This window comes from Moschus berezovskii, chromosome 20 (assembly GCF_049115385.1).
Source record: "Moschus berezovskii isolate FMDL1 chromosome 20, NW_MosBer_1.0, whole genome shotgun sequence".
Lineage (NCBI taxonomy): Eukaryota > Metazoa > Chordata > Mammalia > Artiodactyla > Moschidae > Moschus > Moschus berezovskii.
Genome location: NC_142479.1, coordinates 22,344,991 through 22,417,079, shown reverse-complemented (window position 1 = coordinate 22,417,079; position 72,089 = coordinate 22,344,991). Strand labels below are relative to the sequence as shown.

Below are 72,089 nucleotides of genomic sequence, written 5' to 3'. Positions count from 1 at the left end.
CCGGCATTTCCTCATGAATTTTAATGGGCCATCCATTTTCTCGCTACTTATCCCCACAATTCTTTGTGAGCCTTTGCAGAACATTATTCTCTTATCTCTCTCTTTTTTTTCAACAATGTAATAATTCTGTGTAAACTGAAAGGCTTTAGGATGTTGCCTTTTTACTGTGTTGGTCAGAGAGCTGGTCTAGGCTGATATTAAATAACCTGGAAAGATCAAGCTGTACACTTAGGATTTTTCTACTTTTTTCCAAAATGCATGTTATATAGTTTTAAAAACCGCTTACTTTTAAATAATAATCTAGGTCATCATGCAATCATGAATGTGTGCCTTTAATTAGTGGCATTCATGAAGTTACCTGTTCTCATTCAGTGTTCTTTTTAGAAAGGGAATTGTTTGTAATATTTTTTCTTCCTAGTCATTTTTAATAGACATAATCTATATGGAAACTTAGTATCATCTTATTTGTAGACAAGTAATCTCAAAATTGCATAAAACTCGACTAGATTTTAAGCTATTTAAGGACACAAACTGTCTTACTTTGTATTCTATGAAGTATTTTGCTCAAGGACTTTCAAATAGGAAGCCTTCATAAATATTTGCTTGATAAATTAAAAGTATCTTTTGCTGAAAGTAAATCATGGTTGCCAGATCTGAGGGTTAGAAAGATAGACCTCTTGCAAAGGAGGGATAAAGGAACATTTTACAGTGATGTTAATATTCTACATGTTGATTGTGGGGTTGATTACATAACTGTATGGATTCATTAAAGACTGTATATACACTGAAGACTGATTAATTTTACTGCATATAAATTATATCTCAGTAAAGCTGATTGAAGAATGAGTCTTGTGAGAATATTACGATTTCATTATTGGAAATAACTAATAACAAATGCTGTTAACAAAAAACTAGCACATTCTTTACATGATCAAATAACCTGATCCAGATCAACCCTGAAAATTCCTTATTTCTTGGTTTCCAACAATTTATTAAATACTGCCATGTGTCTGATCCTATACTAGATGATTTATGTTCTTTCCAAAATTTTCGTGCCAAGGACTTCCTTGGCAGTGCAGTGCTTAAGACTTTTCCTTCCAATGGAGGGGGTGCGTGTTCAATCCCTGATTGGGGAGATAAGATCCCACATGGCTCACAGCCAAAAAACCAAAACAGAAAACAGAAGCAATGTTATAACACATTCAGTAAAGACTTTAAAAATGGTCTTCTGTCGCCCTCTTCTCCTCCTGCCCTCAATCTTTCCCAGCATCAGGGTCTTTTCCAATGAGTCAGTTCTTTGCATCAGGCGGCCAAAGTATTGGAGCTTTAGCTTCAGCATCAGTCCTTCCAATGAATATTCAGGGCTGATTTCCTTTAGGATTGACTGGTTGGATCTCCTTGCAGCCCAAGGGACTCTCAAGAGTTCTCCAGCACCACAGTTCAAAAGCATCAATTCTTTGGCACCCAGCCTTCTTTATAGTCCAATTCTCACATTTGCACTTGACTACTGCAAAAACCATAGCTTTGACTAGACGGACCTTTGTCGGCAAAGTGATATCTCTGCTTTTTAATACACTGTCTAGGTTTGTCATAGCTTTTCTTCCAAGGAGCAAGTGTCTTTTAATTTTGTGGCCGCAGTCACTGTCTGCAGTGATTTTGGAGCCTAAAAAATAGTCTCTTACTGTTTCCATTGTTTCCCCATCTATTTGCCATGAAGTAAAGGGACCGGATGCCATGATCTTAGTTTTCTGAATGTTGAGTTTTAAGCCAGCCTTTTCACTCTCCTCTTTCACCTTCATCAAGAGGCTCTTTAGCGAGCTCTTTTTTTACTGCACATAGGGTATGGGTGGAGAGGGAAGATGAACGCAATTCCAGGGAAGGAAGAGTAAGGAACAGAGGGCTGTAGCTTCTCATAGAGACACAACTGGTTGCTCGGTCACATGGGACTTCTCTGGAGAGGATGTATGGGCCTCAGAGCTATCTGTTGGAAGGCAAGAAAGAGGGGCAGACAATCCTGTGCATTTTCTGAGTTACCTGCTTCTCCAAGAAAACCCTGGGGAAGCCAGAGCCTGCACAGGTCCAGCTAGGTGGAACCAGTTTCCTGAAACTGCTCTTGCAACCCAGTCCTCATCCCAGGAAGCCACCTCACCCCATTCCCATGGTTATAAAACACTGATTCTGCTATCATCTTCTAAGCTGTCTGGCAAGTAAGCAAACCAGGTGGCCGAGCCCCGGGGCCAGTGGAGATAAGCAGATCAGGAGTGGCAGAAACTTTCAGAAATTATTCAAGGCAATTGTTTCTAGCAAGCAAGGCCCCACCTGCGTGTGTGATACATAACTATACCTAGACTGTCCTCAAGTTCTTACGCCTCAGTGGTGCTTCTAGTCGGAATTCCCTAATTCTGCACCTCATTTCTTCCACTTGTATATATACTCCCCCAAAGTAATGGGCTGTTGTTGTTGTGTGTGTATTTTAACTTGGAGAATTTTGTCTGACAATTTGAAATGAACAACTGCATTAAACCCTATGCACGATATAGTTAATCTTAAATGTTCTTTATTATATTGATTTGGCATCATCAATTTTATGAACAGATATTTATTAAGCACCTACTACTATGTGTTAAGCACTTTTCTAAGCACTAGGACTACAGCAGTGAATAAAGCAAACAAAAATTCCTGCATTAAGGAGAATGCATTTTGGTGTGAGTAAGTAGACAAATTCTGGGAACAAATAAAATACTTATTACGTTGCAGGATGATAATCGTTATGGAAAAAAAGAGAAGATTTTTAAACTATTTCTTTCCTTTTTACACTTTTTTCCTTTTTACACTTTTTTCTTATATTGGAGTATGGCCAGTTAACAATGTTATTATAGTTTCAGGTGGACAGCAAAGAGACTCAGCCATACATTTACATCTATCCATTCTCCCCTAAATTCCCCTGGAAGGGAGGCTTTTTAAAAATCTCTGTGAAAAAATAAATAAATAAAAATAAAAATCTCTGTGATCTTTTGAATAGACAACTATGATAACCTTCAGGAAGAAAGAGGAAGATGTACCTGGGGCATTTAGGGAATGTAGAGAGTTCTTTAGGACTAGAGCTCCAGGTCAAGCGGTGGCCAGTGAGTAAAGAAATAGCCTGAGGGATATAGAGCACTGTGGCTTCTCTGAGCAAGACAAAGCTTCTGATAACAACTTTCTCCAAGCACATTGCACAGAGCATTGTACTCCTGGGAGATACAGTTGTTGTTAATTCAGTTTTACCTCCCAGATAGGTGCTATGAAGTAGAAAGAGTTGACGGTTCTTTCTACACCACTGCCTGGTGACTACTCAAACTTACAAGAGGCACACAGGTTACGGAACTGAATCAGTCAGAGAAGCAAAACTTTACTTTCCAAGGAGATTTCACGAAATGCATGCTGCACAGAGTTACGTTCCTTCTCTGTGTCAGCTACAAATGCTGGCAAGTGAGCCTTCATTTGTAGGATACCTGAAATGTCCTTAGCCAGGGGAAGAATTTGGAATATCTGAAAAACAACCCTGGCCGGGAGAGCTCAGGGGGAAATTCTCATGTGGTAAGTATCAGATTGAAATTAGGTAGAGATGAAAGATTTCTCAAAGAATCAGGCGGCATATATCAGTTACTGATTATTATCTTGATTGATAAGACATCTAAAAATGAGGATCTACGAATAAGATTTTATTTAAACTAGACAGGTCTTTGATCCCAGAATCATAGAATTGAAAGGTCATCGCCAGGTTAGATGGTGATTTCTTATGATGTCAAAACTCAGAGTAACGTCTGGATGCCCAGAAACTGAAAAGTACAAACATTAAAGGTTCCTCTTTTAGACGTCTGTATGGATAACTCACTGTTACAGATCGCAGAAGGCCTCGTAAGCCACGTTTCAATTCAGTTCAGTCGCTCAGTCGTGACCGACTCTTTGCGACCCCATGAGTCACAGCACACCAGCCCTCCCTGTCCATCACCAACTCCCGGAGTTCACTCAAATTCATGTCCATCGAGTCAGTGATGCCATCCAGCCATCTCATTCTCTGTCGTCCCCTTCTCCTCCTGCCCCCAGTCCCTCCCAGCATCAGAGTCTTTTCCAGTGAGTCAACTCCTTCCAATGAACACTCAGGATTGATCTCCTTTAGAATGGACTGGTTGGATCTCCTTGCAGTCCAAGGGACTCTCAAGAGTCTTCTCCAGCACCACAGTTCAAAAGCATCAATTCTTCGGCGATCAGCTTTCTTCACAGTCCAACTCTCACATCCATACGTGACCACGGGGAAAACCATAGCCTTGACTAGACGGACCTTTGTTGGCAAAGTAATGTCTCTGCTTTTTAATATACTATCTAGGTTGGTCATAACTTTCCGTCCAAGGAGTAAGCGTCTTTTAATTTCATGGCTGCAATCAGCATCCGCAGTGATTTTGGAGCCCCAAAAAACATGTCTGACACTGTTTCCACTGTTTCCCCATTTATTTCCCTGATAGCTCAGTTGGTAAAGAATCTGCCTGCGATGCGGGAGACCTGGGTTCAATCCTTGGGTTGGGAAGATCCCCTGGAGAAGGGAAAGGCTACCCACTCCAGTATTCTGGCCTGGAGAACTCCATGGAATGTATAGTTCATGGGGTCTCAAAGAGTCTGACACAACTAAGCCACGTTTAGCAGCTTGGAATTCTAGGGACGATGAGACACTGCTGCAGGGAAATGATTTTTGTTTTCTAAAAGATCACCTGGGACTTCGGTATAAGGAGGGAATTAGAAACTGGCAAGAATAGATACAGGGGATTGATTAGGAGACTGCTATAATGTAATAATAGTAACAGTTATTAACTGCTAGATATTTTGCTATATATTAAGACTTTCCTGGTGGCTCTAATGATGCAGGAGACCCGGGTTCGATCCCTGGGTTGGGAAGATCCCCTGGAGGAGGAAATGGCAGCCCACTCCAGTATTCTTGCCTGGAAAATCCCATGGATGGCGGAGCCTATCAGGCTTCGCCATCCATGGGGTCACAAAGAGTCGGACACAACTGAGCGACTTCACTTCACTATACTCATTGTTACAGAAGGAGCTCATTCACTTTTTTAACTAATTTCAAGTGCTTCAGATTACCTATGCCATGTACTTTGCTAGATGTTGGAAATATAAAAGTGAGAAAAAATTGACCTAACTCTTGCTCTCACAGAGTTTATACTTAACAATTATAACTCTCACAAGGGCTATTAAGTAAAGCTCAGTTGAAGGCCGAAAGCATATACTGGAGGACACACAAGACCCAGGAATTGAGGCTTGAAGTTGAGATTTGCAGGCTAGAAGGAGGAGGAAAGTGAGTGTTCAAGGATTTGTAGATCATTAAGGATTTTGATCTTTATTCAAAGATCAATTGGAAAACTATTGCAGGACTTGAATTTTTAAAGAATCACTCTGGATGTTGATGGAGAGCCAATTGTAGTTGCACAGAGAGAGTTCAGGAGACATCATTTAGGAGGTTATTGTAGCAGTTCCAGGCAGGAGACAGTAATTTTTGGTTCTTTAATTAATTAGTTATTTGCTTATTTGGCTGCACTGGGTCTTAGTTGAGGCATTCAGAATCTTCAGTCTTCATTGCAGCACGTGTGATCTTTAGTTGCGGCATCCGAACTCTTACTTGTAGCCTGTGGAGTCTAGTTCCCTGGCCAGGGATGGAACCAAGCCCCCTGCCTTGGAGTCTTAGCCACTGGCCCACCAGGGAAGCCTCTGAGATAGCAGTTGTTGTTGTTTTTTTTTTTGAGACAGCAGTTCTGATCAGAGAAGTGCTCCACTCCCTCCTTTGAATAGCTGCAAACAGTGAACTGCAAACAGTACTATTGCCTAGAAAATCCCATGGATGGAGGAGCCTGGTAGGCTGCAGTCCGTGGGGTCGCTAGGGGTCGGACACGACTGAGTGACTTTACTTTCACTTTTCACTTTCACACATTGGAGAAGGAAATGGCAAACCACTCCAGTGTTCTTGCCTGGAGAATCCCAGGGACGGGGGAGCCTGGTGGGCTTCCGTCTATGGGGTCACACAGAGTCGGACACGACTGAAGTGACTTAGCAGCAGCAGCAGCAGCAGCAGCAGCAGTAGCAGCAGCAGCAGTGAACTTTATAATAAGTCTTTGTCCCTCAGTCTCCATCTCCTTTTCTCCCCACCCCACCTCCTTTTAAAAGCCTTGTTTATAAGGACATGCAGCCTTGCAACAGTGAGGTCACAACCTCCAAACGCAGATAACTAAATGTTTTAAAATGTCTTTACCTACATTTTTCCTGATCCCAACAGAAGATCTCTAAGCCTCCAGCATTTAATGAGGTCGTTTCAGGCTGATGCCTTGTTTTATGGGTCTGAGTTAAATAACTGAGAAAATGTCCCACAATATGAGAGATTTTGTAAGAAAGTAAGTGGATGGTTCAGTTCAGTTCAGTTCAGTTCAGTCGCTCAGTCGTGTCCGACTCTCCGCAACCCCATGAATCACAGCACGCCAGGCCTCCCTGTCTATCACCAACTCCCGGAGTTCACTCAAACTCATGTCCACAGAGTCGGTGATGCCATCCAGCCATCTCATTCTCGGTCGTCCCCTTCTCCTCCCGCCCCCAACCTTTCCCAGCATCAGAGTCTTTTCCAGTGAGTCAACTCGTCGCATGAGGTGGCCAAGTATTGCAGTTTCAGCTTTAGCATCAGTCCTTCCAATGAACACCCAGGATCGATCTCCCTTAGAATGGACTGGTTGGATCTCCTTGCAGTCCAAGGGACTCTCAAGAGTCTTCTCCAACACCACAGTTCAAAAGCATCGGTGCTTTCCCTTTTTTGAGAGATTCTCTAGGAAAAGTCTTGCTTTATACTCAGTCATATACTCAGTCATATTCTACTTACTATTAATACTGTAAGAAATGGGGATACAATGGTGAAAGATACATAGTCCCTGTTCTCATAGAATGTAAATTCTAGAAGGGAAGCAACTGTAATAAAATATACCAAGTACTATAATGTAAGAAGTACAGCAGACTAAAAAAGAAGTGGTGACTAAATGCAATATGGTCTCCTAGATTGGACCCTGAAACAGAAAAAGAACATTAGTGAAAAAATTAGTCTGTAGTTTAATTAATAGTATCTTATCTGTTTTCATAGTTTTGCCAGACATACTACTATATGCAAGATGTTATTATTAAGAGAAGCTGGGTGAAGAGTATATGGGAAATCTATACTAGCTTTGCAAGCTCTTCTATAAATTTAAAATTATTCCAATATAAGAAGTTTAGAAGAAAGGACTTCCCTGGTGGTTCAGTGATTAAGATTCCACACTTCCACTGCAGAGGGCATGGGTTCAATCTCTGGTTGGGGAACTAAGATCCTGAAAGCTGAGCTGACTGACCAAAATTAAAAGAAAGAAGTGCAGGTTTGGTCTCTAGTTGCGGTACCCAATCTAATTAAAGATTCAAGGAAGGTTTTCAAGGGAAATTATGTTTAAGTTGAGCGCTGAAGACAAATAGAAGCTAACCAGAAAGAGAACTACAGGAAAAGATGCCCAGAAATCGCTTGTAGAATGTTTGGCGGGGCAGAAGGAAGAGAAAGCATGACAACTTCTCGGAAGTGAATAAAATTCAGTGCAGTTGGAGCTGAGAGTATACAGGGGGGATGAGAAGGAAGGGAGAGGTGGAAGATAAAGCAGGAGTGGGAGGACATGAAGATCTTAAAAAAACCATTGAGAAATTTGCATTCTGGGGCAATTCCAAAAATTTAAATAAAAATGACTAATGCTGCTAAGTCACTTCAGTCGTGTCCGACTCTGTGCGACCCCATAGACGGAAGCCCACCAGACTCCCCCGTCCCTGGGATTCTCCCGGCAAGAACACTGGAGTGGGTTGCCATTTCCTTCTCCAATGTGTGAAAGTGAAAAGTGGAAGCGAACTCGCTCAGTCGTGTCCGATCCTTAGCGACCCCACGGACTGCAGCCTACCAGGCTCCTCCATCCATGGGATTTTCTAGGCAAGAGTACTGGAGTGGCTTGCCAGTGCCTTCTCCAAAAAATGACTAATATATACTGTTTAAAACTTCCTTTTCTAGTATTCAAAGAAATATAAATTAAGGTAACTGGATAATATTTTAGCTTATTCAATTACCAAATACTTCTTAATAATAATATTTTTTGCTGCTGAGGGTAGGAAGGAGAGTTTCTTATACTTGGCTAGTGATAGTAATCTTTCTGGAAAGCTACTTGGCAATTTAAATACAAAGTTCCAAAATATTCAGATCTTCAGTTTTCCTTCTGGGATGTTATTTTAAGGAAATAATTGGAAATATATTTTAAAATAATATGAAAGATGTTCCTCATCATTATTTATAACAGTATAAAATTTTATACAATCTCGGTACCAAAAATAGGAATATAATTAAATAAGAAATTATGTTTCCATGTTATGAAATATTATGCAAATATTTTTAATTGTTTATAAAGAATTTTAATGACAGATTAATAAATATATTGTATATATGCACGTCGTGTGCTTAGTTGCTCAGTCATGTCTGACCCTTTGTGACCTCATGGACTGTAGCCTGCCAGGCTCCTCTGTCCATGGGATTCTCAAGGCAAGAATACTGAAGTGGGTTGCCATTCCCTTCTCTTGGGAATCTTCCCAACTGAGGGATCAGACCTGAGTCTCCTGCATTGTAGGTGGATTCTTTACCTTCTGAGTCACCAGGGAAGCCTGATATGCATGTAACATATGTGTATATAATCAGTATGTGTGTGTGTGCATGAGCATCTATAGGCTAGACAGGCTACATCATTTGCAGGGCCCAGTACAAAGTGAAAAGGCAGAAACCCTTGTTCAAAAATCATTAATAATTCCAAGATAGCAACGAGTCTTAAGCCAAAGGTAGGGTTCTTCTGAAGATGAGTACTGTGTGACTGCATAGGTCTCATGCCCTTGACATGGATCTTATCTGTAGAAAGAAGACTGAAAGAAAATATCCCAAAATGTCAATAGTCATTACTTTTGGGGTTTGGGATTACTGATGACTTTTATTTCATATATTTTGTAGATAGATATTTATTCACAATAGATATATATTTCTCTCATGATCAGTGAAAAAACAGTATGTGTCTTTAAAAAAAAAAGATTCAAATTATACTGAAAGCAGCAGTACAGTGAATTGCATTCTATTTTCCATTTAGGCTCTTTTAAATATCCATTTTGTGCCACTGAGAATAACAGATACTCTTGAAAATTTCTATATTTCTAAGTCATTGTACAGAAGAGAGCAGGATATAAAAATGAAATCAGTTCTGTGCTTTCAAGAAAGCAAGCCACGCTGAACCACAAATAACCCATTTCCATCTATTTTTGTCCTGTGTAGAATTAGCTCTTTGGTTGGACATTAAACATTTGCCTGAATGGTGCGAGGCTGAAAATCTCTTCTCCAGTGTCCTTAGACCTACATTTGTGTAATTGGAAACCCTCACTGGCAAAAGGAAGGAAGACATGCAGGAGGCCTATTTCATCTCAAACACTTATTAGATCTAATGAAGGATTTAGCAACACTTTTTTTTTTTTTAATAAAGTTGCATCTCGGTTCAGTTCAGTTGCTCAGTCCTGTCTGACTCTTTGCGACCCTGTGAATTGCAGCACGCCAGGCCTCCCTGTCCATCACCAACTCCCAGAGTTTACCCAAACTCATGTCCATTGAGTCGGTAATACCATCCAACCATCTCATCCTCTGTCATCCCCTTCTCCTCCTGCCTTCAATCTTTCCCAGCATCAGGGTCTTTTCCAATGAGTCAGTTCTTCGCATCAGGTGGCCAAAGTATTGGAGTTTCAGCTTTAGCATCAGTCCTTCCAATAAACATTCAGGACTGATCTCCTTTAGGATGGACTGGCTGGATCCCCTTGCAGTCCAAGGGACTCTCAAGAGTCTTCTCCAACACCACAGTTCAAAAGCCTCAATTCTTCGGCACTCAGCTTTCTTTATAGTCCAACTCTCACATCCATACATGACTACTGGAAAAACCATAGCCTTGACTAGATGGACCTTTGTTGACAAAATAATGTCTCTGCTTTTTAATATGCTGTCTAGGTTTGTCATAACTTTCCTTCCAAGGAGTAAGCATCTTTTAATTTCATGGCTGCAATCTAGAAGAGAATAAAAGACATCTTAGATGAGAGAGTATTAAGTAAGTTAAAGATCATACAAAGGTCATTTGAAATGCATTCTTTTAGAAGTTATGTTACTGAGAGTGGGCTCTTGTCTAACACTCAGAAATGTGTGTCCTGGGAGACACACAGACTGACAATGCAGAAGACTTTATTGGAAAGGGGTGCTCAAGTGGAGAGTGTAAGGTCAAAACGGCCCAATGATGTTAAATAAAAGAACCCAGACGCCAAATAGATAATGTAACAGGCTTTAATGGCTAGGCCCCCCCCAACCCAGGCGGGATTCTAGGACCTAACAGAGCAAGGTCGAGGAAGTCCGCACCGAACAAAGGCAAGAGACAACTTATATAACTTTAGGCAAGATTTAGAGTGGTGGTCTCTCATAGGTCAGTTAGCCGGGGGGCAAGACCGGGTTGGTTGCCTGATCTGCTCAAGGTTGTGCTGACACAGTGGAATAGTTCTTGCTGTTTCTGGGCAGAATGCCGTTTCTGGACAGGAGGTTAGGAGGGGGAGGTTAGGAGAGGGTTGATTTCTACCAGGACACTCCGGTAGTGGGGGAGGGAATGCGAGAATGGAACACAATAGTCACAGTCTGGCGGGGCTTTTTCCCACCGGCGGGAAAGGGAAGAGGAGAAGGAGAAGCCAAGATGGCCACCAGGGTCCGGCCTTACAGAGAGCAGCAGGGGAAGAGAACCCAGAGAACTGCTCTGTCTGCTCAGTCTCAGGGCTCCTGGTGGTGAGGGTAGTCTTTCCAGTTACCTCTGGCCAATCATCTTGCCTGGGCCCATATTTGGTCCAATTCCAGGGCCTTCCTGGTAGCATGGACCTTTCTCAGTCAAGATGGTTCCCAGCGCGAGGGTTTCTGGGAGGTTGGCAGGACATATCATAAGCTGGCATTTCCTCCCTCCTTTTTACAAACTCTCCCAAATTCTTCTGGTTGGCAGCAGCTTGTGTCAGTTCCTTGTTCCTCATCGGGACCTCCTGTTGTGAGATAGCTCATGCAAGCGATTATTATCATGCCTAGCCAGGGCAGAAGGTTTTGACTGATGGTTTCCTAACAGTTACACAGAGAAGCCTTACCTGTGGAGGTGTTAATGACATAGCCACTTTGGCACTAATGAAGTACAAAAGCCAAGACAAATCACTTAATCCTTTTGGTGCCCAACTGACAGTCTGTTTGGGTACAAAGGATTGTCCCTGCAGGCCTCTGAGGAGCAGGCTTTATACTTCAGTGTTTTCTCTATGGCACTGCACACTCAATTCCTCACCTTATGCAATTTCAAACAGAAAGAACATGAAAAAGAAAAATGTCTAGTTATTTGCCATTCCCTCCTTTCTCCCATCTTCTGTTAAGGATGAAAAGCCTTCTTTAGAGTATCTACAGAGGAGGTAGGGATGCAAACTGCAGACGCCAAAAGAGGGCCACCTGTTCCCCTTTAGAAATAGGAAGAGGTGGGCAGTTAGGAAGAAATCCAATAGGATAAGGTGTGTGAGGCAAGTGTTGTAAACAGGGAAACTTAGCAAGTCCTGTCTGTCAGGATTCTTCTTCAGATCCAATTGTCTCAAGAGGTAAGAATGTTGCTCTCCTCCAGGCACAAGGAGGGAACCTCTCACCTGAGGCTTTTATAAACCACTTCAGGGGAGAAGGGCAAGAGGAAGGTCAGCGTGACCTTCCTGCTTCTGCTGTTTTTCTCAAACTCCTTCAACTTAAAATATTCAACATGTCAAGGGCTTCCCAATTGGCGCTAGTGGTAAGGAACTCGCCTGCCAATGCAGGAGACCTAAGACATCCAGGTTTGATCCCTGGGTTGGTCAGGAAGATTCCCTGGAGAAGGACATGGCAGCCCACTCCAGTCTTCTTGCCTGGAGAATCCCATGGACGGAGGAGCCTGGTGGGCTACAGTCCGTGGGGTCACAAAATGTCGGACACAACTTAGCAACTAAACAACAACAAGGGGCCACATTTTGGGGTAACCTGTCTTGAAAAGAGGAGAGTCACACTAAGTTTTGTTTAAATGTATCCAGTTTGTAAATGGGCACACATTAAAATTTTGCTCACTCACTTATGACTGATATTTAACAAATATCCTGGCAGCTCCTACTATTTGCCTGGTAGTATGCTAGTTGTGCCTGGAGATAAGTAATATACATCTGATCCCTGACCTATTGGAGCTTAACTGAATACCTTATGGTCTAGTTCAAGGTAAAGACTAGAAACAAGTTATGAACAAATATAGCAAGTAAAGATACTATAAGTAATGTTATTCGTTTCATAGGAAAATCAGTGAATTAATTTTGTGCATGTGCTAAATTGTCTCCTGTATTGGCAGGTGGGTTTTTTACCACTAGCGCCACCTGGGAAGCCCATGTGAAGGTGTGTGAAGTGTGAAAGTTGCTCAGTCGTGTCTGAATCTTTGCGACCATGTGGACTATACAGTCCATAGAATTCTCCAGGCCAGAATACTGGAGTAGGTAGCCTTTCCTTCTCCAGGGGATCTTCCCAACCCAGGGATCGAACCCAGGTCTCCCACATTGCAGGCGGATTCTTTACCAGCTGAGCCACAAGGGAAGCCCAGGAAGCCCATAGATTGAGGATAAAAGAATGTTCATTTAGGTCACTTTACTCAGTTAAATGGACAGGTGATTGGTTTTTCCAGAATAAGTCCTAACCAGTTACATTTCAGAAAACTCCTTAAGCATTTTATCAGGAATGCAACATCTTCCCAATTCAGGTTTGGGATCATCCCCCCCCTCTTTAATTATTTATTTAAAGTTGAAGGCTAATTGCTTTACAATATCATGTTGGTTTCTGCCATATCAACATGAATCAGCCATAGGTATACATATGTGCCCTCCCTCTTGAGCCTCCCTCCCCAATTTTTCTCTTATAGTGTATTTTTAAAAGATATTTGAACGTACGTTTTTATCTCAATTTTTAGTTGTACATACATTCTATTTTCTTACATCAGCCTACACGTAAACACAGTGACCATTTTGCTGTTGTTGTAGAATAAGGGGCTGAGATGGAGATCACAGTGGGAGTCCTAGCTTCTTTTTTTTGCAGCTTGTGGGATCTTAGTTCCTTGACCGAGGATCAAACCTGAGCTCCTGGCAAGAGGAGTGCAGAGTCCCAGCCACTGGACAGCCAGGGAATTCCTGAGGGAGAGCTAGTTTCAACAGAACTGTCAGGGAAAACCTCTTTGAGGGGCTCTTCTTTAAGTTGAGGAAGTCATATTTGACGTGTTGAGAAAAAAAAATGAATCAATAGTCAATCTAAGAAAAGAATGGAAAATTTTATTCGAGCCGATCTGGAAGACAGACAATCTTTCAGAAAGCTCTGAGGACTGTTTTACCCACTAGAGGTCAAAACCCAGTTATACATTTGTGAGACAAAAATTAAACATCAAAAGACATACTGACAGTTTACACAATCTGGATCTGCAGGTACAAAGCAAGTCATGAGTCATCACGACCCTTTACAAGATGAAGAAGGAATGCTATCTCCTCAGGAGATCTGGTAAATGCAGACGCACTCTCACGCTAAAGGGGAGGGAGGAGGCCCGGACGGTCAGCGAAAAATCTTATGTTTAAATTTTTCTTTTTTTGCCATAAAACATGACTTTTATTTCATCAGAGGCTTAAAAAAAAAAAGACAAAAGGCTATTTAAGTGAGATGACAATTCAAAGCATTCCATTTGAAGGGAGAGCTTGTACAAAGACCGGGAGAAAGGAGAGTGACTTTGAAGGTGGTGTTCTGAGGAAGGGTGCATAGAAGGTTCCATTCAGTTCAGAAAGTCCAGAGACCAACTCTGATTGTTCCATCCTGAGCTTTATGCCGACCCCTGAGGGTAAACTACTGTGAATGAGGTACTTCCCTGGTGGTCCCATGGTTAAGAATCCACCTTCCAAAGCAGGGGACACAGGTTCGCTCTGTGGTCGAGGAACTAAGATCTCACATGCTGAGAGGCCACTAAGCCCTCATACCGCAACTACTGAGCCTGGAGCCTTGGAGCCCACAAACCACAACCAAGACCCAGTGCTACCAAATAAATAAATATATTGTTTTAAAAAAAGGTACTTTGAATGATATGGGCTTCCCAGTTGGCACCAGTGGTAGAGAATCTACCTGCCAGTGAAGGAGATGCAAGAGACAAAGATTCAATCCCTGGGTCAGAAAGATCCCCTGGAGTAGGAAATGGCAACACACTCCAGTATTCCTTTTTTTTTTTTAATTTATTTTTAGAATTGAAAGATAATTTCTTTACATAATTTTGTGGTTTTCTGTCATAGTCCAGTATTCTTGCCTGGAAAATTCCACGGACAGAGTAGACTGGCGGGCTACAATCCATGGGGCTGCAGAAAGTCGGACATGACTGAGTGACTCAGCCACAGCACTAATGATGTGGGAGGAACTAGGGTGAGGTGCTAAGGAAGGGACAGGAAAACCCAAAAAGGGGAATGACTCTCCTTTACACTCCAGAGGAAGAAAGATTTCTGTAGAGATTGGCTTCCTGAGGGCACCATCCTTTTCTGCACCAAGTAAGAGTGACTGATACAATTAGTGACATCAAGACAAGCCACTGGAGACAGGAGTTCAGAGGCTTCACCATCAGCTGTGTTTGTCATGCTCTCTCTTCTTCATTGCTGAGCCGGTGAAGAATCCGCCTGCAATGCAGGAGGCCCCGGTTCAATTCCTGGGTTGGGAAGATCCCCTGGAGAAGGGATAGGCTACCCACTCCAGTATTCTTGAACTTCCCTTGTGGCTCAACTGGTAAAGAATCCGCCCACAAGGCAAGAGACCAGGGTTTGATCCCTGGGTTGGGAAGATCTCCTGGAGAAGGGAAAGGCTACCCACTCCAGTATTCTGGCGAAGAGTCAGACACGACTGAGTGACTTTCATTTTCTGTTCTACAGGTGACAGGATTTCTGAGGCAGGTCGACCCAAAGCCGGCTGAGGGAGTGTCTTCCTTGCAGACCCACTCTCCCTAAAGATGGGTTGATAGGCCTAGAGGAACTGAGTGCCTAGAGGAACTCGGGGAATTGAGATTAGCCCGAATTTAGCCTCAGACTGAAGCCACATTATAACACAGTTTATTAATATTACTGTTATTATTAGCTGTGCCTTGAAGCTTGTGGGATTTTAGTTCGCCAGCCAAGGATCAAACCCAAGCCTGTGGTAGTGAATTAAGCACTGAGTCCTAATGACTGGACTGCCAGGGAATCCCCAACACAGTTTATAAGGAAGAACTCTCTCTACCTCTCCTATCCATTGGGTTAGAACTTGAAGGGGAAGATGGGGGAGAGATTAGCCCCCAGGACTCCAGCAGACGGATTTTGGTTAGATATGTGAATATCTTCAAATAAACTTCTATTAGTGGGGACTTTTAATTATAAGGACAAAAATTCAACTCAAACTAGCTAAAACAAAAATAAAAAGCTGCTCATTGGTTCACATATTGGGAAGAACAAGAGAGTGTGTTAATTAAAAGTTTCTCGCTTCTCATCTCTGCTTGGCTTGGCTCCATTCCCTAACTTTGTATCTTCACATCTTGGTTTCATATCTTCATTCTGGGTGCCTTTCTTACGTGGTGGGGATGACGGCTCCAGCAGCCCCAGGCTACATCACAGCACAACTCCACGACTTTTCTCTCCAGACCTGTACACATCAGGGCTTCCCTGTGCACAACTGCTGAGTCCACGTGCCACAGCCACTGAAGCCTGCCCTCCCAGAGCCTGAGCTCTGAAACGAGAGAAGCCGCCACGATGAGAAGCCCGTGCACGGCAACCAGAGAAAAGCCCACACGGCAACGAAGACCCAGCAGAGCATAAACAAACAAATAAATAATCTGAAAAATCTGCACACATGAAATCCTAGGGAAGGGCTGGCCAACCCTTCTGGTATGGCCAACCTCTCTGCTTGGCCAATCAGGGGAAGAAAGTGATCATGGTTAGATCATGGCCAGGTCCTGGTCCTGGGTTAACCTTTGAGACAAAGGCTGTTAGAATTTCGTGACTCCAAGTCCTATGAAATGGGAAGAGTCTGTTCCCCAACACTAAAGGTGATGGAGAGACAAAAGCAACAAAATCTAGAACGGTTCTTTCCATGAACATAGCACAAAAGACGTATAAAAATTCCTACAATCCAACTTGGCCGTCTTCTCCAAACACCCAGTTAAACTGCTCTTCTTAAAGAGTAACTTTTTCATGAAATGAAACTTAAGGTATTGAGAAAATGCAGCAGGACAGGAAATCGCCTTGCTCTCCTCAGAGATGTAAAGAAGGGTTGTAAATGGGTTCCCCCCGCTGAGGTAAAATAGGCATAGAAGGGGACCAATAGAGCAGCAGACAGCCCGACAGAGGATGGGATGGTTGGATGGCATCACTGACTCAATGGACCTGAGTGTGAGCAAACTCCAGGAGATAATGAAGGACAGGGAAGCCTGGCATGCTGCAGTCCATGGGGTTGCAGAATTGGACACAACTCAGCAACTGAAAAACAACAAATAAGCAGAACAGGCTGGAACTTTCTGGAAGCCTCAGTAAGAGACAGCAGGCTACAGTCCAGGAAAGCATGGGCCCAACACGAAGAAGTTGGAAGGTCTCAGATGGTAGATGTTTAATGCTTCTCTACATACCGAGCTCTCCAAATACCGAGAGTCACCTATCTGTCAGATATTCACGGTGAGGTCATGGTGCTGAAAAAAATATTAAACAGAAACCTCAGTTGAATTGAGAGGCCAGAATGGGCAAGCTCTCACATCCTCTGCAAATATCAGAGTCCAACAGGAAGAAAAAAGATTTCTTTCCTGGCAAGGACTCAGCCAATGAAAAGTTGTGGGCTGTGGAAAACTGACTCATTGTCCGTTTTTCCTTCTATAAAAGTGTTCTCCTTCCCTGGCTCTGTGGGGAGTTGCACATGGCTCACCATGGTTATAGACCCTGAACTGTAATTTTCTGCTGAGCCCACATATATGCATCTTTGCTGGAGAAATATCTGGCCATCTGTTTCAGATCAACAGTGAGTACCCAGTCCCTGGGATGAGAAGAATGGGGAGGGAGTGATTAAGATCAAAGCAAAGTCTCCAGGTCTAGAAAGAGGTTCCCAACAAGTTTCTAAGTCAGGGATTCAGGCCCAGGAAACAGACAGAGATGTAGAACTGATAACCGATCTAGAACTGATAGCCAGAAAATGTAGCCTTGGACGAGTCAGAAGCCCAATTATTGAAGCCTGAAGTCAGAGCTGGTCTAACAGTAAGTATGGTCTAACAGTGTGCCAAGTCCCTGGACCATTGGAAGGATTCCTTCCTTCTGTGGGGAGAGGGAGGATAGAGAAGCTGGAAGTCAGGCAGGTTCTGACAGATTCAAGGAAAGATGATTTACTAAGCAAAAGGAACAGAATGTGTTTTGGTCAGATCATGTCCCAGAGCTGTATTAGAGTCATAGAGGACTTTCCCTGGGGGTTAAGAATAAGATAATACTCTTACATGGGTTTGATCCCTGGTCCAGGAAGATTCCGCAAGCTGTGGGGCAGCTAAGCCCATGTGCCTGGTGCCTGTGCTCAGCAACAGAAGCAGCCACTGCAAGGAGAAGCCTGCACATGGCACTGAAGAGTCCAGGCCCTGCTGGCCCCAAGCAGAGAAAACCCGCGCGCAGCAACGGAGACCCAGCACAGCCAAAAATAACTGTAAACTTAATGGTAGAAGAGAGATACTTTTTAAAAAAGAGGAAGAGTCCACACTGGATTTCAAGCATCAGAGACTGTGAGAACATCATGGCCACCAAATATCAGAACGATGTTGGGGGCACATGTGGTTAGAAATAATTTGAGATTTATTTGCATTTATCTCCCAAGATGTGTCTCTCTGTGTAAAGTCCTATGGACAAAGTTGTGACTTCAGTTTCAAATTGGGCTTCCCTGGTAGCTCAGAGAGTAAAGAATCTGCCTGCAATGCAGGAGACGCTGGAGAAGGGAATGGCTACCCACCTCAGTATTGTTGCCTGGAGAATTCCATGGAGAGAGGAGCCTGGTGGGCTATAGTCCACGGGGTCACAAAGAGTCGGACACAACCGAGCTACTAACACTCCAGTTTCAAGCAACCTGGCAACATCCACTTACAACTTAAAAATACAATAGAATCATTTACATATCTCCTAGAAACCAAGGATGTTATACCTCCAGTGATTTGGATAATGTTGTGCGTGTTTTCTTTTTTAAATTCTAATTAAGCCATCCATCACGTCAAGGTGATAATTTTCTCAAGTATGCTCTTCATTAAACTACTGAATTTTAAAGCAATTATACTTCAATGAAAATTAATTTTAAAAACACAGAACCACTGAGTTTTATTTTGTCTCCAATAGCATGAAGACTTTTGACTCCTAGGGGAAAATTTCGTGTGAGTGGCCATCTGTTACTTTTGGGGTAGTGGATATGGAGGAGTCTTCTTCCATCCATTCCTTTTGAAAGCTCTCTCTCCCTCCCAATTCTTGGGATTCAGGTGGACCTGTCAGTTACATGGGCTGATGAACCAGGCTGCCCAGTCAGAGTACTTACTGCCCTTAGACACACACTCAGTTGAGGAGGAAGCAAGTGACATCACCTAAGTTGTTGTCAAAGACTGATGCAAATGTTAGGGCAGTAAAAGTTGCACTCTTATTTTTGGAATTGCTACTTGTGAGAACAATATGAGCCTGGGCTGTTTGGCTGCTATTTTTGCTCCTATATGGAGAAAACCTGTCTGAAAATAAAGCCACACAGAGAAAAACAGAAGCAAGAGGGAGAAACGCGAAGAGAAAGGCAGAAGTAGAGAGCTAATGATGTGATTTGCACCCTTGATCCACTTATGCTAGAAGCAGGACCCACTCCTCAGACTTCCCATTTCCTGGAGCCTTTTCATTCTCTTCTTGTTAAAATTAGATTGAGTTGAGTTTCCATCATTTACAATTGAAAGAACATGGACATTCAAAGATCAGCAATCCAGATACACAGAGCCTTGTGGCAATATCACTGGTCCTGGTCACCACATGAATACTGGCCAGAGGTGAGCATTTTTAGTTTGTTTGTTTGTTTTACTTTATTCAGTTCAGTTCAGTCGCTCAGTCGTGTCCGACACTTTGCGACCCCATGAATCACAGCCCGCCAGGCCTCCCTGTCCATCACCAACTCCCGGAGTTCACTCAAACCCATATCCATTGAGTCGGTGATGCCATCCAGCCATCTCATTGTCATCCCCTTCTCCTCCTGCCCCCAATCCCTCCCAGCATCAGAGTCTTTTCCAGTGAGTCAACTCGTCACATGAGGTGGCCAAAGTATTGGAGTTTCAGCTTTAGCATCAGTCCTTCCAATGAACACCCAGGACCGATCTCCTTTAAAATGAACTGGCTGGATCTCCTTGCAGTCCAAGGGACTCTCAAGAGTCTTCTCCAACACCACAGTTCAGAAGCATCAATTCTTCGGCGATCAGCTTTCTTCACAGTCCAACACAACCATACATGACCACTGGAAAAACCATGGCCTTGACTAGACTGACCTTGGTTGGCAAAGTAATGTCTCTGCTTTTTAATATGCTATCTAGGTTGGTCATAACTTTCCTTCCAAGGAGTAAGCGTCTTTTAATTTCATGGCTGCAATCAGCATCCGCAGTGATTTTGGAGCCCCCCAAAATAAAGTCTGACACTGTTTCCACTGTTTCCCCATCTATTTCCCATGAAGTGATGGGACCAGATGCCATGATCTTAGTTTTCTGAATGTTGAGCTTCAAGTCAACATTTTCACTCTCCTCTTTCACTTTCATCTAGAGGCTTTTTAGTTCCTCTTCACTTTCTGCCATAAGGGTGGTGTCATCTGCATATCTGAGGTTATTGATATTTCTCCTGGCAATCTTGATTCCAGCTTGTGCTTCTTCCAGTCCAGTGTTCCTCATGATGTACTCTGTGTATAAGTTAAATAAGCAGGGTGACAATATACAACCTTGACGTACTCCTTTTCCTATCTGGAACCAGTCTGTTGTTCCATGTCCAGTTCTAACTGTTGCTTCCTGACCTACTTTTTTAAGGGACATTTTAAAAAACACTTATTTATTTATTTGGCTTCCCCAGGTCTTAGCAGCAGTACATGGGATCTAGTTCCCTGATACTAGACCACCAGGGAAGTCTCTATTAGTGGACATCTGAGGATCAGTTTTGTGTTATATAATTCCTACTTTTTAAAAACTGTATTTACTTATTGTTGTGATGATTGCTCTTTGGCTGTACTGGGTCTTCGTTGCTGCCTGTGGCCTTCTGTGGCTGCGGAGGGCAAGGGCTACTCTCTGGTGGTGCTGCTCGGGCTTATTCCAGTGGCTTCCACTGTCGCAGAGCACCGGCTCCAGGAACGCAGGCTTCATGTGCAGCTCGTGGGCTCTAGGGCACAGGCTCAGGAGTTGTGGCACACAGGTTTTAGTTGCCCAAGGCATGTGGAATCTTTCTAGACAAGGGATTGAGCTCCTGTCCCCTGCATTGGCAGGTGGATTCCTATCCACTGTACCACCAGGAAGTCCTATAATGTCCACTTCTTGCCTCCATCTTCTACCTGTTATAATCGCATGTAATGAGGGCACCTTCAACAGATTGAATAGTTAGTCGTTTTAATTTTAATTTGGCATCATGGAACTATATCAAGCTACAAAACTCAAGACATGAACCTGCTCTTCATATTTGATGACAATATTTCAAAAGAACTAACTTCTTTTGCGCTTCCCTGGTGGCAGTAGTGGTAAAGAACCTGCCTGCCAATGCAGGCGACATAAGAGAGGTGGGTTTGATTCCTGTGTTGGGAAGATCCCCTGGAGGAGGGCAAGGCCACCCACTCCAGTATTCTTGCCTGGAGAATCCCATGGACAGAGGAGCCTGGTGGGCTACAGTCCATAGGTTTGCAAAGAGTCAGACACGCCTGAAGCGACTTAGCACGCATGCACATGTGGCACCTAAGTACTAATTTTACGTGATATTAGATTGTTCTCTGTCATTGTGCATGAATGAAACAGGTTTCCTCTGTATCATAAGACATATAAAAGGATGTATAAAATCACATGCTGACAACTCCTAACTGCTATCTGACACAGTTCGTGCTTTGCTCTTGGGAAGTTCAAAGCAGCTCTGATTCTTGATCTTATGCATGCATTTTCTCCTCCTCTCTGGAAGCTTTGTCTCTGATCTCCTAAAGTTTTGCAATCATGTATCTTGATATGGGTCTTTCCCTGTTCCTTATGTGAAGGAATCTTTTGAACGTTAAGATCTTTTCACTCTGGAAATATGCTGAAATTTTTCTTGTATCTGATAATTTGCTTCTTTCTATTTTCCCTGTTCTTATGTCTCCAACTCAATTCATTTTTTAAAAAACGTACATATTGAGGACATGCTATGTGTCTGGTTTTGCTCTAGGCAATATACAAAACAAAAAAAAAATCCTTATCTTAGAGGTAGTCATGTTTTAGATAGAAATTGGATGTTTTGCAGTGATGCTATATTTTTTTTCTCTCCAATTTCCATCTTTTTGAGTTTTTTTCTTCTTTCTGGAAGACTCGTCAACTATATCTTCCAAATCATTTATGAAAGTTTTTGCTTCTTTTCAATTTCCAAGGGTTCTTTATTATTTCATGAGCTCATATCCTTATTTATCTCTCTGAGGATGTTTTTAATAGCTTTATTTTTTATTTTTTCCTTGCTTGAATTATCTCTGTGCCTATAAATGTCTTTGTCTTCTTTAGGTGTTTTTGTCTCTGTTTTTCCTGAAAAGAACTTTCTTTCTCCCTTATTCATACTGAGTTCTGCAACTGAAACTTTAATTTTAAAAGCTTAACTTTGGTGGTATGGTATTTTATAGTTAGCTGCCTCTATTTTAGATGAACTGCATTTTAAATCAGAAACCATTCTCAGTGCATACTTTGATCTTTCAAACAGGAAAGACAATTTGAGGGTTGAATATTTACCTAATGAATTCAGTGGAGCCAATTAAGATAATTCAGGTCAATAGGAAAAAAAAATAACTTAATATATGTTTCTCACTTAGCTATTTCACAAGGTTGACAATCGCTCACCTACTATAGCTGCCTCCAAAAAGTCCAGAGTAAATGCAACCTCCTTGGAGAAAAAGATGCTAGAAATTTTACTCAGAACTCATAGTTTAAAACTTCATTAATTATACAAAATAAACTGAAGTGGCTTTATCTATTCACATTTCGAAATGATCTTCTCAGAGAGAATAAAGATTTATTGCAATGTTTCAATGGAGGATGAAATGACAACCCACTCCAGTATCCTTGCCTGGGGAATCCCATGGACAGAGGAGCCTAGTGGGCTACGGTCCAAGGGGTCGAAGAGTTGGACATGACTTGGCGACTAAACCGCCACCACAATGTTTTGTTATAGACATTCACCTACTTATATGAAAAGTTAATATATTTACAGCATTGTATCTCAGGGAATAGTTAAAATAAGAAGAAATGTTTCACTGGATAAAATATATATTAAAATGAGAAAAAAAAAAGAAAATAAAATGAGAGTGATACAGAACCTAAAGAACATCTTTTCATACATATAGATTTATTCAGAAATTTTCTCTCTGGAGATTTTTAAATTAAACTAATACCTTGCTTAGATATGTGAGGACTTACAGATGAAGGATTAAATTTTAATGTTGAATTTAAATTATTGCTATATATTGTATTTACAATTGGAGAAATATTCATTTGATAATAGAAAAGGTAATATTTATTGAATGCTAAGTATATGCCAAATGGACTTCTCTGGTGGCTTAGATGGTAAAGAATCTGTCTGCAAGGCAGGAGACCTGGTTTTGATCCCTGGGTTGGGAAGGTCCCCTGGAGAAGGGAATGGCATCCCACTCCAATATTCTTGCCTAGAGAATCCGATGGACAGAGGATCCTGGTGGACTACAGTCCACAGGTTCGAAAAGAGTCAGACACAACTGAGTGACCAACACACAGATGTATGTGCCAATTACCTTTCCAAGAACTTTAGATGTTTCTCACATTTAATCTTCACAGCAGCTCTTTGAGAGAAGTACTACTGTTGGCTCCATTTGTAGATAAGAGACTAGTAAGTGGAAGATCTAGGACAGCATTTAGGCCGCTGACCTGCGGGGCGAGCCCTTCTCAATGACCAGGTGCCTCCTTTGTGTACAGCATGAGTACAGCAGAGAGCATTTAAAGAAGTAGGCATCTTCCCTAGCATCCACTGGTGTCCTGTTGGTGCTCTTTGGTTGTGAGAAACAGAAAGTAACTTTGGCAACTCAAGCAGAATGGAATTTACCGGAAGTTAGGTGACAAGCTTACAGAATCCATGGGAAGGGTGGCAAAAGAGGCTTGGATACAAGTTGGAAACAGGGTAGATCTGAAGAGTCAGGGGCGAGAATACAAGAAAAGTTGGTGGGATGGGTGACCTGTCAGGATAGCCCCTCAACTGGGATGTACTGACTCCAAACATTTGCAGCCTGTGACTTGGGACAGGCATTACAGGGAGAGTGTTCAACTGGCCTAGGGTGGCCCAGCTTGGATCGGGGAGGAGGGTGGGGGTCTGATCACTATGTCAGGAGGTTCTATCCAATAGAGAAGATGCTACAACTATGAGACCCAGACTTCTGAAGTTTAAAATTAGCCTTACCACTTAATTAGTGGACAACATTGGTAATTTATTAATATTAATTTCTCTATGACTCAGTTTGGATATTTGTAAAACAGACATAAGAATAGTATTGATATCTTAAGAGTTGTTTAAGGAGTAAACAAGTTAATACATGTGAAACTCAAGAGAGGGCATGACATACGGAAAGCCTAAGATAAATGTTTACTTTGATTATGTATGAAATTAAGGCTAACAGATATGTTATTTAGCGACTAAATAAAAGGCAAAGCTGGGTTTTTTCCCCACCTTCCTCCAGCTCTCAGAAAACCGTTAGGCCTTTGGATCAAAATAAAAATATGCCTCAGGAATGCAACAATACACTGGTAACACTGATTTTAATATTTTTCCATTTGTGTCTGCAGTCTTTTATTTATAATAATTTTGCTTTCTCTGAAGTTGTGAAGATTTTCATCTGGGTCCCCACACTGAGAATTGGTAAGTTTTTCAGTGATAAAAAATTCACAATGCCAGTAGGAACGTGGAAATATGAAGAGTACAGCTGTCTCTGATGGTCACATTGTATGGAGTTCTGTACTAAAAATGAAAATGGCTCTTCTGTGTTCCTTTGGGCTGTTCTGGGACATGTATTTCTCAGAACAAAGTTCTGACAAGTCATAAAAGCTTCAATTTGGATTTATTTAGAAAAACAAAAAAGGATATGCATGACTGAAATATTAAATGCAGTTGCAGGAACTCTAAAAAATCTCATTGACTGAGATGAATGAATTGTGGTACTCAATAAGTAAAAAATTTATTTAGTAAAGATTTAGGAAGTAAAAGATTTAATAAAGGAAAATAGTTTATTACATAAAGTTTATTACATAATAAATATGTATTATTATTATATAATAGTTTATTACATAAAGTTGCCATATCAGATAAGATAGACCTATTTCTAATTATTAATAATTAACAGCATTTCTCAAACTAGTATAGCCACTATGGAGAAGACTGTGGAGATTCCTTAAAAAACTGGAAATAGAACTGCCATATGACCCAGAAATCCCACTGCTGGGCATACACACCAAGGAAACCAGAATTGAAAGAGATACATGTACTCCAATGTTCATCGCAGCACTGTTTATAATATCCAGGACATGGAAGCAACCTAGATGTCCATCAGCAGACGAATGGATAAGAAAGCTGTGGTACATATACACAAAGGAATATTACTCAGCCATTAAAAAGAATACATTTGAATCGGTTCTAATGAGGTGGATGAAACTGGAGCCTATTATACAGAGTGAAGTAAGCCAGAAAGAAAAACCCCAATACAGTATACTAACGCATATATATGGAATTTAGAAAGATGGTAACGATAACCCTGTATGCACGACAGCAAAAGAGACACAGATGTATAGAACAGTCTTTTGGACTTTGTGGGAGAGGGCAAGGGTGGGATGATATGGGAGAATGGCATTGAAACATGTAAATTATCACATGTGAAATAAATCGCCAGTCCAGGTTCGATGCATGATACAGGATGCTCGGGGCTGGTGTACTGGGATGACCCAGAGGGATGGGATGGGGAGGGAGGTGGGAGGGGGGTTCAGGATGGGGAACACATGTACACCCGTGGCGGATTCATGTCAATGTATGGCAAAACCACTACAATATTGTAAAGTAAAAAAAATAAGTAATTAATTAAAAAAAATAACAGCATTTCTTATATGTTCCTCATATCAATGAGTAATTTAGAGAGGACGGAAAATGAGCATTTTTCCTTCTAATCTAAGTAGTTTAAATATCACTCTTCCAATATCATTTTCTTTAAAGGCTGTTCAGGAGTATTATCTCAGTCTAGGTGATGCTGTGTGTGTGTGCTAAGTCGCTTCAGCTGTGTCCTACTCTTTGTGACTCTGTGGACTGTAGCCCGCCAGGCTCCTCTGTCCATGGGATTTTCCAGGCAAGAATCCTGGAGTGGGTTGAAACGCCCTCCTCCAGGGAATCTTCCCAACCTAGGGATCAAACTCACATCTCTGACATCATCTGCATTGGAAGGCAGGTTCTTTACCACTAACGCCACTTGGGAAGCCCCTAGGTGATGGCGACGAGATCACAAATTATGAAGAGGGGGAGTTTAATTGTTAAGATTGTTACCTGTGTCGGGAGATGACAAACCATTTTCATCTAGAAGGTCAGCCCCAGTGTGTCAGCTGTAGTGACTAGGAGTGCATTGAACAGCATTTTAAATCCCCACTCAGGGTCAACAGGAAGGAGAGCCACAATCAAGTAGTAATTTTTCCCAAGCTGGGCAGAAAGAGGTGGTCCCGCTTCTACCAGAAGCTACTTCTCACTGGAGAGCTCGCAGGCCCTACCGTAGAACTCACAGAGGGAAGAATGGTATAAAAATGAATACATATGTATAAGCTAGGAAAAGAAGCTCTTAGAGAGTAAAAAGTAAAAAAGAGGAGCAATGAAGGGGTAGAAAAACCAAAACCAACAAAAAGTAGAGGGAAGAGAAGGGTGGGATGAATCAGAAGATTAGGATTGATGTATGCTAGCTCTGCAGGGAAAGAATCCGCCTGCAATGAAGGAGACCCCAGTTTGAGTCCTGGGTCGGGAAGATCCGCTGGAGAAGGGATAAGCTACCCACTCCAGTATTCTTGGGCTTCCTTTGTGGCTCAGCTGGTAAAGAATCTGCCTGCAATCCGGAGACCTGGGTTCGATCCCTGGGTTGGGAATCGAATGGGCTTCCCACTCTAGTTTTCTGGCCTGGAGAATTCCATGGACTGTACAATCCATGGGGTCGCAAAGAGCTGGATACAGCTAAGCCACTTTTACTTTCATATACACTATGGAGCTTCGCAAGGGGCACTAGTGGTAAAGAATCCGCCTGCCATTGCAGGAGACAGAAGAAACAGCACATTAGATCCCTGGGTCAGGAAGATCCTCTGGAAGAGGGAAGATCCCCTGGAAGAGGGCATAGCAACCCACTCCAGTATTCCTGCCTGGAGAATCTCATGGACAGAGGAGCCTGGCGGGCTACAGTCCATAGAATTGGACAGGACTGAAGTGACTTGGCACGCATACACACAAATTATCTATTTTACACATAGATAGTTAGCAGACGCCTACTCTAAAGCGCAGGAAGCTCAACTCTGCTTTGTGACGAACTAGAGGGGCGGGATGGGGAGGGAGGTCCAAGAGGAAGGGGCCACATGTATACATACAGCAGCTTCACTTCTTTGTACAGCAAAGACTATTATACGCCAATTAGAGAGCGAGAAAGGGTATAGTCATGATTTTGATGTGTAAAGCAAGGAAAAAACCATAGGGATGTTCAAAGCTTTTTTACTAGTGGTGTAGTGGGCAGAAAAGTGTATATACTCTAAGGTACTATTATTTAAAGGTATAATTTTTTTAACTATAAAATTATTCCATGTTCACTGTAAGTTTTCAGAAAATACACAAAATTGTTTTCACCTAAAACTCCAGTCGTTCTGCAGGCATCAATTTGAAAGAGGGGTGAGGCAGTGCGGAAGCAGAGTGGTGACAACAGCCTAAATCTCTTAAGCATCTCCAGCTAAAGCTTGTCAGTCAAAGGCCACTGGAGGGACTCCCTCGGAGGTTCAGTGGTTGAGAATCCGCCAGCCCATTCAAGGTACACAGGTTCAATCTCGGGTCCTGGAAGATCCCACATGCCGCAGAGCAACCAAGCCCGTGTGCCACAACTATTGATTGCGCCCTCTAGAGCCTACCAGCTGCAACTCCTGAACCCCGAGTGTGCAACAAGAGAAGCCACGGCAATGAGAAGCCTGCGTGCTGCAACTAGAGAAGAGCCTGCAAGCGGCAACTAAGACCCAACGCAATAATTTTATGAAAAAGCCACTAGAAATACAACTGTTGTCAGATACAGTTATGTTTATTATCCTGCAGAGAAGGGGAATGCACACTCCAGGACCTGGGAGGGTCAAGGTTAAGAACGAGTTAGGAGGGTCTCCTTAGCATCTGGACTTGGGCTGGTTGACTGACGGTGAGGCAAAGGCTTGTTCTAGATTGAGGTCTGGGCAGACGCGAGAGACGCCCGGCTCCGGCGGCGCAGACGCGGGGGACGCCCGGCTCCAGTGCAACCGACCACGTGCAGAATCGTGGCTGAGATGAGCTACCCCGTGCCCAGGGTTAGGGCGGTGGCCGAGAGGAGCTGTACCACGTTCAGGAGGCGGTGGCTGCTTGGGCACCGGAGGGCCGAGAGGAGCTGATCTACATTCAAAGCAGGAGGCATAGCCTTGAGGAGATACCCCTCGTCCAAGGTAAGGTACAGCGGCTGCGCCTTGCTGGAGCAGCTGGGAAGAGATACTCCACGGCCAAGTGGAACATAGAATCCAGTGCTCTGGGGAGGAAGGAACAAGATGGCGGAGGGATAAGGTGGCAAGACCACTTTCTCCCCCACAAATTCATCAAAAGAACATTTGAACGCAGAGTAAAGTCCACAAAACAACTTCTGAATACTGGCAGAGGACATCAGGCTCCCAGAAAAGCAGCCCATTGTCTTCTAAAGGAGAGAGAAGAAATCCAGCTCCACCCACCAGAACACCGACACATGCTTCCCTAACCAGGGAACCCGGACAAGTCACCCGTCCAACCCCACACACAGCGAAGAAACTACGTAATAAAGAGAACTCCACAAACTGCAAGAAGAGGGAAAGGCCACCCCAAGCAAAGCAATATAAGCAAGATGAAGAGGCAGAGAAATACCCAGCAAGTAAAGGAACAAGATAATTGCCCACCAACACAAACAAAAGAAGAAGATATAGGGAATTTACCTGATAAAGAATTTCAAATTTTGATGGTGAAAATGATTCAAAATCTTGAAAGCAAAATGGAGTTACAGATAAATAACCTGGAGAAAAGGATTGAGAAGATGGAAGAAAGATTTAATAAGGACTTAGAAGAAATAAAAAAGAGTCAATATACAATGAATAATGCAATAGATGAGATCAGAAACACTCTGGAGGGAACAAACAGTAGAATAACAGAGGCAGAAGACAGGATAAGCGAACTAGAAGATAGAATTGTAGAAATAAATGAAACAGAGAGGAAAAAAGAAAAACGAATTGAAAGAAATGAGGTCAATATTAGAGACCTCTGGGACAATGTTAAACGCTCCAACATTCGAATCATAGGAGTCCCAGAAGAAGAAGACAAAAAGAAAGACCATGAGAGAATACTTGAGGAGATAATAGTTGAAAACTTCCCTAAAATGGGGAAAGAAATAATCACCCAAGTCCAAGAAACCCAGAGAGTCCCCAACAGGATAAACCCAAGGCGAAATACTCCAAGACACATATTAATCAAATTAACAAAGATCAAACACAAAGAACAAATATTAAAAGCAGCAAGGGAAAAGCAGCAAATAACACATAAGGGGATTCCCATAAGGATAACAGCTGATCTTTCAACAGAAACTCTTCAGGCCAGAAGGGAGTGGCAAGACATACTTAAAGTGATGAAAGAAAATACCCTACAGCCCAGATTACTATACCCAGCAAGGATCTCATTCAAATATGAAGGAGAAATCAAAAGCTTTACAGACAAGCAAAAGCTGAGGGAATTCAGCATCACCAAACCAGCTCTCCAACAAATGCTAAAGGATCTTCTCTAGACAGTATACACAGAAAGAGTGTATAAACTTGAACCCAAAGCAATAAAGAAAATGGCTACGGGATCGTACTTATCAATAATTACCTTAAACGTAAATGGGTTGAAATTTTCAAAAAGGCTAGGAAACAATTCTCATAGCCACCAATAGTTCAGTGTTGAGTTCATGAATAGTTTTTAAAGTTTGGGACAAACTATAGTATTTGCTATTTGAAGTACTATTTGTAATTGGCATATTACGATGTAACATTGGTCTTCATTTCCATCTTAAAACGCCTAAAAATGCCTAACAGGTTTTTAGATTTGTGAATTTTAGTTGAAATGTATTTTACAATGTTACTAAACCTGCAGAAATATTGAAATATTTCAGAGAACTTATTCACTGTACATTTAATTTATTTTATTTATAAAAGTTATGAACTGTAGAAAGTTTTACTTGTTGGGTCAAATGCTTGTTGCTTCAAATGCTTGTTGCATTTGAAGTGCTAGTTACAAGAAAATCAAATACCTTCAATGTATAAATGCTATTAAGTTTTTAAAGGAAAAAAAAATAAAGATAATTTAATTTTATTCTTATAACAACCTAAAAAAAAAAATAGATTGAGGTCTGTCCTGAAGAAGGGGCAATTCAATGATTGAGGATTTTAATTTTTACCTAGGAAGGTAAAGTCACTCATGCAACTAGAAAAGGGAGGTGTTTGGACATTTCTGTGGTGCTTGGATGCCTTTATTTCTAACTGTGTTTAGATATGATTATGCCTTGGTCTAGTTATTGCCTTGTTCCACCATCAGAATGACTGTCTGATAATTGTAAACTCTTGTAAAATTGTTCATTTTCAATGGGGGAACACTACGGCAAGCCATGAGCATCCAGCTATCAGTTGTTAGAGCTTTTTTTTTTTTCACTTTCTCCATCAATTGTTAATTTCGATTCAGACTTGTGCTTGAGTTTCCTCATGGGGCTCTAGAAACCCAAATGACAAAGTGTGATCAGAAACTATTTGACAGACACACTCCTGTTTCTGTACAGTAATTGTCATGCAGGACTTCGAGTGTTCAGTTCAGCTCAGCTCAGTCGCTCAGTGCGTCCAGCTGTTTACCACCTGGACTGCAGCACACCAGGCCTCCCTGTCCATCACCAACTCCCGAAGTTTACTCAAACTCATGTCCATTGAGTCGGTGATGCCATCCAACCATCTCATCCTCTGTTGTCCCCTTCTTCTCCTGCCTTTAATCTTTCCCAACATCAGGGTCTTTTCAAATGAGTCAGCTCTTTGCATCAAGTGGCCAAAATATTGTAGTTTCAGCTTCAACATCAGTCCTTCCAATGAACACCCAGGACTGATGTCCTTTAGGATGGACTGGTTGGATCTCCTTGTACTCCAAGGCACTCTCAAGAGTCTTCTCCAACACCACAGTTCAAAAGCATCAAATCTTCAGCGCTCAGCTTTCTTTATAGTCCAACTCTCACATCCACACATGACTACTGGAAAAACCATAGCTTTGACTAGATGGAACTTTGTTTGGCAAAGTAATGTCTCTGCTTTTTAATATGCTGTCTAGGTTGGTCATAGCTTTTCTTTCAAGGAGCAAGCGTCTTTTAATTTCATGGCTGCAGTCACCATCTGCAGTGATTTTGGAGCCCCCCAAAATAAAGTCAGCCACTGTTTCCCCATCAATTTGCCATGAAGTGATGGGACCGGATGCCATGATTTTAGAGCTGCTGTTTCAAAAAAGGAATTGGCCGGCTGGCAGTGTACTCACCAGAGTGAGGGTAAAGAGTGGGAGGGAGCTGCTGCCCTCCAGTGGCTGCTCCAGGAATTACATCAGTGATTATAACACTTCCACCACCGCCCCCCACCCCACCCCAAGACCCCCTACCCCTTGTTCATGCAAGGGTTTCCTAGGACTTTCAGGACCGACCTCAGGCAGGGCAGAACAGGAGGAAGGAAGATCTGCCTGGGAGCAAGAGGCAGTAAAATTTCAGATACTATTGTTAATGTGACCGCATCAGTACTCTAAGCTTGGTAAAACCTGGAGAAACATGGATTATGTGAACTGTAGGTTTTCAATGAGTAAATATTGCTTTTATAATCAAAGAAGGTAGATGTGTTGAATAGAATAATAAGAATTTTAACATTTATATCGGACTGAAAAACAACCATGCCACCTAGAAATGCAGAATAATTATTTAAAGACAAGGGGATTAGAAAACTTTTTAATATTGAGGGTTATATAAATAAAGATTGAAATTTCACTTAAGTTTGAGAGGATTTGAGAAACGTTAACCCTGGTGCATTGCTGGTGGGAATGTAAAATGGTGCAGTTACTGTGGAAAATAGTAAGGCAGTTCCTCCAAAATTTAAACACAGAATTACCATATGATCCAGAAATTTCACTTGTAGGTACAAACCCAAAAGAATTAAAAGCAGGGACTCAAACAGATACTTGCATACCCACATTCACAGCAGCGTTATTCACAATAGCCAAAAAGTAGAAACAAGCCAAATGTCTATCAACAAATAAATGGATAAACAAAATATATATACAAGCAATGGAATATTATTCAACCTTAAAAAGGAATGAAATTCTGAGACGAGCTACAACATGGGTGAATTTTGAGGGCATTATGTTAAGTGGAAAACAGACACAAAGGGAAAATATTACATGGTTCCATTTATAAGAGATACCTAGAATAGACAAATTCATAGAGACAGAAAATATAAAAGATGCTACAAGTAACTGGAGGAGAGGAGAATGGGGAGTTATTGTATAATGGGTACAGAGTTTCTATTTAGGGTGATGAAAAGTTCTGAAAATAGATACTGGTGATGGTTATACAACACTGTGAATGTACTTATTGCGAATGAATTTTTTTTTTTTTAGGCCACAGTGTGCAGCATGTGGGATCTTAGTTCCCCAATCAAGGATTAAACCCATGCCCCCTGCACTGAGGGTACAGAGGCTTAACCACTGGACCATCAGGGAAGTCCCTTATTGCCACTGAATTGAACACTTAAAAACAGATAAAATGATAAATTTTATGTCAAGCATATTTTACCACGATAAAAAACTTATATAAGTAAAATGAACTCATCATTTTATCTTTAAAGAAATATGAAACGTTCCTTTTGTCTGCATTTTAAGTCATCTTTTTTGGACTTTCTTGAATTATTTTCATTACACAAAAATATATTTTAAGGACATTGCTATTATATACTTTAAAGTAAGGTTATAATTTCATGGCCTTAGGCATAAATTCTTTGGATTTTTCCAATGGCCAGATGAAATCAAATTGAAGGCTGGAGTTTTCCTACCCATCTTTTAGAGAAATAGCATCTTAAGGCTTTTCTTTTATTTTTTTATTTACCAGGTAGTTCTTGGTTTAGAGGGTAAACTTAAAGTTACTGTAAATCAGCTATTCTTAACTAAATTAATAGTTTGGCTTGATTCGTGATTACTATATTCAACTTTGATTATAATTAGAGAAAGCAAAATGATTCTAAATAGAACTCTAAATAAAAACATATTAAAAATTGGTTCCCAAAATAGCCCGAGTCTAAAGTATTATTTTACTGCTACTGAAGTTTGAAGTTTTTCAAACACAAGGAAAGTGGCATATAGGGCAACCTGTGAAGCTTCAGAGTTCGGATCGGAAGATCTGAGTCCCAGCTTACTCGGAACTTGGTAGATGAGCAGTAAGTGTGTGCTGAATGAAAGGATGATACGTGAAGGTCATTTCCTCTCTCTGGACCTCAGTTTTCTCAGCTGCATAAGAAAGTGTGTGTGTACTCAGTTGTGTCTGACTCTTTGCAGCCCCACAGACTGCAGCCCGCAGGCTCCTCTGTCCATGGCATTTTCCAGGCAAAAATACTGGAGTGGGCTGCCATGTCCTACTCCAGGGGATCTTCCTAACCCAGGCATCGAACTGTCATCTCTTGAGTTTCTTGAGTCTCTTGCATTGGCAGGTGGATTCTTTACCACTGAGCTACTCAGGAAGCCTCAAATAAGAAAGGAGTTGGATAAAACTGAGTGGGTCTCAGCCCTGGTGGCACATCATTAGAATCACCCGGGGAGTTTTTAAACCTACGGATGCTACCAGCTTGCAAAGGAATGCATGCTGGTACCTGCTACTGTGGGGATGAACCTTGAAGACATGATGCTAAGTGAACTAAGCCAGATACAAAAGGACAAATCTTGCATGATTCCACCTCTGTGAGATACGTATCATCGTCAAATTCATAAAGACCGCATGTAGGATGGTGATTACCAGGAACTGGGAGGAAGAGGGAACCGGGAGGTATTTTTTAATGGGTACAGAATTTCTGTTTGGGAAGATGAAAAAGTTCTGGCGGTGGATGGTGGTGTTAGTTGCATAACAATGTGAATATCCTAATGACGCTGAACTGTACTCTTAAAAATTGTTAAAATGGTGAATTTCATATTTGGTACAATTTAACACACACACAGACACATAGACACACTCATATGGATGCTGTGCCCCACGTCAGACCAGTTGAGTTAGATGGGTGGCAGGTGGGGGGCACACTGTTGGGGTCTGTCCATGGGTATCTTTTTAAACTCCTTAGGCAAATTTTTTTTTCTCTTTTGGCTGCCCTGTGGCTTGTGAGATCTTAGTTCCCAGACCAGGGACTGAATCAGGTCCCAGGCAATGGAAACGCACTGTCCTAACCACTGGACCACCAGGGAATTCCTTCTCAGCTAATTCTGCCGCACAGTGAGAGTTGAGAACCCTGGACCCAGATAATGTCCAGATTCTGTTTTACTTCAGTCATCCATGATTCTAAATAAGATGGTCCAACAAGAGAAAATGAAAACTGTCAATATTTTGGCCCAATTTCATAAGTGCAAATAACAACTTCCTTGGATGAATTCAATTCAGTTCAGTTCAGTCGTTCAATCGTGTCTGACTCTTTGCGACCCCATGAACCGCAGCACACCAGGCCTCCCTGTCCATCACCAATTTCTGGAGTTCACCCAAACTCATGTGCGTTGAGTCAGTGATGCCATCCAACCATCTCATCCTCTGTCGTCCCCTTCTCCTCCTGCCTTTAATCTTTCCCAGCATCAGGGTCTTTTCAAATGAGTCAGCTCTTCGCAACAAGTGGCCAAAATATTAGAGCTTCAGCTTCAACATCAGTCCTTCCAGTGAACATCCAGGACTGATTTCCTTTAGGATGGACTGATTGGATCTCCTTGGAGTCCAAGGGACTCTCAAGAGTCTTCTCCAACACCACAGTTCAAAAGCATCAAATCTTCAGCGCTCAGCTTTCTTTATAGTCCAACTCTCACATCTATACATGACCACCGGAAAAACCATAGCCTTGACTAGATGGACCTTTGTTGACAAAGTAATGTCTCTGCTTTTTAATACGCTGTCTAGGTTAGTCAGAACTTTCCTCCCAAGGAGCAAGCGTCTTTTAATTTCATGGCTGCAATCAGCATCTGCAGTGATTTTGTAGCCCCAAAAAATAAAGTCAGCCACTGTTTCCACTGTTTCCCCATCTATTTGCCATGAAGTGATGGGACCAGATGCCATGATCTTTGTTTTCTGAATGTTGAGCTTCAAGCCAACCTTTTCACTCTCCTTTTTCACTTTCATCAAGAGTCTCTTTAGTTCCTCTTCACTTTCTGCCATAAGGGTGGTGTCATCTGCATATCTGAGGTTATTGATATTACTCCTGGCAATCTTGATTCCAGCTTGTGCTTCCTCCAGCCCAGCATTTCTCATGATGTACTCTGCATACAAGTTAAATAAGCAGGGTGATAATATACAGCCTTGATGTACTCCTTTCCCAGTTTGGAACCAGTCTGTTGTTCCATGTCCAGTTCTAACTGTTGCTTCCTTACCTGCATACAGGTGTCTCAAGAGGCAGGTCAGGTGGTCTGGTATTCCCATCTCTTTCAGAATTTTCCACAGCTTGTTGTGATCCACACAGTCAAAGGCTTTGGCTTAGTCAGTAAAGTAGAAATAGATGTTTTTCTGGAACTCTCTTGCTTTTTCAATGATCCAGTGGATGCTGGCAATTTGATCTCTGGTTCCTCTGCCTTTTCTAAAACCAGCTTGAACATCTGGAAGTTCACGGTTCACATATTGCTGAAGCCTGGCTTGGAGAATTTTGAGCATGACTTTACTAGCGTGTGAGATGAGTGCAATTGTGCAGTAGTTTGAGCATTCTTTGGCATTGCTTTTCTTTGGGATTGGAATGAAGACTGACCTCCTCCAGTCCTGTGGCCACTGCTGAGTTTTCCAAATTTGCTGACATATTGAGTGCAGCACTTTCACAGCATCATCTTTCAGGATTTGAAATAGCTCAACTGGAATTCCATCACCTCCACTAGCTTTGTTCGTAGTGATACTTCCTAAGGCCCACTTGACTTCACATTACAGGATGTCTGGCTCTAGGTGAGTGATCACACCATCGTGATTAGCTGGGTCATGAAGATCTTTTTTGTACAGTTCTTCTGTGTATTCTTGCCACCTCTTCCTAATATCTTCTGCTTCTGTTAGGTCCATTACCATTTCTGTCCTTTATTGAGCCCATCACTGAATGAAATGTTCCCTTGGTATCTCTAATTTTCTTTTTTTTTTAAATTGAACACGATAGGACTTCATTTTTTTTTTTAATTTTTATACCAAATACATTGTGTTGCTGCTGTTTCGTCGCTCGTCATGTCTGACTTCTTGCAGCCCCATGGACTTCAGCACATCAGGTTTCCGTGTCTTTCACCATCTCCTGGCGGTGGTTTAGTCGCTAAGTCATGTCTGACTCTTGCAACCCCGTGGACTGTAGCCTGCAAGGCTCTGCTGTCCATGGGATTTTCCAGGCAAGAATACTGGAGTGGGTTGCCATTTCCTTCTCCAGGTCTAATTTTCTTGAAGAGGTCTCTAGTCTTTCCTATTCTATTGTTTTCCTCTATTTCTTTGCACTGATCACTGAGGAAGGCTTTCTTATCTCTCCTTGCTATTCTTTGGAACTCTGCATTCAAATGGGTATATTTTTCCTTTTCTCCTTTGCTTTTCGCTTCTCTGGAATCCAAATCGTTAATGGACTTACAGTTTTTTTCCCCTAAATATTTTTTTCTGTAATTTTACTTCTTTTCTTAAAATGAATTAACCTTTTCACAAAACTTCATTGGACAGCTGTGCAAGTCTCCATTCAATTAAGATTTGTACAGATAACAGTAGATTCTAATATAAATTATTCTTACAAAGAACGCGTATGTCTACATTCAGCACACTGTCTCTTCGCCAAAGCCAATCTTTTCTGAAACTTGACATTTTCATGTCACATGTTTTATGTTTCTGTTGTCACAGATATCGAAAGAAGTTTTAAACTCAAGGTCTTTTTAAAAATAGTACTTATAGAATAATTGTGTTTTTTTCCTAGAAAACTTTATGTTAAAGTAATAGATTTGTAACCATTAAAAGTAAATGGAAATTTTTCAATAATGAATATTTGAAGTGACCCAACGAAAGAAAACAGCATGGGTTCTTTTTCTAGGAATCTAATTTTTTACAAAAGAAAGTTTGTTTTCAAGTATTTCACTGTCTTGATACAGTAACCACAGGATGTTGAGCCAACGTAAACAATTAGGCCTAAACAAAAAGTGAAATGGAAACTATTTTTAAATGTTTCCCATCTAAAATGAGAGAACTGATGCAAGTGAAATACAAAATAACACTTTTTTGTTCTGGAGTTTTTATATATGTTACGTCAAAGTCATCTAATGAGTTTTGAATGAAAATTGTTCTCAGCAAAACAAGTGTGAGTTAAAATTCTTTTTGGCAATCATTATATTTTTGCTTTTCTCTCGTTTCGAACTTCTGACTTGAAATGTCCTCTTTAAAACATACGTGACATTATAAGTGATCAATGAGCTGTGTAACTTAAATGTGCTATTTACCAACCCTAGATCTGAAATTACTGCACTGATTTCATAGTAACAGAGGAGTTGTTATCTGTTCTTTTAAACCACATCAGACACTGACTTCTAAGTTGTTGGCATTTATTCTTCAGTTCAGTTCATAGTCAAAAGTCTTGATAACGATATGGTTTCAAGGCTTAAACATAGCATTCTCTGGGACTTCCCTGGTGGTCCAGTGGTTAAAAAAATAATCCATCTTCCAATGCAGGGGAGGTGGGTTTGATGCCTGGTCAGGGAACCAAGATCCCACATGCCATGGGGCATCTAAGCCCAAGCACTACACCGAAGACCTGGTGCAGCCAAAAAAAATTTTTTAAGTTATTAGCACCTTGTGAAGTCTAGTACCTGCCCATGAGCACTGATTTTCAAAGAACCAGAACTTCAGTCATCACCACCCCCAAGATGTCCAATATCAATACATCAATACCAATACCATTCTGGGCATCTACTAAGGTGATGGCCAAATATTCTGGGCCCAAAGGTACTTCACGTTATCACCTGTTGACTTTAACATGGAAAGAAGCACAAAATGGCAGGAGGCTGTGTTGTTGCCCAATCCAGAACAACAAAGCAAAACAAATATTAACCCTCGATAGTTGGCTTCCAGCCCAGGTCGCTTAAGCAATAAGCCAGAATACCTCCGCTGGACTGGTTATCCCACCTCCTCACTCAGCACATTTTTCCCCTGCTAAAGGCCAATCTTGTTTAAAATATAATCTTTACCTACTTTAAACCTACAAGATCGTTTAAGAGCTTCCTAGTTAACCTTTTAAGTGAATGCTTGGATCACAATGAATTTGCAGTTTTTCCAAGCTTTGGCATCTGCCGTAACCAATTCTGTGCCTTCTGTAAGATTCAGATCAGGTCGATCTAGGGAAAGGTAGGTCTAGAGGAAGTGGCCTCACCAAAACCTACCCATCTTGTGTCTATGATGTAATGGTACTTGAACTATAGAATTTACAGTAAGACAAAAAAAAAAAAAGCCTCAAAGTTATTACATTTTAATGTTAAACAAGTATAATAATAAGACTCATCTCAGGGCTTACCTAGTCGTTCAGTGGTTAAGAATCCACCTTGCAATGCAGATTGCAATGCAGGGGACACCAGTTTGCTCCCTGGCCTGGGAAGACTGCACATGCCACAGGGCCACTAAGCCTGTGACCACAGCTACTGAAACCTGTGCTCTAGAGCCCGCGAGCCACAACTGCTGAGCCCACCAGTACGTCAGACTCTTTGCGATCCCGTGGACTGTAGCCTGACAGGCTCCTCTGTCCGTGGAATTCTCCAGGCAAGAACACTGGAGTGAGGGGCCATTTCCCTCTCCAAGGGCTCTTCCCAACCCAGGGATTGAACATGTGTCTCCTGCACTGAAGGCAGATTCTATATTGTCTGAGCCACCAGGGAAGTCCAAATATAATGTAAGTGCTAGGTAAATAGTTGAAGATGAGTGGAAAATTTAAAATGTAAGGACATGATAAATTCGAAAGTAAAAGGAGCTATATTAAAAAAAAAAAAAGACTAATCTTAGTATATTATGACCCTTATTCCATCCTGTGCCTGTGTGCTCAGCTGCTTCAATCGTGTCCGAGTCTTTGCAACCCTATGGACCATAGCCTGCCAGGCTCCTCTGTCCATGGGATTTCCCAGGCAAGATTATTAGAAGGGTGGCCATGCCCTCCTCCAGGGAATCTTCCTAACCCAAGGATAGAACCCATGCCTCCTGAGTATCCCGTATTGCAGGCAGATTCTTTACTCACTGAGCCACCTGGGAAGCCCTAGTCAATCCTGAGACACATGCAAATGCTTTTTGTTGGAAATGCAACCTACCAGCAACATTTCCTGTTTTTGGGTTCCTCAAATAAATGAAACTTCCCATGTCAAATGAGTTATATATCTAAAATAAATGTGCATGTCACTGTGTTCTGGTCCATGTGACCCCTTCAGATTTACAAAGCATTAACAGTACTAACTATGTAGTGGACATGGTTTGGGGTACATTCTCAAACATATTATCATCTGTCTCCTTTTATGAATAAGCAAACAAAAGCTTAGTGAGGTCAAATTCTTTGCCAAATTTTCAACATAATTCAAAATCTAATGCTACACCGTTACTTCCTCTACTGAAATTTAAATGCAAGCTATTTTTGTACAAAGAGGAATAGAGAAATAAAATGTAAGTTTTTCTTTTTCACAAATTTCCATTCAGGAAATACTTTTGAGAAATATTTGTTGAGCACTTACCGTATACTGGGCACTATTAGGCAACTAGGAATGTAGTAGTGAGCAAAACAAAATGTTGCAGAGGTTACATCTAAATGGGAGGAGATGGAAAATAAATAAAGGCCAGTTGATAATATGTAAGTAGCAGTTAAGTGCTAACAGCACCACATTGCTCAATCCGGTCATAAATTTCCTGCCCTCATTTCCAAAATGTGCAAACAGCCCGCTTTGTACCTTTAACACAACTGGTCACTTTAACTGATCACAACTGACCCTCCTTAAAGCATTTTTTTCCCTATGCACAAAAGCAGCTGCCACAATAGCTATTCCTCCTCAGTTTTCATTACTGGCTCCTTCTCATGTCCCTGAGCTCTGAACGTGGGAGTGTCCCAAGACTCAGCCCTCATAAATCTTCTCTGTTTATACTCCTCTTTCGTTCAGTTTCACAGCTTTAATTACCATCCATGCATTGATGACTTGTTTATCTCTCCTAGGTCTCTATCCTGAACACCTTTGGTGGCAAACCTTAGATAACTCGAGCATCTCAGACTTAATAAAAATGGACTGCAATCTTATTCCAAACTTCCAGTTGCTCAGGTATAAACGTTACAGTCATCCTCGACTTGTCTCTTCTTTTTCCCTCCCCATGTCTAATTCATGAACAAACCCTGTCTGCTCTACATTCAAAATACACCCCATGTCCACATCTCCATTTCCCCTGGACTACCTCTCCCTCAATCACCAGCATCTCTAATCTGGATTACTGCAGTCTCCTAACCGGATTACCTCCTTCTGCCTTTGCCCCCTCTGTTCAACAACCAAATTAATTATTTTTTAATAACGACATCTTAAACTATTTATTTTTATTTATTTATTTGGCTGCACTAAATCTTAGTTGTGGCACGGCACATGGGAGCTTCAGTCATTGCTGCAGCATGGACACTCTTAGTCGCGGCACGTGGGATCTAGTTTGCCAACCAGGGATGGGACCCAGGGCCCCTGCCTTGGTAGTGCAGAGTTGTAGCCACTGGACCACAGGGAAGTCTCCAAGTTAATTCTTTGGACCTATGTTGACCCATGTCATTCCTTTTCTTAAAACTCTCCAACAGATTCCCATCACACAGGATGGAGAACCACAAAGCTGCTTTTCTGACCACCTCCTTGCTCACCACACTCCCAGCACTGGCCTCATTGCTCTGCAAGCAAATGCCCTCCTCAGGGCCTTGGAACTTGTTTCCTCTTCCTGAGATGAAGAAGTTTTCTTTTTTTTCTGGCTGCACCATGCAACTTGCAAGATCTTAGTTCCCTGACCAGGGATTGAACCTCAGTCCTAAACAATGAACTGTCAGGGAATTCCGTAGTTGAAGAGCCTCGAACATGACTGAATGCTCAGCTGAGTCTGTTATGTAATGGCCGGGACCCTGGGATATGACCCCTGGGACCCTGACTTGTGGGATGAGAGGATCTGGTGCACCCCCCTGACTATTCTGACTGCCTCAACCTCTCTGAACCCTCAGAGATGACAGAAGGGCTCGCCTCTCCACTTAGAGCGAGCATTCCTGGGGGTAAAAAGATACTGTAGAAGCCTCAGCCTCACAGGAACACAGGGATTTTGCTCAGCATCTGCCCCACCTCCTCTCCTGGCTGCAAAGTCCACAGCTATGTTGAGTTCAGCATGATTCTGCTGGATCTGAGAATAGAGAAAAGGAGCTCTCCCCGCAATGGAGCTACAAGAAAAAGCCAGCATGTTCCAGTAGGAGCCAGAGTATTCCTGGGACAGGATACACTAAAGAAAAAAATTTCTTGAAATCCTATATGCCTCTCCCAGCATATGGGATTTATACCCCCCACAGGGGGCTTTTCTGGTAGCTCAGACAGTAAAGAATCTGCTTGCAGTACGGGAGACCCAGGTTTGATCCCTGGGATGGGAAGACCCCCTGGAGAAGGGAATGAATGGCAACCCACTCCAATATTCTTGCCAGGAGAATTCCATAGACAAAGGAGCCTGGTGAACTACAATTCATGGGGTTGCAAAGAGTTGGACACGACTGAGCAACTGACACACACACAAGGGCCCTAGGGGAAGGGGAAAACCGTCTGCTGGGGTGGCCCTTCAAGGCATGTCTACTCTCAGTGAAGTCAAAGTGTCCGCGTTGCCCTGCCAGATGGTAGAAGAAGGAATACAGAAGCTGAGGGAGGCAGGCATGTTGGAATAGATATTTTAAGTGAGCCCGAAAGACCCACCAAGGGATTATGTTCTACACATAGGCCCAGAGTACACTGCATTTGCCAAAGCTGTCAGGATTATGCTAGAGAGAGGGACACTGGCATCAGTGAGATATGCAGGAGTGGCAGAGGCTGCCAGGAGGCAAGACTGTCACACGCTTGGCTTAGTGACAGAAACGAGGTTGGGGGCAGCACTTAACCACCAAAATTGAGGGGGTCAAAAATTACTATAATGACCCACAAAGTGGAATGGCAGGCCAGGGGCCTTGACCCAAAGAGAGTTGTGGAGATCTTGGTGAATAGGATATGAAAATGCTCCCTCAGCCCACTCAGGGATGCCCCCCACCCCACAAAAAATATGACATTCCATGGGGCAAAATAGATGGAGAGCTAAAGTGGATATTACTCAATACATACAATCAAAAGAAAGCAAGAATGGAGAAGCAGGAGGCTGAGATCAGTCACCCTAACAAAAGGTCATGAATGGAGAACCAACAACAGCTCCATTTGGGACTTTGCTGGTGGTCCAGTGGTTAAGAATCCACTTGCCAATGCAGAGGAAGGACATGGGTTTGACCCCTGGTCCAGGAAGATTCCACATGCCATGCGGCAACTAAGCCGATGCACCACCACAAGAGAAGCCACCCCAATGAGAAGCCCAAGCACCACAACTAGAGACTAGCCTGCTTGCCCAAACTAGAGAAAGCCCACGAGCAGCAATGAAGACCCAGTGTAGTCAAAATTAAAAAAAAAAAAACAAAACACAAAAAACAGCTCTGATTGGTAGGAGGAGGAGAAGAGCTCTTTGTTGCTACAAAATAGGGGCAAGGAAGAATATGTATGGGGCTCGGGTGACCCACCTGGGTGCTCTGTGGTACTTCTTTGCCCAACTAAGAATGTATATGGACAAGTAGAACACCCTCAGCCTGAGAAAGGTACGATTACCAGTGGGTCAGACCCCTCAGAAATGAGGGTTGTGTTCCACCACCAGAGACACACTGAGACAAATCGAGATGATGGCTGGGAGCAAGGAAAATTAAAATGGATGGTGAAGAGGGGCGAGCCTGAGTACCAGTTATGGCCCCAAGACCAACTGCAGGGCTGAGGGCTATAGTTTATCCCACTAACATTCTAAGTTTCTCAACAAGAAGAAAGGCACACCAGAACCCTGGAGGAGCCATTGCCCAGATGTGAATGAAGTGGATCTGCATGGTCCATGGGGGTGCACTCTGGCAGTCAGGAAGATGAACCACTTGGATCGCTCATCAAGAAAGAACTTCCATCAGGCTGCTGGGAGAACAACTGACTTGACCGCATCCAGCTGCAGCCTCGGTTTTTGAGCTGAGGCCACACTCTTGCTGAACAGCCCCTTAGACAATAACTGAACACGGTTGTTTGGCTAGGGCTTGAACTCTTGGTACCCAACCTGAATCTCCTCTAATTGGCAATCTTTGCTCCGGAGCCTCCCGCTGAGTTGGTCAAAACTTTGTCAGACCTGCATTATGTTCTGAGTCACTCCTTCCATCCTGTTTTCTCCCTACTTTTCTTTGACAAGCTTCAGGTTCAAATCATGGTCCAAAAGGCTTTGCTTATCTTATCTTGCTTCCTCCCCATTTTTAAATTTCACAGGCATTTTTCCCAAGTCAACTCCTTGCACTCTTAGCTTCTTAGAAGGCACAGCTGACAGAGATGGTTGTGAGAGATGACTTCCTCCCTTTTGGGCAAATAAACTCTCTAAGCTTCAGTTTTCTCACTAGGAAATGGGGCTCTTATGATCTCTCTCATTGGATTGTTGGAGGGGGCTTAAATATATAAAATAGTTAAGAGTTTTATGAGAATTAAATAAGAGAATGCATGTAAAATGTTTAGCAGACAACCTTGCACATTTGGTAAATGTTAGCTCTTATGCTAATGAAGAGCTAAGGCAGACTATGAATGGAAACTCTTTAGTTTTCCTCCATCCTGGGGGAATATATTCATTTGCCTAGGAGGAGAGAGGACTGTTACTGTTATTTCCCATGCCATTAACATCTTCCCCTATGCGAAGGTTTAAGAAAAAAAACCGAGCCCAGGGCTCCCCTAGTGACCCAGTGGTTCGGAGTCCACCTGCCAGTGCAGCGGACACAAGTTCGATCCCTAGTCTGGGAAGACCCCACATGCCGCAAAACAACTAAACCCCGTGTGCCACAAATACTGAGCCTGTGCTAGATCATAAGCTGCAACTACTGAAGACTGCACGCCCTAGAGCCGGCTCGGCAACAACAGAAACCACCGCAATGACAGACCTGGGCACCAACTGGAGAGTAGCCCGCTCGCAGCAGCTAGAAAGCCTGCACACAGAAAAGAAGACCCGGTGCAGCTGAAAAGAAATATATAAAACAAAAATAAAGCTAACGGAGACAAAAAAAAAAAAAAAATAGGGCCCACGTACAAGTAATGGTAATGGTTTCTAGAAATGAGATTTTGTATTGATACGATCATGACCATCAAAAGTGAGACGGAAACTGAATTGTGATTATGTAACCAAATGTAAATCTGCATGTTAGAACATGAGGAACATGATACATTTTCCATATCTAAAAACTCTATTACAAGGGTGGGTAATTTATCCTCCTGCAATGAGTTTGGATGTAGCATTCACAGGTCCATTACTGGGATATATTTCAGTTTTCAATAACATGTGGTTTCCTTTTTAAATCAGAACTTTTCATTTGACCTCATTCTCACGTGTAAACACGTGTACATCTATTTGGGCTAAAGTTTTCACAAAGGTAGGAAGAAGAATACCATTAGAAACTACATCCAAAAGGTTAGAAAATTCTAACTCAGAAAAAAAAAATTTACCAGTCCAGTGCCTATAACTTGTCTATGATTGAGGTTTATTCTGACTTTGTCACAGCTGAACTAAATTTATGGTACAGGGCATTTATTAAAGTGCTTATTACTTCCTCTGGTGAGTCTTTCAGCTAGTGGAATTTTAAAAGACATATAACCTGAAGGATTTACTTAATTATATTCTGTGTTTGATTTTAATGGAGACAACAGTCATTACAGTGCAGTAAGCCATGAGATAGAAATAACCATCCTTTAGAGGAAAGCTGGCACCCTTTTATGTTTAACTTGGTAATTTTCTGACAGCCATGCCATTTTCTGCCTCTGTTGCTTTTTCAATTAATTTTGAAGAAATTTCCTTACTATTGGTGGACAGCGTGAGGACGAAAACTTTTCACCTCATGGGAATATCCAGAGTACTTTATTTAGCTTTTCCACCAAGAACTCACCACCACCACCACCCCCAACTCAGAGGAATGAATTCACAAATTGGAATGCATATGCTTTTTCTGAAAAAAATTTAAAAAAAAAACACCTCTCCAATTTAGTCAATTGGAATGAAAATGATTGCTCTTCCTGTTTCTTAATACTTGCTCAGATGCTCAGTTGTATCCAACTCTTTGCGACCCCATGGACTATTTCCCACCAGGCTCCTCTGTCCGTGGGGTTTCTTAATATATCATCCTAAACTTCTGTTACAGCCAGTGTCCTAACAATCTCCTTGATGATCAGCTGAATATAAAATCATAAAGACACACCTGATCCAAAAGAACAATTAAACACATTGCCCTCCACATCTTCTACTTTAAAAAGACATTAAAGCTTAACATTATATACATAGCTGACAGATTGCATACCTAGTCATTAGTTGCTATTTCACAAAAGTAAAGCCACTGGCATGGCATATAACATTTCTTCTTGTTCCACTGCAACTCCCTGCAACCACTGAGAAGCTTTTCCTATCCCTATATTTGCTTCCAGCACTGCACACGTTTTCTTCTCAGGCTTAAAAATAAATGTCAAGTTCCTGATCTTTTGTTAAAGATTCATTGCCAAAGATGGTTTCACAGCAGGAGCCTTCCTAGGGAAAGAGTTGGCTCACATTCCTGCTAAGAATGTAACCTGGAATGATGGAAAAATAATTATAATCAATGTCATAGAGCATATGGGTTTCTACCCAGACGCCTGCCAAATAGGACCTGCAGTAATCTTTTCCATCCACTATCAGTCTGTTGACTCTAGCACATAAATTCCTCATATTTGGGTAAATGAAAGCCCAAAGCTCACACATATTTCTTCTATATCTAAGAGGTTTCTGAGAGAAACCAGTAAATGCCTTGCATTTCTTAAGCTTAGTTTCCATAAAACTACAGTTATTGTGTTTTTTTGTCTATAAACATAGAACTGCTTTATTTCTACTTCATCCTTCATCTTGGGTGATCCATGAAGTCAGTCCATAGATAGTGAAAGAACTGCGGAGAAATATACACACACACATTTTAAAAGCATTGTACTTGGGAGTGGGATGAATTGGGAGATTGGGATTGACACATACACACTATTGATACTACGCACATGGGCTTCGCTGGTGGCTCAGACAGTAAAGCATCTGCCTGCAATGCGGGAGACAGGGGTTAGATCCCTGGATTAGGAAGATCCACTGGAGAAGGGAGTGGCTACCCACTCCAGTATTCTTGCCTGGAGAATCCCATGGACAGAGAAACCTGGTGAGCTACAGTCCATGGGGTCGCAAAGAGTTGGACACGACTGAGTGACTACCACTTTGGAGTCAGTCGGGAAAGAATCTGCCTGCAATGCTGGAGACCAGGGTTCGATTCCTCAGTCGGGAAGATCCCCTGGAGAAGGAAATGGCAACCCACTCCGGTATTCTTGCCTGGAGAATCCCATGGACAGCGGAGCCAGGCGGGCTACAGTCCATGGGGTCGCAAGAGTCAGACAGGAGTTAGCGACTAAACCACCACCACCACTACGTAACTCAGGGAGCCCTCCTCAGTGGTCTGTGGTGACCTAAATGGGGAGGGAATCCAAAGAAAGAGGAGATATAGGTATAGTTGATTCATTTTGCTGTATAGTAGACACTAACACAACATTGTAAAGCAACTATTCTCCAATAAAAATTAATTTAAAAAATAAAATAAAAGCATTGTACATGTTGATGTGTGTTTCAGCTGGATACACCCCAACAGTTTGTGTCATTTCTAAAAGGAAGCTAATGCTGAGCTGATTAAATAGAAGCAGAAACACCTGGTGCGTATCATTATGGATAAGGTCCTGGGTGATTTAATTAAGATCTTTATTGTTATTTTTCCACTGAGCTTATATTTCACTCTACCATCCACCATGCTTTGCTTCTCTCAGGATATGTGCCAGGTGGTATGTAGTTCTTTTTGCAGAGAGAATTTTTTTTTGTCTATGGAAACTCAGAACACAAGGAAATCAGAGGCAGACTTTAATTTTCCTTACAAGCTTCTGTGTTTCAAACTTTGGAAGGCTTAGAACAATTTGACTCTTTCCTACACAGCAGAGAGATAAGATCCAGCCTCTCTTAAACTAGCACTCTTTTATTTTCTAAGCATAAATAAATAAACATAATAAGTATATTGTATGCTTTCTTGTTACACAAAGCAGAGTAGACAAAAGGGGGACGTTCCAATTAAATATTGGTAACTTTTGTTTCCAATATTTAGGACATTTTAAGCAAAGAGAAAAATGAATTGAAAATGAGGTTGCTGTTTGCCATTATGGTGCTCCATTCACAGATCAAGCACTTAATTACAATAAATTGGGCAGACGCTTCTCTGTCCTAAGGCCCCTCCGCTCCTATTGAGACATTCAATACAACTGCCTCAGTGTTTGTCACACTCTAAAATGAAGATTTCTAGACAGGAGTTGTATATTAATATTGTGAGTCCCCCCAGTCACATAACTCAGCTCTAGGTCTGACTGCCAGAGTTATAAAGATGAAATGACTTTTTCCCCCCACGCAGCGCTGTCATCTTTCAGGAAGACTTAACATCTCACTTCTTATTTTTCCCCCAGCATACATCTGTAAAACCTTACCAAAACTCCAAGATGGCCCATATCCTTGAAATCAGCTGGGTACAAGTATGAGTCAGCCATAAAAATGAATGAAATTATGCCATTTGCAGCAACATGGATGGACCTGGAGAAGAAAAGGGGAAGTAAGTCAGACAAATACCATAGGATCTCACTTATATGTGGAATCTAAAACATGGCACAAATGAGCACATCTATGAAACAGAAACACAGTCCCAGACACAGAGAACAGACTTGTGGTTGCCAAGGGAGGGACCGGGAGGGAAGGACTGGGAGTCTGGGATTAGCAGATGCAAACGATTATATATGGGATGGGTAAACAACAGGGTCCCACTATACAGTACAAGGAACTAAATTTAATATCCTGTGACAGACCATAATGAAAAAGAATATATATATAGATTCATGGGGTCACGGAGAGTCAGACACGACTGACCGACTGAACTGAACTGAACTGATACGTATATATATCTGAGCCACTTTTCTGCAGAAGTTAACATTGTAAATCAATTATACTTCAATCAAATTTTTAAAAAATCAGCTGGTTGCAATTCTGTATTTGTAGAGTAAAATGAGTCAGGAATGGACATTCTCACACAACAACTGTTCAGAGCAGGATGGAAGCTAGAATTCAGAGACTTAAAGCGTTTTGCCTCAGGAAAAGTTCTAGCTCTGTTTTCTCTGTAATTGGTTTGAAAGAACCTAGAAATCAAATTTGCCAAATACCAGTCTCACATATTTTATGAGGATACCATGTACAGCATTGAAATGCTTCATAATTTGATTTATGGTTAGCCAGACAAGATTATAAGAGTTGTATTTTACTGAGTAGGCTGTGCTCTGCTTATTAATAATAAAAAACATCTCACCCACTCATCCACTCTAAAGGCAGGCTTCAACACCCTAGTAAATTGTGTTCCCAAGTTTATTTCTTAGTTGGTTGTTTAGAAATCCAAATTTTTCCCCCCTAAGGCCTAATAGTATAAGTGGTAATTAAATTCCAAGCATAAACTACAAACCTGATTGACCTCTAAGTCATAGCAGCAAGGCCAGCCTGGGTTCCGGCTGCTAGGAGACAAAGTCTGTGCTGATTATTCTCCGTGCATCACCTGCTCTGCGCTCTGGAAGACTGGGCTACAAATGGATTTGTTTCTCTGGTTCCCTGGCTTGACTTTGGCTAAGGAGGGGCATGGCTCAGAGATAAAAGAGTAGGAGACAGAAGATGGGATATTTCTTCGTGGGTTCCTATCCTGCTTCACTGCCGTCAATCGGGCAGTGGCTGTGTCCCTCCAAGATGACATGTCTAGCTGGGCAGCCCCTCCTCCACAGATTTAGTTCTCACTGGGCTCTGGGAACATCATTTATTCATTCCCCTCCCCTGTCTGTCCCCCTACCCCGTTCCCTCCCCTTGTCTTGGGGGTATAAACCTCTCCCAGCTCTTCCTAGTCTTTGGTATCTCAGCATCCTAGTTCTCTCTCTTTTTTAAAAAATATTTATTTATTTGGCTGTACTGGGTCTTAGTTGCAGCACGAGGAATCTTTAGTTGTAACATGTGGGATCTAGTTTTCTGATCAGGATCAAACCCAGGCCCCCTGCATTGGGGGCATGAAGTCTCAGCCACCGGAGTACCACGGAAGTCCCCATCCTGGTTGTCTTAACCCCAACCATGCCTTCGTTAACATTTCTCTTCGTTAACATTTCTTCATTTGTACCATCTGAGTGGAATTCCATCCATCAAGATCTCGGCTGAGATCTTGGGTTCAGAATTTCAGGCCGGATCGTTCATGTATCTAACATATTCATGTTCCTCCTGCATGCATGTGTGCTAAGTTGCTTCAGTTGTGTCTGACTCCTTGGGACCCTAGGGACCCCAGCCCTCCAGGATCCTCGATTCATGTTCTTTCTACATGCTACCATTTGTGACTAAAACAGATATAGTTCCTGCCATCAAGGAATGTACGTTCCTAGTTGGGAAAACTTGGTAAATACACAAATAAACAAAAGAGCTATATGTTCTGGGAAATATTAGGTAAGAAATAAACAGGGTACATTGATAGAAAATCATGGCAATTTTGGATAGGGTGGTCAGGGGAGGCCTTGCTGAGAAGGTGACTTTTTTTTTAAGGAAACTAATTTCTTTTTTAATTTTTCTGAAAACATTAGGAACTATGAGAAACAAGCTTAGTATCTGGCCACATCAAAAGCAAAATACAAGTAAAAAAATTGAGAAATCATGTTTACTCATAAGAGAAAAATGTTTTAAAATATCATATTTAACACCACTTTCCTCCATAAACCATAACACTGAAGTGGAGTTTAAGTAATTTTTTTTAATAAAAATGAAAAGAGAAAAAGCACTCTATTCCCACCCTGGAATCCCATCATATATAAAGTAATATGCTCAAACGTTAGTGGAAATAAACAATTGGTAAACCTGAAAATAAATCTTTCAGTGAATGAACTCAGATTCCAACAGAACACAGTACTGCCTTATGTTTGCAGAATAACTTTTGTCACATTGCTGCTGCTGCTGCTAAGTCACTTCAGTTGTGTCCGACTCTGTGCGACCACATAGACGGCAGCCCACCAGGCTCCCCTGTCCTAGGCCTTACCAAATGCAAATACAAAAGGGGATTAAAAACAAACTACTAAATCAAATTCTTTCTGTAGAGTAGCAGTTTTCACAAAATAAAATGATCTTAGTTCCACAGAATTGTATGCATATAGCCAATTTTATTCCCAGTGTCCCAGAGTCTTGTACTATGAAAATAAAAGTATCTTTGTCTTGGAATAAGTCTGATGAAGGCACCAAAATCCTATTATTCATGTTCCCCCAATGATACTTAGAATGCTCTTATCATCCTTTCAAGATGTGTGTGTGTGTGTGTTAGTTGCTTAGTCGTGTCCGATTCTTTGCAACCCCATAGACTGTAGCCCACCAGGCCCCTCCATCCATGGGATTCTCCAGGCAAGAACACTGGAGTGGGTTGCCATTCCTTCTCAAAAGGGAACTGTAGAAAAAAAGAAAGTGAAGTCACCCAGTCGTGTCCAACTCTTTGCGACTCCATGAACTGCAGCCTGGGCTCCAAAATCACTGCAGATGGTGACTGCAGCCATGAAATTAAAAGACGTTTACTCCTTGGAAGGAAAGTTATGACCAACTTAGACAGCATATTAAAAAGCAGAGACATTACTTTGCCAACAAAGGTCCGTCTAGTCAAGGCTATGGTTTTTCCAGTGGTCATGTATGGATGTGAGAGTTGGACTATAAAGAAAGCTGAGCATAGAAGAATTGATGCTTTTGTACTGTGGTGTTGGAGAAGACTCTTGAGGGTCCCTTGGACTGCAAGGAGATCCAACCAGTCCATCCTAAAGGAGATCAGTCCTGGGGGTTCCTTGGAAGGACTGATGTTGAAGCTGAAACTCCGATAATTTTGCCACCTGATGCAAAGAGCTGACTCATTTGAAAATACCCTGGTGATGGGAAAGATTGAGGGCAGGAGGAGAAGGGGACGACAGAGTATAAGATGGTTGGATGGCATCACCGACTCAATGGACATGGGTATGGGTAGACTCTGGGAGTTGGTGATGGACAGGGAGGCCTGGTGTGCTGTGGTTCATGGGGTCACAAAGAGTCGGACATGACTGAGTGACTGAACTGAACTGAACTATACTGCAGCCTACCAGGCTCCTGCATCCATGGAATTTTCCAGGCAAGAGTACTAGAGTGGGTTGCCATTTCCTTCTCCTTTCAAGATAACTTCAACTTATTAAGAGTTAACATTCTAAAGATATATAAGGAAGTGCCAGCCTCATCTGCATTAGCCAAGTCCTTTCTCTATTCACAAAGCATGGGTGTGTCTACTCATTCACCTCTGACTCTTTGCAACCCCAAGGAGTGTAGCCCACTAGGCTCCCCAGTCCACGGAATTCTCCAGGCAAGAATACTGGAGTGGGTAGCCATTTCCTTCTCCAGAGAAGGTGACATTTAACTGAGATCTCATAGTTGAGAAGGAAACAGCATTGTGTAAAGAGCTGGCAAAGGTAGGGGGAAATGTGTTTCAGGCAAAAGGAACCGAGGGGGTAAAGGCTGAGAGTTGAGAGCTTGGTGGGAAAACCAGGATGATGGCAGCTGTTTGACCTTGGAGGAAATTAAAGACATATTTACAAGGCACACAGGGCGCTGAAGGAAGGAAAGTGTGACTAGGGGTTGGGGGGAGCAGGTGGAGAGTAGTACACAGAATGAGGTCAGACAGCTGCTCTGGGAACTCAGGGCAGGGCCCTGAAGGCCAGGATGAAGAATGTGGATTTTATTCCAAGTATATGGGAGGCAGTAAGGGTTGTTTTCCAATAGTCATGTACAAACGTGAGAGTTGGACTATAAGGAAAGCTGAGCATGGAAGAATTGATGCTTTTTAACTGTGGTGTTGGAGAAGACTCTTGAGAGTCCCCTGGACTGCAAGGAGATCCAACCAGTCCATCCTAAAGGAAATCAGTCCTGAATATTCATTGGAAGGACTTATGCTGAAGCTGAAACTCCAATACTTTGGCCACCTGATGTGAAGAGCTGACTCATTTGAAAAGACCCTGATGCTGGGAAAAATTGAAGGCAGGAGGAGAAGGGGACGATAGAGGATGAGGTGGTTGGATGGCATCACCGACTCAATGGACATGAGTTTGAGTAAACTCCGGGAGTTGGTGATGGTCAGGAAAGCCTGGCATGCTGTAGTCCATGGGGTCACAAAGAGTCGGACACGACTGAGCGACTGAAATGAACTGAACTAAGAGTTGTCTTTTTTTAATTAATTAATTTTTGGCTGTGCAAGGTCTTTGTTGCTGTGCACGGGCTTTCTCTAGTTGCAGGAAGCAGGGCTTCTCTATAGTTTTGGCACGCAGGCTTCTCACCGTGGTGGCTTCTCTTGTTGTGGAGTACCCGCTCAATGTGTGCAGGCTGAGTAGCTGTGGCTCACAGGCTTAGCTGCTCCACAGTACATGGAGTCTTCCTGGACCAGGAGGGACTGAACCCATGTCCCCTGTGTTGGCAGGCTTATTCTTAACCATTGGACCACCAGGGAAGTGCCAGGAAGTATTTTTAAAGAGCAAAGTGATACGGTCTGATTTCTCTTCTCCAAAGCTTACTCTAGCTGCTCTAGGGAGAAGGGCTCCAGGGAAAAACAGAATCAAACAGAAAAGTCAGAGGAGTCAGAATGCTATTAAAATGACCTAGGCGGAAGATATGACTGCATTCTGTTTTAAAGATATGGGAGTGGAGATGCAGAAAAACAGACCTGTTTGAGTTTTTGTAGAGGCAGAGTTCATAGAATTTGGGAAGGACTAGGTATGGAGAGCGGAGAAGGCAATGGCACCCACTCCAGTACTCTTGCCTGGAAAATCCCATGGATGGAGGAGCCTGATAGGCTGCAGTCCATGGGGTCGCTAAGTCGGACACGACTGAGTGACTTCACTTTCACTTTTCACTTTCATGCATTGGAGAAGGAAAGGGCAACCCACTCCAGTGTTCTTTCCTGGAAGATCCCAGGGACAGGGGAGCCTGGTGGGCTGCCATCTATGGGGTCACACGGAGTCAGACACAACTGAAGCGACTTAGCAGCAGGTATGGAGAGAGGCTTCCCAGGTGGCGCTAATGGTAAAGAACCCACCTGCCAAAGCAGGAGATGTAAGAGACATGTGTTTGATCCCTGGGTCTAGATGATTCCCTGGAGAAGGGCATGGCAACCCACTCCAGTGTTCTTACCTGGCGAATCCCATGGACTAAGCAGCCTGGCAGGCTACAGTCCACAGGGTCACAAAGAGCTGGACACAAATGAAGTGACTTAGCATGCACATGGGGCAGGTGTGGAGGGAGGCAAGGGAGGATCCAAGATGACTTCCAGTTTCCTGGCTGGGGCCACTAGCTGGGTGTTGGAGCTGTTTATGGAGAGAGAAAAGTAGGATGAAAAGAATGATAAGATTAAGATGAGTCGGATGGCAGGCAGATGGCTCTCAGAGCCTGGGGTCCAGAAGACAGATTTGAGCTGGAGGAGCTTTTCTTTCCAGTCTCTTAGTGGTCAAGCAGGGTTCTCAAGCCAACCTGGCTTAGGCCTAAAGGAATCTCCACCAGCCCTGGATATACTTACTAAAGCTGGGGTTTAGATGTGAAGCCCCAGTTAGTCAAAAATCATTCCTATACCTTGTCTTGTCATGAGTGCACATAGTTCTTTTGAAGATTTCAAAGGAAGAAAGATTTGAGAATTCTCAGGTCCTTGACCAAATTCCATCAGAATCTTGCCTCCAGAGTTCCAATTTCAACATCATTTAATGGTAAATTTAAAGGACAGCCCCTGGAATCCAGTTTGACTAATGTACAATAACGTCCTTGTGGGGAGGCACGTACCCGAAGTAAGAGATAGGATTCTGAGGCTTATTCATTTCGGTTGTCATGGCAACAGCAAGAGGGCTCTGGAGGCAGGAAGAAGGAACAGGGAGGAGACAGGAGAAACCAGAAGCTGTGGTAGCTGTTAGTCCTTGGGAGATAATTGAAGGCAGATATTTGTAAGTTGCGTGGAAAGCACACCCCGTAAATCCGGGGCAGTTAGAAGTACACAGGTTGTGAGCAGACAGTTTGTTCATTTTAAGGACCAGAGAGACATATGGAAGCTGTATAGACTCGGGGGCTAAAAGTACATCGTGCCCCTGTTTCACCCCTGTGCCCACTGTACTGCTTGGGGTTCCACATACTTTGAATGAGCAAATAAGATCCCCAAAGAAAAAAATCTTTATTCTGTTTTGTATGGGTTCTAAAGTTGCTAGGTGAACAGATTTTTTGGGGAAAAGATTCTATTTTTACATCAAAACCATCTTCATATAATGGTTAGCGATTCTAAGGTGACGCATCTGAAAGGAAGACTCACCTCCAGACCAAAAGACCGAGTTGGGAGATCTCCCTCTCTGGGCTGATTTTGGCGATCATTCACTACACATGGATGGGATACCATCTAACTACGTACTTCCCAATGAAGGTCCATAGTAGAACAGGCTTTGATTAGATTCTTGAGGTGATTAAATGTTATCTACAAACTGAGAATCCTCATTGTGTTGAAAGGTACAGCAATGAGGAATGGTGGCGGTGTGATAAAGAATACAGACAGATGGACAATCAACCCTAAAAGAGAAGGAAACCTGAGGAATGAAAATTTGTTCAAGGCACGGTAGTCTATCTGGTACAGACATGCAGACACTCAAAAGGAAAAACGCCCAATGGTGTGGACGCTTTGGTAACTATGTAAAATATCCCTCAAGACCTTTCATTTAACTTTGCGCTATTTTATTTTTCGCTGCACTATGTCTGTTCATTGCAGCACGCGGGCTTTCTCCAGCTGTGGTGGAAGGATTCCTTTTGTTGTGGAACACAAGCTTTGGGACACGAAGGCTCAGTGGTTGGGGTCCATGGGTTTAGTTGATCCCATGCTATGTGGGATCTTAATTCCTTGACCAGGGATTGAACGTGAGTCTCCTGCACTGGAAGGTGGATTCTTAACCACTGGACCACCAAGGAAGTCCCTACTTGTGCTCTAATTCTGTCCTCACCAAGCAGCTAATATTTTATTTACTAATTCTGTTTCCTTTAGATGCTGAAGACAGTACCCTAGATGAGAAACGGGCATATCTGATCACTGGGAAAGTATATCCTCCTCTCTCAATTGCAATGAGAATAACATTCAAACAAGGTGTCCAGTCCTCATGATCGGGGCCCTGCTGATTTCTCTGACCTCATGCTCTGTCTTCACTCTGCGTTCCAGTCATGTGGACTTCTTTCCACTCCTGAAACACCCCAAACTTTATCCCGCCTTCCAGTTTTACCTGCCAGCAGAGCTCTCCTCTGAGATCTCCCCATGGCTGGTCATTTCTTACCCATCAGGTCTCGGCTTACAAGTGCCCGCTCCTAAAAGGCCTTTCCTGATCTTGGTGTCTGTGGTTGCAACCTTTCTCCTTTGATGTCCATTCCCTCCCCAGACGACCAGTCACTAGCTACACTTAGCCTGTTTGATTTATTACTATGTGTCTTATTTGTTGACTTGTTTATTATCTGATTCTTCAACTAGAATGAAAGTGCAACACAGCTCCAGCCTCAGCAATGAGCAGTCAACACTCAATAAATACCTGTGAAATGAACTGAATGTGGGAAAAAAATGAAGCATGAGTTGCTTTAGACTTGAGTGTGCGTGCATGCCCAGGCACGTCCGACTCTTTGCAACCCCATAGACTGTAACCTGCCAGGGTCCTCTTCCATGGGATTTTCCAGGCAAGAATACTGGAGTGGGTTGCCATTTCCTACCCTAGGGGATCTTTCTGACCCAGGGATTGAACGCACATCTCCTGCATTGGCAGGCAGATTCTTTACCACTGTGCCACCTGGGAAGTCCTAGACTGCTGCTGCTGCTGCTGCTAAGTCACTTCAGTCGTGTCCGACTCTGTGTGACCCCATAGACGGAAGCCCACTAGGCTCCCCTGTCCCTGGGATTCTCCAGGCAAGAACACTGGAGTGGGTTGCCATTTCCTTCTCCACTAGAGAGATACAAATAAAACCATCTGAGGTATATGGACTTCCCCTGGGCCCACACTGTTACTTTTATAAAGCACCAATAAGGTATAGTCATATGTCTTATTTTTGTTTGTTTTTGTATATTTCTTTTCCCCCACTCCCCTCTAGACTGTGAACAACTTGGGATAAGGACCATCTGGTTCATTCTGACACTTCCAGTATCCAAATAAATGCTCACAGGACCCCTTATGGCCCTGCTGATGGAAACAGGCAATTCAGACAAAAATTAGGTGATCTTGGCTTCACTGGCTGGACAAGTGCCTGCCAGAATAAGCAGTGTCTGCAAGATAAGAAAACAGGTATGTAAACAGGGAGCGGCAGCACCAAAACATAGGCTAGGGTGAGCTCTGCAGCCCTGTCTCCTCTGTAGTCTCCATCACACCCTCCAAGTAACCCCCCAAAAGATTCCAGGCAATTCCCCAACCAGATTGCTGTCCTGAGCTCTTCCTGCTTAGAAAACCTGGAGCCATCTGGGTACACGTAAGTCAGACAGAAGCAGCTCCCACTTGACCCAAGTCCAAAAAGAGACTTATGAAAACAGGCCAGCTGAGAGTCAGGGTGTGCAACGGAGGCACCCGTGAGGACCAGCGTCCAACAAAAAATGACTGGAAAGGACTGTTTAATGTTTTAAACATTGCCAAGCTGAGTAACATGACACTGAACTTGTTTTTTTAGCTCAACTATATATAGTTTGCATCCTGGAATTCACTCATACTATATATAGTAGAGTTTTATTCATGCACTCGAACTGATTATGTGTCCTGGACTGAAATGTTTCAGCAGCGCCAAAAATAAAGAGAAAATGGAAATCTTCCCTGGACTTATGGGCATGTTCTTTGTGCCCATTGCCGACTTCACTAATGCATGGCAGCAGCAAAAAGCTAACTGAAATTTGTCATGGAATAACAGAGCAGAGCCTCCCCTGGAAAGAATGCCTCCTTTCAGTCTTTTCCTTGTGGAGTACTTATTGATTTATTTATAAACTGGCTATGGTCACTGTTCAGAATTAATACACATTAAAACAAGGTTTAAAGGCCAAACAATGACCCAACTTTTACAAGAAAAGAATCACACAAAGAGAGTTCGTTGTCTAACTCAAGACAGACAGTTCTATGAAACTGCCCACTGTAAACTGTTTCGATCTTTGTGATATAAACAATTTTTATTTAACTTTTGCTCTTCCTTGATTAACACAGCAACTTTTCTGACCTGCTTCGAAAAATAAAACGTTCTCTGCCTCACGTATTTCAGGCCGAGCAACTCATCTGAATTCTAGAGTCTCAAATCTCTTTTTTAAAAAGCTAATTTTGGTTATCTCACCACAACTGGAGGCTTCCCTCCGCAGCTCAGTGCCTGCAATGCAGGAGACCAAGGTTCGATTCCTGGGTCCAGAAGATTCCCCTGGAGAAGGAAATGGCAACCCACTCTGGTATTCTTGCCTGAAAAATCCCATGGAGGGAGAAGCCTGGTGGGATACAGTCTATGGGGTCGCAAGAGTCGGACACGACTGAACGCCTACACCACCAGCGCCACCACGGGAGCTGCCTGGTCGAGGGAGCGCTGAGGGTCCCTAAGGGATGGTGGGGGTCTTCCTGACGGGGTCCTGTGGGGAACGTTTTGAGCCCAGCATTTGACATCCTTCCTGACAGACTTCCCTGGTGGCCCAGTGTTTGGGGACCTGCCTGTCAATGCAGGGGACACGGGGTCAATCTCAAGACGGGAAAGATTTCACAAGCTGCAGGGCCACCGCAATGAGAAGCCTGCGCACGGCATCTAGAGAGTGGCCCCTGCTCGCCTCAACTAGAGAAAGCCCGCACACAGCACTGAAGACCCAGCACAGCCAAAGTAAATAGACAAAAGAAAAAAAAAAAAATCCTTCCTAACAATATACCTCGGTTTAAGCTCGGGGAATTCTCTCTCGATGAACTTCCCATGAAGCTCACTTGTTCCTGCTTCCACAGTGGAGTACGTGACCGAGACACAGCCAATGATGGCACGCTATCTCCTACCTTATCATGATTGGTTGGGATATGGGCACATGATTCAAAACAGGCCAATCAAAACCCACCAGACTCAATTCTGGGACTTTCATTGGAGCTATTAGAGGAAAAGTGTAATTGGTTGTTGTGATGTTGATAGCCTGTAGTGGCCAGGGACCATTTCGTTGGCAACCATAGAACAGAACTAATTCTATTGAGGAGCTGAGGACTGGATCCCAGTGTTCTCTAGTTTAATGCCTGAGTCAGGGTATGCCGTAAGATCTATGCCTGGACTTTCTATCTTATCGCAGTCAATAAATTTCTTTTTTTGCTGAGATCAATTTGAGTTGGGTTTTCTGTCACCTACATCAAATATAGGTGCCAAGAACTTAGTACCTGAGCAAAAGGCTGAGGATTCATGGGGCTGGTAGAAGCAGTTGGCATGAGGATCTACCCAGATAGCTTAAAGATAACTTTATAGATCCCAATCTACTGATCCCAATCTACCTGTCTTCCAAATAATTTTTAATTTAACTTTGCATTTCATGTATTTAGCTTCAAAAGTCAAGCTAAATAGAGACTTCCCTGGTGGTCCAGTGGCTAAGACTCTGTGCTGCCAATGCACGGGGGCTCAGGTTCGATCTTTGGTTGGAAAACTAGCTCCCACGTACTGCAACTAAGGGTAGACGTGCTGCAGTAAAGATCCCGCATGCTGCAATCAAAAAAATCCCAGCATGCCACAACCAACACCCGGAGTTGCCAAATAAATAAAAATACTGTTTTTAAAAAGTCACACTAAATAAAAAGGTATATACAAATTATTCTATGCCTTCCCTTTCCCCCCTTAAGCTCTTTTATTTCATGGCTAAAATTTTTTATTATTTTTTTTGTTTATTCTTCCATTGTTTCTTATGCAAATATCATCAAATATGGATATATTTTTTATTTCCCCCTTTTTGTTACACGAAAGATAGCATGTTGGCTCTTTTACACGCATTTCTTCAACATAGGTTCATTCAGAGTGCTTTTCTTTGATATTCTATTGTGCCTTTGATTATTCCTGGGTGCTTTCCACATAATATTTGAAATAGCTCGGAGCCCTATTTAGCATATTCTACCACTTCTCTGCTCTGTTACCCTGGAGACATCTTAGTTTAATACTGGAGAATCCTCTCTCTCACCAGAATTAGAGAATTCAAATCAAGGAGCCAAAATAAGGGTCTGACTCTAAAGTTAAAAAGAAAAAATCTAGAAAGTCCAGTCTGAATACTAAAAAACAGACTATTGCAGGTGGTAGATGGAGGATAGCTATGAAAATTAAAATGCTAAGAAGTTTAAAGTTCTATACCAAAAAGAGAGATTAGCATTGACAAGGATAGAGGCAAATATCCCAGAAAGAAGAATGTATATTGCCACCAAATGACTTATAATTTTGAACAGAAGTCAAATTTAGTCCTCTTGGTTGGGGAAAAAATCTCTGATCAAAGTAATACACTGAGGACTTCCCTGGTGGTCCCCAGTGGCTAAGAATCCCCCTGCTAATGCAAGGGACACAGGTTCAATTTCTGGTCTGGGAAGCTCCCACATGCCAGGGAGCAACTAAGCCCAAGCACCACAACTACTGAGCCCTCATGCTCTAGGCCCCACGCCCCACAGCTAGAGAAGCTACCACAATAAGAAGCCCACACACCGCAATGCATCCATTGCCCACACACCGCAATGCATCCATTGCCCACACACCCAGAGCATTCATAAATAAATAAATATAAAACACTGACCTACAGGGTCTTACATTCACAGATATCTTAATAACTCAGCAGACAGTGGCTTAAACAGGACTGACAATCTCAGAACTCAGCCCTGAAAATACAGGATAATTTACTTGGAACAACGTGAACGAACATTTTCAGATTAAGTCAGTATGGTGGAAGATCTAAAATTAACCTTTTTCCGGCATTCTCTGGCAGTCTAGTGATTTGGACCCGGTGCTCTCACTCCCAGGGGCCAAAGTTCCATACCTGGTTGGGGAACCAAGATCCCATATCCCACTGCATGCAGTGCAGCTGAAAAATGAGTAAACAAAATCAACTTTTTAATAAAAATTATACTTAGCCTTCAACATGAGAGAAAAATGTCTAAAAGAAAATATGAATTTTAATGAAACAATGGGTTGAAAATGAAAGACTATCTAAAGATACACTTATAAGGACTTCCCTGGTGGTCCAGTGGCTAAGACTCCAAGCTCCCGGTGTAGGGTGCCTGGGTTTAATCCCTGGTTGGGGAACTAGATCCACATGCTGCAACTAAAAGACTAGGCACAGCCTAATAAATAAATAAAAATTTTAAAGATATATTATAATTTCACATCAGAGAGACTTGATAATTCACCCTATTCTATTGGGTATTGGGCCTTGGCTAGGATGAAAACAGGGTCTGGCACACAACTGACTGCTAAATAGCTATGGGTGAAAAAAGAAATCAATTTCTTTCCACAGTGTGTTTACTATGGTTTTATCTTAATACCTAGAGGCAAAACAGCATCTGCAGATATTAACAGTTCATTTGGGCACTCATGTTTTTAGTAGAGGAAAATTGTTTTAAGAAAAGAGACCAGCCATTGAATCTTTATTTTTCATATCATTTTTTCTTTTCTTATATTATAAAATTGTGTGTTGACACACCCAGTGAGGGCTGTTTTCTGTGGATTGGTTAGCTTTTAAGTGGGTTACATAAACACATTTCCATTTTTATGGTTTCATGCAGGCCTTAATTAGAAGTAAATGAGCTAGGCAGTTTGTTCTTTTATCCTTAAAAAAATTAGCATTTATTGCTTACTTACCCTTTGATCTTCTAAAATTTCAATTGGGGAGTTAAAAGAGTCACGAGAAAAAAAAACTTTAAAAAAAATTTTTAGGTAAATGTATTTGCCACTGTGCTTTACCAAACCACAAACCCCAAGGAATAACTGAAAATTCAAAGCAGACATTCTCAAAGAAAATAAAGGAAAAAAAAGAACTTACAGCAATATACTATAGTTTCCGTAAAACATAGGCTTGATAATTAAGGGTTAAAGCTTCATCTTTTCAGTCCTCAAAATGAAATATTTGTTTGCTGGTCAGGCGACATTGTGAATGCATTTCCAGATGCTGAGATCTCAGGAAACAATTATTGAACATACTTTATGCTCAAATACGTGCTATTATTAATTAAGGTAAATGTTTTATGCTATCATCAAATGTCACTAATTTTATTTTGGGTGCAATAAAGCTACCAAAGAAAATATATTTGGGAGCTAATGCTATTATTCTAAGAAAGAACATTTTCTAAGAGCTAATTCAGCATTAAGCTTATTCTAGTCATGAATCCTTAGGCTCAAAATGTGGTTTAGCTCATAGATTTACACTTTAAAATAAACAAGCTTTCAATTAAAAATCAATAGGTTATGCCTAAGTATCAATTAAGTTTTGCCCTGGGGCACCTACCATTTTCTACATAATAGAAAACACTTTATTTTCAAAGTTTTATTTCTTCACTAACACACCATGTGTGAAAAATACATTCTTGGCACAATATTTGATACAATGGAGTTTGATTACTTACATATGTTTCTGACATTTACAATACCTGCATTGTCCTCAGGAGGTAGTACAGAGCATATGAGGCTGTAGCCTACAAGGAACAGAAAAGCAAGTTGGTTCGCAATTTGAATGGATAGGAATGTGTAACCAAAGGACAATGGAAACACTCCTTCTTTGTGGCTTTTTTAGAATGTAGTAAACAACTGTCTTTCAAGGACGACCAAAAATTGCAACAAAACAAAATCTTGAGGAAATCTTCACAGAAGAGAAACTGGTCTATTAGATGAGTAAGTCAAAGAGAAAAATAAGAGAGACAATGAAATCCACAAGAAGATTTGGGCATCAAGTAATCTGAATTTTTATACGTTTATCTAGTTCTTGGGGCCTTTGGTTCTATCACGATGTACACCTAAAGATCAATGGAATTAAAAATGAACAACTACAAAAACTACAACCTTCCTTTGGTTTTTTTCTCTCTTAACAGCTGACAACCCCATTACAGTTTCCACTTCTCTTTGCTCATCGAGGACTTTTGATTCACTTTTACTCTTTACAAATTTAATCGACAATGATGCTGTTATAAATATCAAATTACTCTTCATGAAATTGTCTGCTTTATAATGACTAAATGTCACCATTAAATTCAAAATTCACTTCACTTACAAAAATGCATTTACAAAATGAGTCATTTTTCTTTCAGGGGTTCTCAGAGCTGAGAACATAACAATTTTTAAAAATAGTATCAGAGCACAGATCTTTTACATCTCATGTCACTTTATTAGGCATTAAAGTCTAATATATTTGTGCCTCTGTTGCATTAGTGTGTCAGGGCTATTGTTTGTATTAGACCTGAGGTTTTACAAAGTAATCAATGAAGTATTAAATTTAATTTAGGTCAGGCTTTTAGCCACTGGCTATTATGAAACATTTTCTATCACAAGTGGTTCAAGACCCTCATGATTTTGTTGTTTACTTTGTTAAATTTGCAGCTCCTTCAATTATCTTAGGTTTTTTTTTTTAATCCTTAAAACAAGAGTAACTTGCTTACATTAGAAAATATATAATACAGGGTAGTGGAAGGAGGCTCAAGAGGGAGGGGAAATATGTATAGTTACAGATGATTCATGTTGTTGTACAGCAGAAACTAACACAACATTATAAAGCAACTATACTCCAATTAAAAAATATATAATACAAGCTTCCCTCACCTTCTGAGATGGCCCACCCTGTCTATATGTGTGTTCTCCCTGAATAAACCTTCTTTCAAAAAATATATATGTTTAATTACCTATACATTAAGCCACCATTGAAGAAAGAAGGAAAAATTCCAAACTAAACTCAAGATGTGGAAATTTCTTTGCCCGGGATTAATTTACTTACAACAGAGAACTCTTTGTCCATGTCTGGTGGAAAAAAAAGAGAAGTTCTCATGATCAATATTCCATGAGAGTCTACCCAACAAGTCTGAATTGGGTTGCTGTTTTTGAATGTTGTTTGCATAGTTGAGGAAGAAAAGGAAATGTCTAGAGAGAAGGGCAAGGGGAGGAAATAAATTCCTGTGATGTTAAGTCCGTATGTATGCACTCTAATGATTTAAACATTACTCAACACACATGCTAGTCCGATCAAGTTGCTAGCTGAATATAGGTCCCAGGAGATTAATAAATGTACCTATCACCTTTGGAGAACTCTAGTTACCGGTCAGCCATTTCCTCTTCCTGTCCTTGCCTCTCAATAAGTAACTTCTGTTTCACATTATCCAGAGTGACCAAGTCCAACTTAAGTAAAACATCATGGTTCTTAATGAGAAGAATTTCAAATGCATCTTTCCTCCATAGTCAGCTTTCAGTGGACAGCCAGGGCTAAAGAGCTGTTCTTAAAAGAGTTATATTTTCTTTATAGTCAGTTCTTGCCCTGAGACTAAAGCATATTTGGTTAAGGATACTAAATTGAGACAGGCTCCTTCGCTTAAAAAAAAAAAAATAAAAGATTAAGAACAAGTTCTGCAATGTTTTTATAATAATTCAAACTGAGAGCAAATAAATGTTCCACTTTTTAGGCACATACCAAAATATGAGTGTATGTTTCATCCTATTTGTTTTTTCAAGTGATTGCCAAGAAAAGACTTTTTATTTTTGCCATGAAGGCTGTGGGGTCTTAGTTCCCTGAGCAGGATTAAACCAAGGCCCCAGCTGTGAAAGCGCTGAATCCTAACTGCTGGACTGCCAGGGGATGCCCAAGAAAAGACCATTTTTTCCACACAATCCTGTTTGGATTGAGTCTTCGGGGCCCAAATAGATGGATTAAGTATTTTGCTAAAGAGGGACAATGCTACATTCAAAAAGAAAGGACTGAGAGGGATTGATAAAACTGTTACTCAGACTTGAAGGGACTGTCCCTAATTTGAAATACTTTAGGATATGTGGTGTTTTGTGTGTTTTTTTTCTAACAGCTATTTTGGTGGTATTTACTTTTTATACTTTTCTTCTGCAAAACCTTGTACACAAAATTCAATTATTGTTTTTATTCTCACTCTTGAACAGGTACGTGTTCCCTTCCCCATCCCCTTTGCCTGCCCTCTACTTCCTCTAATACTTGGCTTCCCAGCTCTTCCTGTCTGTTCACTTCACCCTCTCTTTGCTCTTTCTTCCCCTTCCTCCTGAACTCTGTTTATTTATTAAGCTATGTTGCCTGCCATGTACCAGGCACATTTCTCACAATATCTGAGGCCTTTTCGTTTGCTCACCATGGGCAGCCCATGTACTTACTGCCCAGACCTGTTATCCCTGAATCCCTCTTCTGTTCATCCTTTCTCAAAAGATACAGCAAGGAACGCTAACGCTGAGAACAGATTCAACCAGAATGAAAATGAAAGCCAAAGAAAATGTCCCCACTTCCCCTTCTCATGGCTATGAGGAAATAAATGATGTGGGTCTGCATCTGTGTTATCTCAGTTTATACAGTTCATGAGAGAAAGATTTGATTCCTGACTCTGCCACTTACTGTCTGGGTAATCTTGGACAAGTTACTTAACTAGATGCCTGAAATCCTTTCTGAAAGAAGGCAATGGTATGAATAAATAAATGATCTTGCTTAGACTTAATTTCCTAATCATAGCTTAGAGATTAAAAGCACGGGGCTGACTTAAATATACTTGGGTGGCAATCTGGGACTTCCCACTGACTTGATTGAAAGTCTTTGTTTCCTCATTTGTGAAATGGGGCCACTAATAATATCAACCTCATAAGGCTGTGGTGAGCTTTGAATAAGATAATGCATTTGTTGTTGTTGTTCTGTTGCTAAGTCCTGTCTGACTCTTTGTGATCCCTTGGACCATAGCATGCCAGGTCCTCCTGTCCTCCACTGTCTCCCACAGTTTGCTCAAATTCATGTCCATTGAGTAGCTGATACTATCTAATCATCTCAGCCTCTGCTGCCCTCTTCTCCTTTTGCCTTCAATCTTTCCCAGCATCAGGGTCTTTTCCAATGAGCCACTCTTCACATCATGTGGCCAAAGTATTGGAGACTCAACTTCAGCAACAGTCCTTCCAATGAATATTCAGGGTTGATTTCCTTTATGATTGATGGGTTTGATCTCCTTGCAGTCCAAGGGACTCTCAGGAGTCTTCTCCAGCACCACAATTCAAAAGCATAAACTCAGGGCTCAGCCTTCATTATGGACCAACTCTAACATCCATACTTGACTACTGGAAAAACCATAGCTTTGACTATATGGACCTTTGTCGGCAAAATGATGTCTCTGGTCTTTAACACACTGTCCAGGTTTGTCATAGCTTTCTTTCCGAGGAACAAGCATCTTTTAACTTCATGGCTGCAGTCACCATTTGCAGTGATTTTGGAGCTCAAGTAAATACAGTCTGTCACTGCTTCCTCTTTTTCCCCTTCTATTTGCCATAAAATGATGGGACTGGATGCCATGATTTTAGTTTTTTGAATGTTGAGTTTTAACCCAGCTTTTTCACTCTCCTCTTTGACCCTCATCAAGAGGCTCTTTAGTTCTTCTTCACTTTCTGCCGTTAGAGTGGTATTATCTGCATTTTTGAAGTTGCCAATATTTCTCCCAGCAATCTTGATTCCAGCTTGTGATTCACCAGCCTGGCATTTCGCATGATATACTCTGAATATAAGTGAAATAAGTAGAATGACAATATACAGCCTTATCATACTCTTTTCCAGTCCATTGTTCCATGTAAGGTTCTAATTGTTGCTTCTTGACCCCCATACAGGTTTCTCAGGGGACAGGTAAGGTGGTCTGGTATTCCCATCTGTTTAAGAATTTTCTGCAGTTTGTTGTGATTCATGCAGTAAAAAGGCTTTAGTCAGTGAAGCAGAATTTGATGCTTTTCCAGAATTCCTTTGCTGTCTCCATTAGCCAATGAATGTTGGCAATTTGATCCCTGGTTCCTCTGCCTTTTCTAAACCCAACTTGGACTTTGGAAATTCCCAGTTCAGGTACTGCTAAAGCTTGAAAGATTTTGGTACTGCAGGTACTGCTAGTTTGAAAGATTTTGAACCTAATCTTGCTAGCATGTAAAATGAGTGCAATTCTCCGGTAGTTTGAACATTCTTTGGCATTGCCCTTCTTTGAGATGTGGAATGAAAACAGACCTTTTCAGCTCTGTGGCCACTGCTGAGTTTTCCAAATTTGCTGACATACTGGAAAGTGAAAGTGAAAGTAAAGTCGCTCAGTCGTGTCCGACTCTTTGCGACCCTGTGGAGTGTAGCCTACCGGGCTTCTCCATCCATGGGATTCTCCAGGCAAGAGTACTGGAGTGGGTTGCCATTTCCTACTCCAGGGATCTTCCCAACCTGGAGCTATTAGTAATTGCCCTCCACTCTTCCCCAGTATTTTATTGGACACCTTCCAATCTGGGGGGCTCATCTTCTGGTGTCATATCTTTTTGCCTTTTCATACTGTCCATGGAGTTCTCCAAGGAAGAATACTGGAGTGGGTTGCCATTTGCTTCTCCAGCGGACCATGTTTTGTCAGAACTCTTCAGGTACTGCTAAAGCCTAGCTTGAAAGATTATGACCTGTCCGTGTTGAGTGACCCTGAATGGCATGGCTCATGGGTTCACTGAGTTCATAACAAGGCTGTTTTCCACAAAGGGGAAGACACTGAATAGAAAGGTTTTAACATAGTGCCTGGGACTCCATGAGTGTTCATTATTATTATCCCCAATGCTACTAGTTTTAGTAAGGCAATATCATGGCAATTAAAATCTTGGAGGGTGTATTAAGAAGTTAAGTGTGTGATATAGCTTTTAAAAATTATTTATTTATTTGGTTGCCCTGGTCCTTTGTTTCTACATGCAGGCTTTCTCCATTTGCAAGGCAAGTGGGGGCTCCTCTTCATTGAGGTGCACGGGCTGCTTGCTGCAGTGGCCTCTCTTGATGTGGAGCACAGGCTCTAGGACACTCAGGCTTCAGTGTCTGCGGCACGCAGCCTTAGTAGTCGTTGCTCTCAGGGCTCAGTAGTTATGGCAGATGAGCTTCATTGCTCCGTAACATGTGAAATCTTCCTCGACCAGGGATCGAACTTACGTCTCCTGCAGTGGCAGGCGGATTCTTGTCCACAATAACACCAAGAATGTCCGAGATACCACTTTGTGGAAATAATCAACTGTGAATCGATAAGAAGAAACATATATATATGTATATATATATATATATATATAGGTCTCTGCTCCTGATTCCTGGGATAGAGCTCCTAAGATCTTTTTATGTTCCTTAGTGATAGGAGAACATGACACCAATCTTCCAAATCCTTTAAAATTTCCTGGTTGATAGGGATGTTTTTTGTTCTAATGAGGTGACTCTTGGTGGGCTCCTGGATGGAGGTTGGCCCCCAGAAAGAACATGCTGTGAATAGAAGCTTGAAAATTCCAATTCCCTCCTCCTGCCTTTCTCACTGAAGGGGAGAGGCTGGAAATGGAACTAATGATCAATCATGCCTATGTAAAGAAGCCTTTATAAACATCCCAATCATACGGGGATCTGAGAGCTTCTGGGTTGGTAAGCACATCTACATGCCAAGAGTTTGCTTTACCCAATTCGCCAGGAACAGACGCTCCTACGCTTGGGACACTTCCAGACTGCATCCTGTTTATCTCTGCAGCTGGTGTTCCTTCATAGCTTTTACTATATTCTTTATAATAAACCAGTATACATAAGAGTTTTCCTGCATTCTGTGGCCATCCTTGTTTTTTTTTTTTGGCTGCGCTGGGTGTTGCTTGTGGCGCACGGGTTCTTCGCTGATGCGTGTGGACTTTCTCTAGCTGTGGCGAGTGGGAGCTAGTCTTCAGTTGCAGTGTATGGGCTCCTCATTGCGGTGGCTTCTCTTGTGGGGCACAGGCTCTAGAGAGGGCTCAGTAGCTGTGCTGCACAGGTTTAGTTGCTGCAAGGCATGTGGGATTTTACTTCCCCAACCAAGGATCGAACCAGTGCCCCCTGTGTTGGCAGGCAGATTCTTCACCACTGGACCCCCAGAAAAATTCTATTCTTGAAAATTATTGAGCCCAAGGAGGGGAGCAGAGGAACACTGATTTATAGCCAGTGGGTCAGAAGCACGGGTGATTATCTGACACTTGAGATTAGCATCTGCAGTGGAAACAGTCTCAACCAAACAGTGCGACTGAGCCCTTAACCTGTGGATCAAATGGCTTAAGGAAACTCCAGGTAGATGGTGTCAGAACTGAACTGGATTGTAGCACACTCAACTGGTGTTGGAAGTTGCTTGATGTGTAGAAAACCCACACATTTGGTGTCAGATGTATTGTATGGTAATAGTGGGAGAATCAGGGAGAAACACAACAGTGTTTTTGTAACTCACCTGCAAGCACATTTAAGTAATACTGTCTCTACTTTTACTTAGTAATGCCGTTTTAAAATAAGTTTATTGTCTTTTCTGATTATCAAAGTGAAAACATATTTGATTGTGTGTTCTATGTTTACTTAAACTTTAAAATATATATATATATGCTGTATACCTGAAACACTTAATATTATGTTTCAATTATATCTCAATTTAAAAGTTTTTAACATGCATATATGTATGTATTTATTAAAAAAATAAGGTCATACTGTACATACTATTTATGACTTGCTCTTTTTCATGTAACAGTACATAATGGACATGTATCTACGTAAACAAATATGGAACATCATAATTTTTTTCTCTTAGAAAAATTTTACCTTGTGAACTGTCTTGATTAAAGAGTGTGTCCTTAAGAATATATGTATATCTATATTTTAGGGTACTATCAGCCTCCAGAAAAACCCAAGGCAACTTACTTGCAACAGTTGCATATGAGAACATCTATACCAACAACGAGTCTTGGTAAATTTTACATCTTTGCAAATCTGATCACACTGGATCAACCAAAGAGCTGTCAAACGCCTCAAGTTGGGGCCAACCAAAGTCTCTTCGGGACTTTAAATCTTGTCTGGAGTGACCCAGAGATGGAAGAAACCTTAGGGGGAGATAGTTGAGCAGTTCCTTCTACCAAGACATTCTGGAGTTGCCAGCCTCCCTCCTGTCTTCTTCAGCCTTCTCGATCTCTTCTATGACATCCTCACAGCTTTCCATAAAATTTCCTTTTCCCTAGGCAGTTTAAATTAGTTTATGTAGCTTGTAACCAAATTGAAATATCAAGCAGGTTGTTGAATATATAAATCTGGGGCTCAGTCAAGGGGAAGTCTGGGCAGGAGATATAAATTTGGGAGATACCAGCAACACTATCAGCTCCAGAAGGAGATGAAGTTAAATCTCCAACTCCTAACCTACTCCTAAGTACAGCACTAATTTATTTAGAATGAATTTGACTTTTAATTTACCTTGCAGAAAACAGAACAAATTAACCATATCACTTATGTATCACTTACATATCATATCACTTAAGTGATATTAAACATATCACTTACGTATTATAGATGCATTTGTAACCAAAAAAAATTTATAGATACATATATACAAACACACACATACATATATATGCACACACATATACGCACTGAATTAATATTATAAAACTAGTGGGTTGTTTTATATATGTATCTATAAAAAAAATTTATAGATACATATATACAAACACACACATACATATATATGCACACACATATATGCACTGAATTAATATTATAAAACTAGTGGGTTGTTTTATAATGAAACCACAGTAAGCAAACAAAATTTTTGAACTGGACCGCAGGTGTACCTTGGACATTTATTTAAAATTCAAATTAACTTCTCATATTTTGGCTGGATGGCATCACCAACTCTGTGGACATGAGTTTGAGTGAACTCCGGGAGTAGGTGATGGACAGGGAGGCCTGGCGTGCTGTGATTCATGGGGTCGCGGAGAGTTGGACACGACTGAGCGACTGAACTGAACTGAACTGATTTTCATCATTTTGCCTAAGCAAAGAAGATATTAATTTGTCATTTTATTTAGCTCTTCTCATTTCCAGCCTAAGAACAAAGCCCAAACGCTAAATGTTGGTCCAGAAATGTACCCTAAGATTACTAAACAGTGTTGCATAAAATAATAATGCTATTTATTTTTTTAGCAATTTTGCCATGCAACGACCTAGAATTTAATGCCAACTTCCTCAATATTTATGTACCCAAGCCAATTTCCTTGGTATTTATATACCCAAATGAACAGAGTTCAGTATTGTATATGGTACCTTCTGAATCAAAAGGCCTTTTCTTCAGAAAAAGATTAAAAAATCATGAAAAGATTTGGTGCCAACTCTCATAAACCTGCAAAAACCTGAAGGAAGTTGGGGGAAAGGGCAATTGGGATGTGAGACAGTGTCTCTACTTATGCCATGCCTAAATTTGTTCTGTGTGTGTGTGTTTGTGTGTGTGCGTTTTAAAATTTTTTACAGAAGTATAGTTGATTTACAATGTTGTGTTAGTTTCCAGGGTATACCAAAGTGATTCAGTTATACCTAAATTTGGATCAACAAGTTCCCTTAGGAAGTGGGGTGGGTGGGTAAATTAAGAGTATGGGATTAACAGATATACAGTATCATATAAAAAATAGAGGGACTTCCCTAGTGTGGTTAAGACTTCATCGTCCAATGCAGGGTGTGAGAGTTTGATCCCTGGTCAGAAAGCTAAGATCCTGCACGCCTCACGGTCAAAAAGAAAAACATAAAACAGAAGTAGTATTTTAAAAATTCAATAAAGAATTTAAAAATGCGCCACATCAAAAAAATCTCTTAAAAAATGAGTGCATAAAAAAAATCTAAAATAAAATAGATAAACAACAAGAATTTATTGTACAGCACAAGAAACATATGCAATGTCTTGTGATAGCCTATATTGCAGAAGAAGGAAAAGAAAGGAATATAGATATATACATATATATGTGTAACCAAATCACTTTGCTTTACCCATGAAACTAGCATAATATGTCAACTCTACCTCAATTTTAAAAAAAGCCAAATTTCCTTAGATGATGTAAGAACAGTGCCCAGCACTTAGTAATAGTGCTTGAGTCAAATATTTGTTGACATCTAAAATAAATGATGCTGTTTAAATGAAAGTTTGCATATAAGTGAAAAATTGGATGTATAATGTAAAAAATTCCAGTTTTTGTTATTGATTAGAAAATATTAGAACTAGAAGGATTATTAGAAGTGACTTAAGTTGCTTCTTATACCTCAATCACTAAAAGGATTATTAGAAGTGACTTTTACTCTCGCCCGGAAAATCCCATGGGCGGAGGAGCCTGGTAGGCTGCAGTCTTTGGGGTCGCTAAGAGTCAGACATGACTGAGCGGCTTCACTTTCACTTTTCACTTTGATGCATTGGAGAAGGAAATGGCAACCCACTCCAGTGTTCTTGCCTGGAGAATCCCAGGGACGGGGGAGCCTGGTGGGCTGCCATCTATGGGGTCGCGAAGAGTCGGACACGACTGAAGCGACTTAGCAGCAGCAGCAGCAAATTGCTTCTTATACCTCAATCATAAGCAAAAACTTTCCATAAGTCATTAAAATCAGACACAGTACTTATGTTTTAAAAAAATGAAAGGCAGTTTTATTGTTCTATGTATCCGTAATTTTGGTTTTTCTACCTGATTAGAGTTTCAGTTATAGTTGCTACATAATAAATTACCCCTCAAATTT

The 72,089-nt window shown here is 41.7% G+C and overlaps 1 protein-coding gene across 1 annotated transcript; it reads right to left on the bottom strand.

Moving 5' to 3' along the window:
• Positions 1 to 27,723: 27,723 nt before the first annotated feature.
• On the bottom strand, positions 27,724 to 55,045 carry LOC148774640 (uncharacterized). Its single transcript, XM_088828438.1, has 3 exons — positions 53,531 to 55,045; positions 47,779 to 47,881; positions 27,724 to 28,201 (listed from the first exon to the last, which is right to left on the bottom strand). The coding sequence occupies exons 1-3, from the start codon at positions 53,542 to 53,544 to the stop codon at positions 27,974 to 27,976; spliced, it is 345 nt and encodes a 114-aa protein (XP_088684564.1). The 5' UTR covers positions 53,545 to 55,045; the 3' UTR covers positions 27,724 to 27,973.
• Between the last annotated feature and the right edge of the window lie 17,044 nt (positions 55,046 to 72,089).

Coding starts and splice junctions, on each gene's coding strand:
- LOC148774640 (XM_088828438.1), bottom strand. Junction 28,202..47,778: donor TGGGCCATCTTGGAGTTTTG/GTAAGGTTTTAC, acceptor CTTCCTCCCCAG/AGCACTGGATTCTATGTTCC.